This window comes from Ranitomeya variabilis, chromosome 1 (assembly GCF_051348905.1).
Source record: "Ranitomeya variabilis isolate aRanVar5 chromosome 1, aRanVar5.hap1, whole genome shotgun sequence".
Lineage (NCBI taxonomy): Eukaryota > Metazoa > Chordata > Amphibia > Anura > Dendrobatidae > Ranitomeya > Ranitomeya variabilis.
Window position 1 is genome coordinate 570,393,414 of NC_135232.1, and position 72,089 is coordinate 570,465,502.

General features: G+C 45.0%; 1 long non-coding RNA gene across 1 annotated transcript; it reads right to left on the minus strand.

The window, feature by feature from the left end:
- Window positions 1–36,178: 36,178 nt before the first annotated feature.
- LOC143805259 (uncharacterized) lies at window positions 36,179–53,481 on the minus strand. Its single transcript, XR_013221216.1, has 4 exons — window positions 53,379–53,481; window positions 41,504–41,531; window positions 37,746–37,805; window positions 36,179–36,239 (listed from the first exon to the last, which is right to left on the minus strand). It is a non-coding gene; the product is annotated as an uncharacterized LOC143805259 (long non-coding RNA).
- Window positions 53,482–72,089: the final 18,608 nt, after the last annotated feature.

Below are 72,089 nucleotides of genomic sequence, written 5' to 3' on the forward strand. Positions count from 1 at the left end.
ATGGCAGATGAGCAGCAGCTTCTGCGGAATATTCAGCAGCTGGAGGGCAGGTTGTACATGCTTGAACGGTCAACTTCAGCTTTGGATCTATCCACAGTAGCAGCACAGGCAGCCAGTGAAGCAGCTACTAGGGTTTCTGCTGCGACTCATTTTCCGTCCTTCCCATATTTTCCGCTACCCAATAAGTTTACAGGAGACAGCAAGGCTTGCAGGGGATTCGTGAACCAGTGCTCGATTCAGCTGGAGCTACTAGCCTCACGTTTCTCATCTGAATGGGCCAAGGTGGGATTTGTGGCGTCTTTATTGATGGACAGGGTGTTGGAGTAGGCTATGTGTTGTGAATTCTGCTCTTGGGTTCCCTCCGGTGGTTGTTGGTGGTAATGCAGTTGTCCCTGGGTTGCAATCTTGGTCAGGTGTCTCTGCTGATTGCAGCTCTGACTGGGATATTTAGGTGTGCAGGATCCATTAGTCCTTGCCAGTTGTCCATTGTTCTTGGAGGTTTTGCACCTGTGTCTGGTTCCTCCTGCCCTGCTGCCAAGTCAGCAAAGATAAGTGTCTGTTTTTTGTTTCTGCAGCACACATGCTGTGTGCTTTATTATTCAGTGCTATTCATTGTTTTTTCTTGTCCAGCTTAGATTGTGTTAGGATTTTTTCAGTCAAGTTGGATTCTCAGGAGATGCAGATATACATTCCATGTCTTTAGTTAGATGGTGGAATATTTGTATTAACTGCTGTGGATATTTTCAGGCTTTAGGATTATTATATGATGAACCAAATTCTGTGGATCAAGCGGAGAAGACCTTGTTGGCCCTGTCTCAGGGTCAAGAAGCGGCAGAATTGTATTGTCAGAAATTTAGAAAATGGTCTGTGTTGACTAAATGGAATGATGATGCTTTGGCGGCAATTTTCAGAAAGGGTCTTTCTGAATCCGTTAAAGATGTTATGGTGGGGTTTTCCACGCCTTTCGGTCTGAGTGATTCTATGTCTCTGGCCATTCAGATTGATCGGCGCTTGCGGGAGCGCAGAACTGTGCGCGCTGTGGCGTTGTCCTCAGAGAAGATGCCTGAGCCAATGCAGTGTGATAGGATTCTGTCTAGAACGGAACAACAAGGATTCAGATGTCAGAATAGGTTGTGTTTTTATTGTGGCGATGCTTCTCATGTCATTTCAGTCTGCCCTAATCGTACAGAGAGGATCGCTGGTTCATTTACCATCAGTACTGTACAACCTAAATTTCTGTCATCTGTGTCCTTGATCTGCTCATTATCATCATTTTCTGTCATGGTGTTTGTGGATTCAGGCGCCGCCTTGAACTTAATGGACTTTGAGTTTGCCAGGCGTTGTGGTTTTCCCTTGCAGTCTTTGCAGAACCCTATTTCTTTAAGGGACATTGATGCCACACCTTTGGCTAAAAATAAGCCTCAGTTTTGGACACAAGTGACTATGTGCATGGTGCCAGCCCATCAGGAAGATTGTCGATTTCTGGTGTTGCATAATTTGCATGATGCTATTGTGCTGGGTTTTCCGTGGTTGCAGGTACATAATCCTGTGTTGGATTGGAAGTCTATGTCTGTGACGAGTTGGGGTTGTCAGGGGGTTCATAATGAAGTTCCTTTGATGTCAATCTCCTCTTCTTCCTCTTCTGAAATTCCAGAGTTTTTGTCTGATTTTCAGGATGTATTCGATGAGCCCAAGTCCAGTTCCCTTCCACCGCATAGGGACTGTGATTGTGCGATTGACTTGATTCCAGGCTGTAAGTTTCCTAAAGGCCGACTTTTCAACCTGTCTGTGCCTGAACATACCGCTATGCGGAATTATGTTAAGGAGTCTTTGGAGAAAGGGCATATTCAGCCATCTTCTTCACCGTTGGGAGCGGGATTTTTTTTTGTTGCTAAGAAGGATGGTTCCTTGAGACCCTGTATTGATTATCGCCTATTGAATAAGATCACGGTCAAGTTTCAATACCCTTTACCTCTGCTTTCCGATTTGTTTGCTAGGATTAAGGGGGCTAGTTGGTTTACGAAGATTGACCTTCGGGGGGCATATAATCTTGTTCGTATTAAGCAGGGTGATGAATGGAAAACTGCGTTTAATACGCTCGAAGGTCATTTTGAATACCTTGTGATGCCATTCGGGCTCTCTAATGCTCCATCTGTTTTTCAGTCCTTAATGCACGATATCTTCCGGACTTATCTTGATAAATTCATGATTGTATATTTGGATGACATTTTAATTTTTTCCGATGATTGGGAGTCTCATGTGGAACAGGTCAGGATGGTTTTTCAGATCCTTCATGATAATGCTTTGTTTGTGAAGGGGTCTAAGTGTCTCTTTGGAGTGCAGAAGGTTTCTTTTTTGGGCTTCATTTTTTCTCCCTCATCTATAGAGATGGATCCGGTTAAGGTTAAGGCCATTCATGATTGGATTCAACCCACATCCGTGAAGAGCCTTCAGAAATTTTTGGGCTTTGCTAATTTTTATCGCCGTTTCATTGCTAACTTCTCCAGTGTGGTTAAACCCTTGACCGATTTGACGAAGAAAGGCGCTGATGTGACAAATTGGTCCTCTGCTGCTGTCTCTGCCTTTCAGGAGCTTAAACGCCGATTTACTTCTGCCCCAGTGTTGCGTCAACCGGATGTTTCTCTTCCGTTTCAGGTAGAGGTTGACGCTTCTGAGATTGGAGCAGGGGCCGTTTTGTCTCAGAGGGATTCTGTTGGTTCCTTTTTGAAACCGTGTGCCTTCTTTTCCCGTAAGTTTTCACCTGCTGAATGCAATTATGATGTCGGCAATCGGGAGTTGTTGGCTATGAAGTGGGTGTTTGAGGAGTGGCGACATTGGCTTGAGGGAGCTAAGCACCGAATTGTGGTCTTGACTAGGGTTGAGCGACTTTCATTTTTTTAAGATCGAGTAGGGTTTTGGGAAACCCGATTTTGTCCAGAGTCGAGTCGAGTGCAGTCGGCCGATTATCGCTAAAAGTCGGGGATCGACCGAAACACGAAACCCAATGCAAGTCAATGGGGAAGCATAGTCGGCAGTGAGTGGAGGCCAGGAAAACACCTACAGTGCCCATTTTAATGCCAAAAACATCCATTCTTGTTTCTGAAGCTTGTCAATCTTAATTAACTTTATAATAATAGTTGGGCATAGGGAATTGGGGGTCATTTGGCAAAAGTTGTGGGGGGAGTAGGGCCGGCTCAAGTTTTTCGTGGGCCCAGGAAATGCGGACTACGTCACGGCGGTGTTGCAGGGAAAGGTAAGTATTTAAAAGTTGCAAGTGCTGTGATCCTGAGCAAGCAGGGGGGGGGCCCACTCGTTCGCATTGCCACTGGCACAGGGCCCCTCAAAGTACGGCGGTGTGTTTGCATGGCGGGGGCGCCTCCCACCAGCAGCGACACTTTTGCGTACTCTGAGGGGCCCTGTGCCAGTGACGTCGCCAACGAGTATGCCCCCCCACCTGATGAAGGAACCTGCACTTTCATCTGCACCTTCCTCTTTGTCCCTGTGTAAGGTGGTATAACATGCGGGAAGGGGAACCTTACTTTCAGCAGGGACAGATTCTGGCTGTGTAGAGTACAAGGGGAATGTAGTGGTCTAGGTCAATGTACCAGCAGACTCATTTAGCAGTGGCTGGGCAATGGGCAGGATGAGGAGGAAACAGATATAGGGCCAAAGAATAAAGTAGGCTACATGCAGTTCAAAATTGGTAACAGGACTAAACAGGCGGCATTGCTTTGTTCAGTGGAGTAGCAAACCCAAGAGCAGCAGACACTGTTTCAAGGGCCTAACCACACTAGTAGGCCAAATGCAGTTTAATATCTGATAGTATAGGGCGAAAGCCAGAATGTGGAAGCTCAGCTTTGTTCAGTTGAGGACAACACCAGGGAGTGGCAGACACCTTTAGTAGGCCGGAAAAGCCTATTGCATTTTTTAAAATGGTAATTTGGAGCAGAAGGTTGAAGCTCAGCTTTATTTAGTTGAGGGCAACACCAGGGAGGGGCAGAAGCCGTTAGTAGGCCCTAACCACCATTTTTTTTTTAAAACCACTTAATGAGAGCCGGAAGGTTGAAGCTCAGCTTTATTTAGTTGAGGACAACACCAGGGAGGGGCAGAAGCCGTTAGTAGGCCCTAACCACCATTTTTTTTTTTAAAACCACATAATGAGAGCCGGAAGGTTGAAGCTCAGCTTTATTTAGTTGAGGACAACACCAGGGAGGGGCAGAAGCCGTTAGTAGGCCCTAACCACCATTTTTGTTTTAAAACCACTTAATGAGAGCCGGAAGGTTGAAGCTCAGCTTTATTTAGTTGAGGACAACACCAGGGAGGGGCAGAAGCCGTTAGTAGGCCCTAACCACCATTTTTTTTTTTAAAACCACATAATGAGAGCCGGAAGGTTGAAGCTCAGCTTTATTTAGTTGAGGACAACACCAGGGAGGGGCAGAAGCCGTTAGTAGGCCCTAACCACCATTTTTGTTTTAAAACCACTTAATGAGAGCCGGAAGGTTGAAGCTCAGCTTTATTTAGTTGAGGACAACACCAGGGAGGGGCAGAAGCCGTTAGTAGGCCCTAACCACCATTTTTTTTTTTAAAACCACATAATGAGAGCCGGAAGGTTGAAGCTCAGCTTTATTTAGTTGAGGACAACACCAGGGAGGGGCAGAAGCCGTTAGTAGGCCCTAACCACCATTTTTGTTTTAAAACCACTTAATGAGAGCCGGAAGGTTGAAGCTCAGCTTTATTTAGTTGAGGACAACACCAGGGAGGGGCAGAAGCCGTTAGTAGGCCCTAACCACCATTTTTTTTTTTAAAACCACATAATGAGAGCCGGAAGGTTGAAGCTCAGCTTTATTTAGTTGAGGACAACACCAGGGAGGGGCAGAAGCCGTTAGTAGGCCCTAACCACCATTTTTGTTTTAAAACCACTTAATGAGAGCCGGAAGGTTGAAGCTCAGCTTTATTTAGTTGAGGACAACACCAGGGAGGGGCAGAAGCCGTTAGTAGGCCCTAACCACCATTTTTGTTTTAAAACCACTTAATGAGAGCCGGAAGGTTGAAGCTCAGCTTTATTTAGTTGAGGACAACACCAGGGAGGGGCAGAAGCCGTTAGTAGGCCCTAACCACCATTTTTGTTTTAAAACCACTTAATGAGAGCCGGAAGGTTGAAGCTCAGCTTTATTTAGTTGAGGACAACACCAGGGAGGGGCAGAAGCCGTTAGTAGGCCCTAACCACCATTTTTTTTTTTAAAACCACATAATGAGAGCCGGAAGGTTGAAGCTCAGCTTTATTTAGTTGAGGACAACACCAGGGAGGGGCAGAAGCCGTTAGTAGGCCCTAACCACCATTTTTGTTTTAAAACCACTTAATGAGAGCCGGAAGGTTGAAGCTCAGCTTTATTTAGTTGAGGACAACACCAGGGAGGGGCAGAAGCCGTTAGTAGGCCCTAACCACCATTTTTTTTTTTAAAACCACATAATGAGAGCCGGAAGGTTGAAGCTCAGCTTTATTTAGTTGAGGACAACACCAGGGAGGGGCAGAAGCCGTTAGTAGGCCCTAACCACCATTTTTGTTTTAAAACCACTTAATGAGAGCCGGAAGGTTGAAGCTCAGCTTTATTTAGTTGAGGACAACACCAGGGAGGGGCAGAAGCCGTTAGTAGGCCCTAACCACCATTTTTGTTTTAAAACCACTTAATGAGAGCCGGAAGGTTGAAGCTCAGCTTTATTTAGTTGAGGACAACACCAGGGAGGGGCAGAAGCCGTTAGTAGGCCCTAACCACCATTTTTGTTTTAAAACCACTTAATGAGAGCCGGAAGGTTGAAGCTCAGCTTTATTTAGTTGAGGACAACACCAGGGAGGGGCAGAAGCCGTTAGTAGGCCCTAACCACCATTTTTTTTTTTAAAACCACATAATGAGAGCCGGAAGGTTGAAGCTCAGCTTTATTTAGTTGAGGACAACAACAGGGAGGGGCAGAAGCCGTTAGTAGGCCCTAACCACCATTTTTGTTTTAAAACCACTTAATGAGAGCCGGAAGGTTGAAGCTCAGCTTTATTTAGTTGAGGACAACACCAGGGAGGGGCAGAAGCCGTTAGTAGGCCCTAACCACCATTTTTTTTTTTAAAACCACATAATGAGAGCCGGAAGGTTGAAGCTCAGCTTTATTTAGTTGAGGACAACACCAGGGAGGGGCAGAAGCCGTTAGTAGGCCCTAACCACCATTTTTGTTTTAAAACCACTTAATGAGAGCCGGAAGGTTGAAGCTCAGCTTTATTTAGTTGAGGACAACACCAGGGAGGGGCAGAAGCCGTTAGTAGGCCCTAACCACCATTTTTGTTTTAAAACCACTTAATGAGAGCCGGAAGGTTGAAGCTCAGCTTTATTTAGTTGAGGACAACACCAGGGAGGGGCAGAAGCCGTTAGTAGGCCCTAACCACCATTTTTTTTTTTAAAACCACATAATGAGAGCCGGAAGGTTGAAGCTCAGCTTTATTTAGTTGAGGACAACACCAGGGAGGGGCAGAAGCCGTTAGTAGGCCCTAACCACCATTTTTGTTTTAAAACCACTTAATGAGAGCCGGAAGGTTGAAGCTCAGCTTTATTTAGTTGAGGACAACACCAGGGAGGGGCAGAAGCCGTTAGTAGGCCCTAACCACCATTTTTTTTTTTAAAACCACATAATGAGAGCCGGAAGGTTGAAGCTCAGCTTTATTTAGTTGAGGACAACACCAGGGAGGGGCAGAAGCCGTTAGTAGGCCCTAACCACCATTTTTTTTTTTAAAACCACATAATGAGAGCCGGAAGGTTGAAGCTCAGCTTTATTTAGTTGAGGACAACACCAGGGAGGGGCAGAAGCCGTTAGTAGGCCCTAACCACCATTTTTTTTTTTAAAACCACATAATGAGAGCCGGAAGGTTGAAGCTCAGCTTTATTTAGTTGAGGACAACACCAGGGAGGGGCAGAAGCCGTTAGTAGGCCCTAACCACCATTTTTTTTTTTAAAACCACATAATGAGAGCCGGAAGGTTGAAGCTCAGCTTTATTTAGTTGAGGACAACACCAGGGAGGGGCAGAAGCCGTTAGTAGGCCCTAACCACCATTTTTGTTTTAAAACCACTTAATGAGAGCCGGAAGGTTGAAGCTCAGCTTTATTTAGTTGAGGACAACACCAGGGAGGGGCAGAAGCCGTTAGTAGGCCCTAACCACCATTTTTTTTTTTAAAACCACATAATGAGAGCCGGAAGGTTGAAGCTCAGCTTTATTTAGTTGAGGACAACACCAGGGAGGGGCAGAAGCCGTTAGTAGGCCCTAACCACCATTTTTGTTTTAAAACCACTTAATGAGAGCCGGAAGGTTGAAGCTCAGCTTTATTTAGTTGAGGACAACACCAGGGAGGGGCAGAAGCCGTTAGTAGGCCCTAACCACCATTTTTGTTTTAAAACCACTTAATGAGAGCCGGAAGGTTGAAGCTCAGCTTTATTTAGTTGAGGACAACACCAGGGAGGGGCAGAAGCCGTTAGTAGGCCCTAACCACCATTTTTTTTTTAAAACCACTTAATGAGAGCCGGAAGGTTGAAGCTCAGCTTTATTTAGTTGAGGACAACACCAGGGAGGGGCAGAAGCCGTTAGTAGGCCCTAACCACCATTTTTTTTTTTAAAACCACATAATGAGAGCCGGAAGGTTGAAGCTCAGCTTTATTTAGTTGAGGACAACACCAGGGAGGGGCAGAAGCCGTTAGTAGGCCCTAACCAAAGTTGAAGGCCAAATGCAGTTTAATTTCTGATACTATAGGCCGAAAGCCAGAAGGTGGAAGTTCCGATTTAGACAGTGGAGGACAATTTGAATTAGGGACTGCAGACAGACTTAGTAGGCTGTCCCCTGTGGACCATGCATCCACCACATTAACCCATTGCGCCGTAATGGACACGTAATCTTCCGTGGCCATGCCTACAGGTCCATGCGTCTGTTGTCAGGTGCACCTTTGTACTCACAGATTGCCAGAGTGCATGGACAATGCGGTCTTCTACATGCTGGTGGAGGGTTGGGATGGCTTTTCTCGCAAAAGAAGTGTCGACTGGTTAGCTTGTAGCGTGGTACAGCGTAGTCCATCATGGCCTTATTAATAGTAAATAAAATATATAACTAGGCTCTATGAACTTTTAAATAGGTTCCAGGGGTACACGGGCAGCATTGGTGTGGTCAGTGGAGGAGTATTGCAAGTAGGGGCTGCAGACAGGCTATCAAAGGCCTAAAATAACAAACAGTAGGCAGTCATGGCAGTTTTACATCGGTTACATGGATACACAGGCAGGCACTCCAGGCAGCATTGTGGTCAGTGGAGGAGTATTGCAAGTAGGGGCCGCAGACAGGCTATCAAAGGCCTAAAATAACAAACAATAGGCTCATGGCAGTTTCACAGCGGTTACATGGATACACGGGCAGGCAGCTTGGTGGTGGTGAGTGGAGGAGTATTTAAAGTAGGGACCGCAGACAGGCTTCAAAGGCCTAACATAAGAAAATGGGCTGGCTGTAGGCACTTTATAATTGGTTCCAGGGGTACACGGGCAGCAGTGGTCTGGTCAGTGGAGGAGTATTTAAAGTAGGGACCGCAGACAGGCTTCAAAGGCCTAACATAAGAAAATGGGCTGGCTGTAGGCACTTTATAATTGGTTCCAGGGGTACACGGGCAGCAGTGGTCTGGTCAGTGGAGGAGTATTTAAAGTAGGGACCGCAGACAGGCTTCAAAGGCCTAACATAAGAAAATGGGCTGGCTGTAGGCACTTTATAATTGGTTCCAGGGGTACACGGGCAGCAGTGGTCTGGTCAGTGGAGGAGTATTTAAAGTAGGGACCGCAGACAGGCTTCAAAGGCCTAACATAAGAAAATGGGCTGGCTGTAGGCACTTTATAATTGGTTCCAGGGGTACACGGGCAGCAGTGGTCTGGTCAGTGGAGGAGTATTTAAAGTAGGGACCGCAGACAGGCTATCAAAGGCCTAACATAACAAACAATAGGCTCATGGCAGTTTCACAGCGGTTACATGGATACACGGGCAGGCAGCTTGGTGGTGAGTGGAGGAGTATTTAAAGTAGGGACCGCAGACAGGCTATCAAAGGCCTAAAATAACAAACAATAGGCTCATGGCAGTTTTACAGCGGTTACATGGATACACAGGCAGCTTGGTGGTGAGTGGAGGAGTATTTAAAGTAGGGACCGCAGACAGGCTATCAAAGGCCTAAAATAACAAACAATAGGCTCATGGCAGTTTCACAGCGGTTACATGGATACACGGGCAGGCAGCTTGGTGGTGGTGAGTGGAGGAGTATTTAAAGTAGGGACCGCAGACAGGCTTCAAAGGCCTAACATAAGAAAATGGGCTGGCTGTAGGCACTTTATAATTGGTTCCAGGGGTACACGGGCAGCAGTGGTCTGGTCAGTGGAGGAGTATTTAAAGTAGGGACCGCAGACAGGCTTCAAAGGCCTAACATAAGAAAATGGGCTGGCTGTAGGCACTTTATAATTGGTTCCAGGGGTACACGGGCAGCAGTGGTCTGGTCAGTGGAGGAGTATTTAAAGTAGGGACCGCAGACAGGCTTCAAAGGCCTAACATAAGAAAATGGGCTGGCTGTAGGCACTTTATAATTGGTTCCAGGGGTACACGGGCAGCAGTGGTCTGGTCAGTGGAGGAGTATTTAAAGTAGGGACCGCAGACAGGCTATCAAAGGCCTAACATAACAAACAATAGGCTCATGGCAGTTTCACAGCGGTTACATGGATACACAGGCAGCTTGGTGGTGAGTGGAGGAGTATTTAAAGTAGGGACCGCAGACAGGCTATCAAAGGCCTAAAATAACAAACAATAGGCTCATGGCAGTTTTACAGCGGTTACATGGATACACAGGCAGCTTGGTGGTGAGTGGAGGAGTATTTAAAGTAGGGACCGCAGACAGGCTATCAAAGGCCTAAAATAACAAACAATAGGCTCATGGCAGTTTTACAGCGGTTACATGGATACACAGGCAGCTTGGTGGTGAGTGGAGGAGTATTTAAAGTAGGGACCGCAGACAGGCTATCAAAGGCCTAAAATAACAAACAATAGGCTCATGGCAGTTTCACAGCGGTTACATGGATACACGGGCAGGCAGCTTGGTGGTGGTGAGTGGAGGAGTATTTAAAGTAGGGACCGCAGACAGGCTTCAAAGGCCTAACATAAGAAAATGGGCTGGCTGTAGGCACTTTATAATTGGTTCCAGGGGTACACGGGCAGCAGTGGTCTGGTCAGTGGAGGAGTATTTAAAGTAGGGACCGCAGACAGGCTATCAAAGGCCTAACATAACAAACAATAGGCTCATGGCAGTTTCACAGCGGTTACATGGATACACGGGCAGGCAGCTTGGTGGTCAGTGGAGGAGTATTTAAAGTAGGGACCGCAGACAGGCTATCAAAGGCCTAAAATAACAAACAATAGGCTCATGGCAGTTTTACAGCGGTTACATGGATACACAGGCAGCTTGGTGGTGAGTGGAGGAGTATTTAAAGTAGGGACCGCAGACAGGCTATCAAAGGCCTAAAATAACAAACAATAGGCTCATGGCAGTTTCACAGCGGTTACATGGATACACGGGCAGGCAGCTTGGTGGTGGTGAGTGGAGGAGTATTTAAAGTAGGTACCGCAGACAGGCTTCAAAGGCCTAACATAAGAAAATGGGCTGGCTGTAGGCACTTTATAATTGGTTCCAGGGGTACACGGGCAGCAGTGGTCTGGTCAGTGGAGGAGTATTTAAAGTAGGGACCGCAGACAGGCTTCAAAGGCCTAACATAAGAAAATGGGCTGGCTGTAGGCACTTTATAATTGGTTCCAGGGGTACACGGGCAGCAGTGGTCTGGTCAGTGGAGGAGTATTTAAAGTAGGGACCGCAGACAGGCTTCAAAGGCCTAACATAAGAAAATGGGCTGGCTGTAGGCACTTTATAATTGGTTCCAGGGGTACACGGGCAGCAGTGGTCTGGTCAGTGGAGGAGTATTTAAAGTAGGGACCGCAGACAGGCTATCAAAGGCCTAACATAACAAACAATAGGCTCATGGCAGTTTCACAGCGGTTACATGGATACACGGGCAGGCAGCTTGGTGGTCAGTGGAGGAGTATTTAAAGTAGGGACCGCAGACAGGCTATCAAAGGCCTAAAATAACAAACAATAGGCTCATGGCAGTTTTACAGCGGTTACATGGATACACAGGCAGCTTGGTGGTGAGTGGAGGAGTATTTAAAGTAGGGACCGCAGACAGGCTATCAAAGGCCTAAAATAACAAACAATAGGCTCATGGCAGTTTCACAGCGGTTACATGGATACACGGGCAGGCAGCTTGGTGGTGGTGAGTGGAGGAGTATTTAAAGTAGGGACCGCAGACAGGCTTCAAAGGCCTAACATAAGAAAATGGGCTGGCTGTAGGCACTTTATAATTGGTTCCAGGGGTACACGGGCAGCAGTGGTCTGGTCAGTGGAGGAGTATTTAAAGTAGGGACCGCAGACAGGCTTCAAAGGCCTAACATAAGAAAATGGGCTGGCTGTAGGCACTTTATAATTGGTTCCAGGGGTACACGGGCAGCAGTGGTCTGGTCAGTGGAGGAGTATTTAAAGTAGGGACCGCAGACAGGCTATCAAAGGCCTAAAATAACAAACAATAGGCTCATGGCAGTTTTACAGCGGTTACATGGATACACAGGCAGCTTGGTGGTGAGTGGAGGAGTATTTAAAGTAGGGACCGCAGACAGGCTATCAAAGGCCTAAAATAACAAACAATAGGCTCATGGCAGTTTCACAGCGGTTACATGGATACACGGGCAGGCAGCTTGGTGGTGGTGAGTGGAGGAGTATTTAAAGTAGGGACCGCAGACAGGCTTCAAAGGCCTAACATAAGAAAATGGGCTGGCTGTAGGCACTTTATAATTGGTTCCAGGGGTACACGGGCAGCAGTGGTCTGGTCAGTGGAGGAGTATTTAAAGTAGGGACCGCAGACAGGCTTCAAAGGCCTAACATAAGAAAATGGGCTGGCTGTAGGCACTTTATAATTGGTTCCAGGGGTACACGGGCAGCAGTGGTCTGGTCAGTGGAGGAGTATTTAAAGTAGGGACCGCAGACAGGCTATCAAAGGCCTAACATAACAAACAATAGGCTCATGGCAGTTTCACAGCGGTTACATGGATACACGGGCAGGCAGCTTGGTGGTCAGTGGAGGAGTATTTAAAGTAGGGACCGCAGACAGGCTATCAAAGGCCTAAAATAACAAACAATAGGCTCATGGCAGTTTTACAGCGGTTACATGGATACACAGGCAGCTTGGTGGTGAGTGGAGGAGTAGTGCAAGGAGTGTCTGTCCCAGTACTCCCAAAATATAAATAGATGTTAATGTCTCGCAAAACAACCAAAACAAAAAAAAAAGGTGGCATACTTAGGTACAGGGGTGGGCTCATCTACTGAGTTTCTGACATAGTAATTTGGCAGTAACTATTTAATGGTGCCAATATAGGACACAGACACAGACTACTTTAAGTTGCATCATAGATGTCTACAAATTTGTATTGTCAGTGCCAGACATTGAATGATGTCAGCGAATAGACTAAAGATTGGTGGAGCTGTGCGACATAATTTTGCACGTGGTAGAGCACATTTTGAGCTGGGGTAGGGGGGAACTCTCTTGAGGCCGGCGGGACCGCCCCAGGGCCCCTCATGTTACAACGGTGTGTCTGACGTTGGGTGCGCACCACCACCGCCAGAGACACTACATTGTACTATGAGGGACCCAGTAGCAATGCCGTCAACCAAAAGCGAGCACACCCACCTCTTCAGACAAACAGCAGTCTCACGGGTGCTTGCGCCAAGTCGCGATACCACGGCCCCGTGTGGGGAGTTTTGCCATTTAGGGAGGTGTAAACATGTCGTATGCTGTACAATCAGCTGCAGCAAATTAGGCATTAGAAAAGTAATTCACAGGCAAGAGCTTTTCATAGGAAAGCTAGGTGTCGGCCGGGCAAGGTGGGGCAAAAGATTTCGAAATCCAGTTGTGGTTCATTTTAATGAATGTTAGATCGTCAACATTTTGGGTAGCCAGACGAGTCCTTTTTTCGGTTAATATTGAACCTGCAGCACTGAATACTCTTTCTGATAGGACACTTGCTGCCGGGCAAGCAAGCTCCTGCAATGCATATTCTGCCAATTCTGGCCAGGTGTCTAATTTGGAGGCCCAGTAATCAAATGGGAATGACGGTTGAGGGAGAACATCGATAAGGGATGAAAAATAGTTAGTAACCATACTGGACAAATGTTGTCTCCTGTCACTTTCAATTGATGCAGCAGTACCTGTCCTGTCTGCGGTCATAGCAAAATCACTCCACAACCTGGTCAGAAAACCCCTCTGTCCAACGCCACTTCTGATGTGTGCACCCCTAACACTCCTAGTCTGCTGCCCCCTGGAGCTTGTGTGAGAACGATCACGTGCGCTGTGTGCTGGGAATGCCTGAAGCAAACGGTCAACAAGAGTTGATTGTTTGGTTGCTAATATTAGTTCCAAGTTCTCATGTGGCATAATATTTTGCAATTTGCCTTTATAGCGTGGATCAAGGAGGCAGGCCAACCAGTAATCGTCATCGTTCATCATTTTCGTAATGCGTGTGTCCCTTTTTAGGATACGTAAGGCATAATCCGCCATGTGGGCCAAAGTTCCAGTTGTCAAATCTCCGGTTGTGATTGGTTGAGGGGCAGTTGCAGGCAAATCTACGTCACTTGTGTCCCTCAAAAAACCAGAACCCGGCCGTGACACGCAACCAATTTCCTGTGCCCCCGTGAAAGTTTCCGCATTAAAAATATACTCATCCCCATCATCCTCCTCGTCCTCCACCTCCTCTTCGCCCGCTACCTCGTCCTGTACACTGCCCTGACCAGACAATGGCTGACTGTCATCAAGGCTTCCCTCTTCCTCTGGTGCAGACGCCTGCTCCTTTATGTGCGTCAAACTTTGCATCAGCAGACGCATTAGGGGGATGCTCATGCTTATTACGGCGTTGTCTGCACTAACCAGCCGTGTGCATTCCTCAAAACACTGAAGGACTTGACACATGTCTTGTATCTTCGACCACTGCACACCTGACAACTCCATGTCTGCCATCCTACTGCCTGCCCGTGTATCCTCCCACAAATAAATAACAGCACGCCTCTGTTCGCACAGTCTCTGAAGCATGTGCAGTGTTGAGTTCCACCTTGTTGCAACGTCTATGATTAGGCGATGCTGGGGAAGGTTCAAAGACCGCTGATAGGTCTGCATACGGCTGGCGTGTACAGGCGAACGTCGGATATGTGAGCAAAGTGCACGCACTTTGAGGAGCAGGTCGGAGAACCCAGGATAAGTTTTCAATAAGCACTGCACCACCAGGTTTAAGGTGTGAGCCAGGCAAGGAATGTGTTTCAGTTGGGAAAGGGAGATGGCAGCCATGAAATTCCTTCCGTTATCACTCACTACCTTGCCTGCCTCAAGATCTACTGTGCCCAGCCACGACTGCGTTTCTTGTTGCAAGAACTCGGACAGAACTTCCGCGGTGTGTCTGTTGTCGCCCAAACACTTCATAGCCAATACAGCCTGCTGACGCTTGGCAGTAGCTGGCCCATAATGGGACAACTGGTGTGCAACAGTGTCATCTGCCGATGGAGTGGTTGGCCGACTGCGTTCTGTGGAAGAGCTGTAGCTTCTGCAGGAGGACGAGGAGGAGGAGGAGGGGGTGCGAACGCCTACAGCCAACTGTTTCCTAGACCGTGGGCTAGGCACAACTGTCCCTAAATTGATGTCGCCTGTGGACCCTGCATCCACCACATTCACCCAGTGTGCCGTGATGGACACATAACGTCCCTGGCCATGCCTACTGGTCCATGCATCTGTAGTCAGGTGCACCTTTGTACTCACAGATTGCCTAAGTGCATGGACGATGCGCTGTTTAACATGCTGGTGCAGGGCTGGGATGGCTTTTCTGGAAAAAAAGTGTCGACTAGGTAGCTCGTATCGTGGTTCAGCGTACTCCATCAGGGCTTTAAAAGCTTCGCTTTCAACTAAACGGTAGGGCATCATCTCTAACGAGATTAGTCTAGCTATGTGGGCGTTAAAACCCTGTGTACGCGGATGCGAGGATAAGTACTTCCTTTTTCTAACCAGAGTCTCATGTAGGGTGAGCTGGACTGGAGAGCAGGAGATCGTGGAACTTTCGGGTGTGCCGGTGTACATGGCAGACTGAGAGACGGTTGGAGACGGTATTGTTTCCGCCGGTGCCCTAGATGCAATATTTCCTCCTACTAAACTGGTGATTCCCTGACCCTGACTGCTTTTGGCTGGCAAAGAAACCTGCACAGATACTGCCGGTGGTGCGGAAAATGGTGGCCTTACAGTGACGGAAGGGATGTTGCGTTGCTGACTAGCTTCATTGGCCGAGGGTGCTACAACCTTAAGGGACGTTTGGTAGTTAGTCCAGGCTTGAAAATGCATGGTGGTTAAGTGTCTATGCATGCAACTAGTATTTAGACTTTTCAGATTCTGACCTCTGCTTAAGCTAGTTGAACATTTTTGACAGATGACTTTGCGCTGATCAGTTGGATGTTGTTTAAAAAAATGCCAGACTGCACTCTTCCTAGACTCGGATCCCTTTTCAGGGATTGCAGACTGAGCTTTAACCGGATGGCCACGCTGTCCTCCAACAGGTTTTGGCTTTGACACGCGTTTTGGGCCAGATACGGGCCCGGCAGATGGAACCTGTTGCGATGTTGATGCCTGCTGCGGCCCCTCCTCCACCTCCGCTTCTGAACTACTGCCGCCTGCACCCTGTTCCCCCAATGGCTGCCAATCGGGGTCAATAACTGGGTCATCTATTACCTCCTCTTCGAGCTCGTGTGCAACTTCGTCTGTGTCACTGTGTCGGTCGGTGGTATAGCGTTCGTGGCGGGGCAACATAGTCTCATCAGGGTCTGATTGTGGATCTGTACCCTGAGAGGGCAATGTGGTGGTCTGAGTCAAAGGAGCAGCATAGTACTCTGGCTGTGGCTGTGCATCAGTGCACTCCATGTCAGAATCTACTTGTAATGGGCATGGCCTGTTAAATGTTTCACTTTCTAAGCCAGGGACGGTATGTGTAAAGAGCTCCATGGAGTGACCCGTTGTGTCGCCTGCTGCATCCTTCTCTCTTGTTGTAGTTTTTGCTGAGGAGGACAAGGAAGCGACTTGTCCCTGACCGTGAACATCCACAAGCGACGCGCTGCTTTTACATTTACCAGTTTCGGAAGAGGAGGCAAAAGAGCTAGAGGCTGAGTCTGCAATGTAAGCCAAAACTTGCTGTTGCTGCTCAGCCTTTAAAAGCGGTTTTCCTACTCCCAGAAAAGAGAGCGTTCGAGGCCTTGTGTAGCCTGACGACGAAACTGGCTCCACAGCTCCAGACTTAGGTGGAATATTTTTATCCCCACGACCACCTGATGCTCCACTACCACTACCATCATTACCAGCTGACAATGAACGCCCACGACGACCTCTTGCACCAGACTTCCTCATTGTTTAAAAATCGTAACCAAACTAACTTTATTTGTTGCTGTCAAACAACTTACACGGTGAGCTATAACTTCAGTATGATTTCAATATCCCTTAACAGGTTGGTGAGACCACAAGGAAAATCAGGCACAATGTTACACACTCTGTTTTCTGTGACACCAAATCACAGAGATGACACACACGCAGGACTGTCACTCAAGCACTAATGTCAATATTAATCTCCCACCTAATTTTTTTTTTTTTTTTTCTCTGTGAGACTTTAGAAACCAAATAATATTTAAAAAAAAACAAAAAAACAAGGCTTTCTATGGCCCACTGAATGAGAGATGGCACGCACAGGAGTGGCACACAAGCCCTGACTGAGGCCAATATTTTTCTCCCACTGATTGATGTAGTGTTTTTGTGTTGAGGTAGATTTTAGAACACAAATCACGGAAAAAATAAATAGGCTTTCTATGGCCCACTGAATGAAAGGGAGAGAGGTGGCACACCCAGGAGTCAAGACTGGCACACAAGCTGAAAGGGCAATATTACTCTCCCACTGTTTTTTTATGTATTTTTTGTTTTTTCAGGGAGACTTTAGAAACCCAATAATATTTAAAAAAAAAAATAAATAGGCTTTCTATGGCCCACTGAATGAGAGGGAGAGAGGTGGCACACCCAGGAGTCAAGACTGGCACACAAGCTGAAAGGGCAATATTATTCTCCCACTGTTTTTTTAGGTTTTTTTTTTTTTTTTCAGGGAGAATTAGAAACCAAATAATATTAAAAAAAAAAAATAAATAGGCTTTCTATGGCCCACTGAATGAAAGGGAGAGAGGTGGCACACCCAGGAGTCAAGACTGGCACACAAGCTGAAAGGGCAATATTACTCTCCCACTGTTTTTTTATGTATTTTTTGTTTTTTCAGGGAGACTTTAGAAACCCAATAATATTGAAAAAAAAAAATAAATAGGCTTTCTATGGCCCACTGAATGAGAGGGAGAGAGGTGGCACACCCAGGAGTCAAGACTGGCACACAAGCTGAAAGGGCAATATTATTCTCCCACTGCTTTTTTAGGTTTTTTTTTTTTTTTTCAGGGAGAATTAGAAACCAAATAATATTAAAAAAAAAAAATAAATAGGCTTTCTATGGCCCACTGAATGAAAGGGAGAGAGGTGGCACACCCAGGAGTCAAGACTGGCACACAAGCTGAAAGGGCAATATTACTCTCCCACTGTTTTTTTATGTATTTTTTGTTTTTTCAGGGAGACTTTAGAAACCCAATAATATTTAAAAAAAAAAATAAATAGGCTTTCTATGGCCCACTGAATGAGAGGGAGAGAGGTGGCACACCCAGGAGTCAAGACTGGCACACAAGCTGAAAGGGCAATATTACTCTCCCACTGTTTTTTTAGGTTTTTTTTTTTTTTCAGGGAGACTTTAGAAACCAAATAATATTAAAAAAAAAAAAAAAAAAAAAAAAAATAGGCTTGCTATAGCCCACTGAATGAGAGATAGCACACACAGCAGTGGCACACAAGCCCTGACTGAGGCCAATATTTTTCTCCCACTGATTGATGTAGTGTTTTTGTGTTGAGGTAGATTTTAGAACACAAATCACGGAAAAAATAAATAGGCTTTCTATGGCCCACTGAATGAAAGGGAGAGAGGTGGCACACCCAGGAGTCAAGACTGGCACACAAGCTGAAAGGGCAATATTACTCTCCCACTGTTTTTTTATGTATTTTTTGTTTTTTCAGGGAGACTTTAGAAACCCAATAATATTTAAAAAAAAAAATAAATAGGCTTTCTATGGCCCACTGAATGAGAGGGAGAGAGGTGGCACACCCAGGAGTCAAGACTGGCACACAAGCTGAAAGGGCAATATTATTCTCCCACTGTTTTTTTAGGTTTTTTTTTTTTTTTTCAGGGAGAATTAGAAACCAAATAATATTAAAAAAAAAAAATAAATAGGCTTTCTATGGCCCACTGAATGAAAGGGAGAGAGGTGGCACACCCAGGAGTCAAGACTGGCACACAAGCTGAAAGGGCAATATTACTCTCCCACTGTTTTTTTATGTATTTTTTGTTTTTTCAGGGAGACTTTAGAAACCCAATAATATTTAAAAAAAAAAATAAATAGGCTTTCTATGGCCCACTGAATGAGAGGGAGAGAGGTGGCACACCCAGGAGTCAAGACTGGCACACAAGCTGAAAGGGCAATATTACTCTCCCACTGTTTTTTTATGTATTTTTTGTTTTTTCAGGGAGACTTTAGAAACCCAATAATATTAAAAAAAAAAAATAAATAGGCTTTCTATGGCCCACTGAATGAGAGGGAGAGAGGTGGCACACCCAGGAGTCAAGACTGGCACACAAGCTGAAAGGGCAATATTATTCTCCCACTGTTTTTTTAGGTTTTTTTTTTTTTTTTCAGGGAGAATTAGAAACCAAATAATATTAAAAAAAAAAAAAAAAAAAATAGGCTTGCTATAGCCCACTGAATGAGAGATAGCACACACAGCAGTGGCACACAAGCCCTGACTGAGGCCAATATTTTTCTCCCACTGATTGATGTAGTGTTTTTGTGTTGAGGTAGATTTTAGAACACAAATCACGGAAAAAATAAATAGGCTTTCTATGGCCCACTCAGTGAGAGATGGCACACACAGGGATGGCACTGTAGCAGAAATGCCAATCTTAATCTCCCACAAAAAAAAAACAAAAAAAAAAAAAAAACTGTCCTACAATTACTATCTCCCTGCAGTAATGTAAGCCAGGTATGGCAGGCAGCAATAGGAGTGGACTGATGCACAAATTAAATAAAAAGTGTGGACAAACAGAAAAGATAGCTGTGCAGAAAGGAAGGAACAAGAGGATATGTGCTTTGAAAAAAGCAGTTGGTTTCCACAGTGGCGTACACACAGCAATACAGCTATCACGGAGCCTTCTAGGGCAGCCCAATGAGCTACAGCGCTGAGGGGAAAAAAAAAAAAAAATAGCTTCCACAGTCCCTGCACACCGAAGGTGGTGTTGGACAGTGGAAATCGCTGCAGCACAAGCGGTTTGGTGGTTAGTGGACCCTGCCTAACGCTCTCCCTGCTTCTGATGAAGCGGCAGCAACCTGTCCCTAAGCTCAGATCAGCAGCAGTAAGATGGCGGTCGGCGGGAACGCCCCTTTATAGCCCCTGTGACGCCGCAGACAGCAAGCCAATCACTGCAATGCCCTTCTCTAAGATGGTGGGGACCAGGATCTATGTCATCACGCTGCCCACACTCTGCGTTCACCTTCATTGGCTGAGAAATGGCGCTTTTCGCGTCATTGAAACGCGACTTTGGCGCGAAAGTCGCGTACCGCATGGCCGACAAGCACAGGGGTCGGATCGGGTTTCATGAGACGCCGACTTAGCCAAAAGTCGGCGACTTTTGAAAATGATCGACCCGTTTCGCTCAACCCTAGTCTTGACCGATCATAAGAATCTGATTTACCTCGAGTCTGCCAGACGGTTGAATCCTAGACAGGCTCGATGGTCCTTATTTTTTTCCCGTTTTAATTTCGTGGTCTCGTATCTTCCGGGTTCTAAGAATGTTAAGGCTGATGCCCTCTCTAGGAGTTTTTTGCCTGATTCTCCTGAGGTCCTGGAACCGGTCGGCATTCTGAAAGAAGGGGTGGTCCTTTCTGCCATTTCCCCTGATTTACGACGGGTTCTTCAGGAATTTCAGGCTGACAAACCTGACCGCCAGGGCCGGACTGGCCATAGGGCACTTCTGGCAAATGCCAGAAGGGCCGGTGCCAGTGGTGGGCCGCTCAATCCGCCGCCCCCGCCGTCGCATTCAACTATACCGGCGTATAGACGCCGGTACAGTTGAATGCAATGATGGAGGAGAGAGCGTCTACAGACGCTCCTCTCCCATCATTCCCCGCTCTGCCTCTGACACTGCGGGTGCGCGATGATGTCATATCATCGCGCACCTGCTGTGTCCCGGGCAGACTGCAGCTGCTGAGACAGGAGCAGGAACCAGGAAGCAACGCTGGGCACGAGGAGAGGTGAGGAGAGTTTTTTTTTTTCTGGACTGTGGGGCCATTCTCGGAGGAGGTGAGGGGAGGAAGAGAAGAGATGTGGGCTGTATATAGTTCTCTGTGGGCTGTGCTCTGTGCTGTATACTACTGTGGGCTGTATATAGCTCTCTGTGGGCTGTGCTCTGTGCTGTATACTGCTGTGGGCTGTATATAGTTCTCTGTGGGCTGTGCTCTGTGCTGTATACTACTGTGGGCTGTATATAGTACTCTGTGGGCTGTGCTCTGTGCTGTATACTACTGTGGGCTGTATATAGCTCTCTGTGGGCTGTGCTCTGTGCTGTATACTACTGTGTGCTCTGTGCTATATATAGTTCTCTGTGGACTGTGCTCTGTGCTGTATACTGCTGTGGGCTGTATATAGTTCTCTGTGGGCTGTGCTCTGTGCTGTATACTGCTGTGGGCTGTATATAGTACTCTGTGGGCTGTGCTCTGTGCTGTATACTGTGGGCTGTATATAGCTCTCTGTGGGCTGTGCTCTGTGCTGTATACTACTGTGTGCTCTGTGCTATATATAGTTCTCTGTGGACTGTGCTCTGTGCTGTATACTGCTGTGGGCTGTATATAGTTCTCTGTGGGCTGTGCTCTGTGCTGTATACTGCTGTGGGCTGTATATAGCTCTCTGTGGGCTGTGCTCTGTGCTGTATACTGCTGTGGGCTGTATATAGTACTCTGTGGGCTGTGCTCTGTGCTGTATACTGCTGTGGGCTGTATATAGTTCTCTGTGGGCTGTGCTCTGTGCTGTATACTGCTGTGGGCTGTATATAGTACTCTGTGGGCTGTGCTCTGTGCTGTATACTACTGTGGGCTGTATATAGTTCTCTGTGGGCTGTGCTCTGTGCTGTATACTGCTGTGGGCTATATATAGTTCTCTGTGGGCTGTGCTCTGTGCTGTATACTACTGTGGGCTGTATATAGCTCTCTGTGGGCTGTGCTCTGTGCTGTATACTGCTGTCGGCTGTATATAGTTCTCTGTGGGCTGTGCTCTGTGCTGTATACTGCTGTGGGCTGTATATAGTACTCTGTGGGCTGTGCTCTGTGCTGTATACTGCTGTGGGCTGTATATAGCTCTCTGTGGGCTGTGCTCTGTGCTGTATACTACTGTGTGCTCTGTGCTATATATAGTTCTCTGGGCTGTGCTCTGTGCTGTATACTGCTGTGGGCTATAGTTCTCTGTGGGCTGTGCTCTGTGCTGTATACTGCTGTGGGCTGTATATAGTACTCTGTGGGCTGTGCTCTGTGCTGTATACTGCTGTGTGCTCTGTGCTATATATAGTACTCTGTGGGCTGTGCTCTGTGCTGTATACTGCTGTGGGCTGTATATAGTACTCTGTGGGCTGTGCTCTGTGCTGTATACTACTGTGGGGTTATATAGTACTCTGTGGGCTGTGCTCTGTGCTGTATACTGCTGTGGGCTGTATATAGCTCTCTGTGGGCTGTGCTCTGTGCTGTATACTACTGTGTGCTCTGTGCTATATATAGTTCTCTGGGCTGTGCTCTGTGCTGTATACTACTGTGGGCTGTATATAGTTCTCTGTGGGCTGTGCTCTGTGCTGTATACTACTGTGGGCTGTATATAGTACTCTGTGGGCTGTGCTCTGTGCTGTATACTGCTGTGGGCTGTATATAGTTCTCTGTGGGCTGTGCTCTGTGCTGCATACTGCTGTGGGCTGTATATAGTACTCTGTGGGCTGTGCTCTGTGCTGTATACTACTGTGGGCTGTATATAGTACTCTGTTGGCTGTGCTCTGTGCTGTATACTGCTGTGGGCTGTATATAGCTCTCTGGGCTGTGCTCTGTGCTGTATACTACTGTGTGCTCTGTGCTATATATAGTTCTCTGTGGGCTGTGCTCTGTGCTGTATACTACTGTGGGCTGTATATAGTTCTCTGTGGGCTGTGCTCTGTGCTGTATACTACTGTGGGCTGTATATAGTACTCTGTGGGCTGTGCTCTGTGCTGTATACTGCTGTGGGCTGTATATAGTTCTCTGTGGGCTGTGCTCTGTGCTGTATACTGCTGTGGGCTGTATATAGTTATCTGTGGGCTGTGCTCTGTGCTGTATACTGCTGTGGGCTGTATATAGTTATCTGTGGGCTGTGCTCTGTGCTGTATACTGCTGTGGGCTGTATATAGTTCTCTGTGGGCTGTGCTCTGTGCTGTATACTGCTGTGGGCTGTATATAGTTCTCTGTGGGCTGTGCTCTGTGCTGTATACTGCTGTGGGCTGTGTCATGATCTCAATGGCAAGAGAACATAGCATAAGCATATATAGGAACTAGCTCTTGGAAGATGGGAACTGAGCTGACCATGAACTAAACCTAACGCACAACTAGCAGTGGCCGGGTAGCATGCCTACGTTGATTCTAGATGCCCAGCCCAGCCGGAGGACTAAATAAAGCTAGCAGAGGAAAATATTAGTCCTAGCTCACCTCTAGAGAAATACCCCGAAAGGAGACAGAGGCCCCCCACATGTATTGGCGGTGAGTAGAGATGAAATAACAAACGTAGTATGAAAATAGGTTTAGCAAATTTGAGGTCCACTTACTACATAGCAGAAGACAGAAAGGACACTTTCATGGTCAGCTGAAAACCCTATCAAAAACACCATCCAGAAATTACTTTAAAACTCTGGCATTAACTCATAACACCAGAGTGGCAATTCCCGTTCACAAGAGCTTTCCAGACACAGTAACGAAACTACAGCTGTGAACTGGAACAAAATGCAAAAACAAACATGGACAAAAGTCCAACTTATCTAGTAGTTGTCTAGGAGCAGGAACAAGCACAGAGAGGCTTCTGATAACATTGTTGACCGGCAAGCAACTAACAGAGCAGCAAGGTTATATAGCGACTCCCACATCTTGATGGGAACAGGTGAACAGAGAAGATGAAGACACCAGTTCAATTCCACCAGTAGCCACCGGGGGAGCCCAGAATCTAAATTCACAACAGTACCCCCCCCTAAAGGAGGGGGCACCGAACCCTCACCAGAACCACCAGGGCGATCAGGATGGGCCCTATGAAAGGCACGAACCAGATCGGAGGCATGAACATCAGATGCATTCACCCAAGAATTATCCTCCTGGCCGTATCCCTTCCACTTGACCAGATACTGGAGTCTCCGTCTGGACACACGAGAGTCCAAGATTTTCTCCACAACGTACTCCAACTCACCCTCAACCAACACCGGAGCAGGAGGCTCAACGGAAGGCACAACCGGTACCTCATACCTGCGCAACAACGACCGATGAAAAACGTTATGAATAGAAAAGGATGCAGGGAGGTCCAAACGGAAGGAAACAGGGTTAAGAATCTCCAATATCTTATACGGGCCGATAAACCGAGGCTTAAACTTAGGAGAAGAGACCCTCATAGGGACAAAACGAGAAGACAACCACACCAAATCCCCAACAGAAAGCCGAGGACCAACACGACGGTGGCGGTTGGCAAAAAGCTGAGTCTTCTCCTGGGACAACCTCAAATTGTCCACCACCTGCCCCCAGATCTGATGCAATCTCTCCACCACAGCATCCACTCCAGGACAATCCGAAGATTCCACCTGACCAGAGGAAAATCGAGGATGAAACCCCGAATTACAGAAAAACGGGGACACCAAAGTGGCAGAGCTGGCCCGATTATTGAGAGCGAACTCCGCCAATGGCAAAAAAGCAACCCAATCATCCTGGTCAGCAGACACAAAACACCTCAGATATGTCTCCAGGGTCTGATTAATCCGCTCGGTCTGGCCATTCGTCTGAGGATGGAAAGCGGACGAAAAAGATAAATCTATGCCCATCCTAGCACAGAATGCCCGCCAAAATCTAGACACGAATTGGGTCCCTCTGTCAGAAACGATATTCTCAGGAATACCATGCAAACGAACAACATTTTGAAAAAACAGAGGAACCAACTCGGAAGAAGAAGGTAACTTGGGCAGAGGAACCAAATGGACCATCTTAGAAAAACGGTCACACACCACCCAGATGACAGACATCTTCTGAGAAACAGGCAGATCTGAAATAAAATCCATCGAGATGTGCGTCCAAGGCCTCTTAGGAATAGGCAAGGGCAACAATAATCCACTAGCCCGAGAACAACAAGGCTTGGCCCGAGCACAAACGTCACAAGACTGCACAAAGCCTCGCACATCTCGTGACAGGGAAGGCCACCAGAAGGACCTTGCCACCAAATCCCTGGTACCAAAAATGCCAGGATGACCTGCCAACGCAGAAGAATGAACCTCAGAGATGACTCTACTGGTCCAATCATCAGGAACAAACAGTTTATCAGGTGGGCAACGATCAGGTCTCTCCGCCTGAAACTCCTGCAAGGCCCGCCGCAGGTCTGGAGAAACGGCTGACAATACCACTCCATCCTTAAGGATACCAGTGGGCTCAGAGTTACCAGGCGAGTCAGGCTCAAAACTCCTAGAAAGGGCATCCGCCTTAACATTCTTAGAACCCGGTAGGTATGACACCACAAAATTAAACCGAGAGAAAAATAATGACCAGCGCGCCTGTCTAGGATTCAGGCGCCTGGCGGTCTCAAGATAAATCAAATTTTTGTGGTCAGTCAATACCACCACCTGATGTCTGGCCCCCTCAAGCCAATGGCGCCACTCCTCAAAAGCCCACTTCATGGCCAAAAGCTCCCGATTCCCAACATCATAATTCCGCTCAGCGGGCGAAAATTTACGGGAAAAGAAGGCACAAGGCCTCATCACGGAGCAGTCAGAACTTTTCTGCGACAACACTGCCCCAGCTCCGATCTCAGAAGCGTCGACCTCAACCTGAAAAGGTAGAGCAACATCAGGCTGACGCAACACAGGGGCAGAGGAAAAACGGCGCTTAAGCTCCCGAAAGGCCTCCACAGCATCAGGGGACCAATCAGCAACATCAGCACCCTTCTTAGTCAAATCGGTCAATGGCTTAGCAATATCCGAAAAACCAGCAATAAATCGACGATAAAAGTTAGCAAAGCCCAAAAATTTCTGAAGACTCTTAAGAGAAGAGGGCTGCGTCCAATCACAAATAGCTTGAACCTTGACAGGATCCATTTCAATGGAAGAGGGGGAAAAAATATATCCCAAAAAGGAAATCCTCTGTACCCCAAAAACACACTTAGAACCCTTCACACACAAAGAATTAGACCGCAAAACCTGAAAAACCCTCCTGACTTGCTGGACATGAGAGTCCCAGTCATCCGAAAAAATCAGAATATCATCCAGATACACAATCATAAATTTATCCAAATAATCGCGAAAAATATCATGCATAAAGGACTGGAAAACTGACGGAGCATTAGAAAGACCAAAAGGCATCACTAAATACTCAAAGTGGCCCTCGGGCGTATTAAATGCGGTTTTCCACTCATCCCCCTGCCTGATTCGCACCAAATTATACGCCCCACGAAGGTCAATCTTAGAGAACCACTTGGCCCCCTTTATGCGAGCAAACAAATCAGTCAGCAACGGCAATGGGTATTGATATTTAACAGTGATTTTATTCAAAAGCCGATAATCAATACATGGTCTCAAAGAGCCGTCTTTTTTTGACACAAAGAAAAAACCGGCTCCTAAGGGAGATGACGATGGACGAATATGTCCCTTTTCCAAGGACTCCTTTATATATTCTCGCATAGCAGCATGTTCAGGCACAGACAGATTAAATAAACGACCCTTTGGGTATTTACTACCCGGGATTAAATCTATGGCACAATCGCACTCTCGGTGCGGAGGTAACGAACCAAGCTTGGATTCTTCAAAGACGTCACGATAGTCAGACAGGAACTCAGGAATTTCAGAGGGAATGGATGATGAAATGGAAACCACAGGTACATCCCCATGAGCCCCCTTACATCCCCAGCTCAACACAGACATAGCTCTCCAGTCGAGGACTGGGTTGTGAGATTGCAGCCAAGGCAATCCTAGCACCAAATCATCATGTAGATTATACAGCACCAGAAAGCGAATAATCTCCTGGTGATCCGGATTAATACGCATAGTTACTTGTGTCCAGTATTGTGGTTTATTATTAGCCAATGGGGTGGAGTCAATCCCCTTCAGAGGAATAGGAGTCTCCAAAGGCTCTAAATCATACCCACAGCGTTTGGCAAAGGACCAATCCATAAGACTCAAAGCGGCGCCAGAGTCGACATAGGCGTCCGTGGTAATAGATGACAAAGAGCAAATCAGGGTCACAGATAGAATAAATTTAGACGGTAAGGTGCAAATGGAAACAGATTTACCAAGCTTTTTAGTGCGCTTAGAGCATGCTGATATAACATGAGTAGAATCACCACAATAGAAACACAACCCATTTTTCCGTCTAAAATTCTGCCGCTCGCTTCGGGACAGAATTCTATCACACTGCATACTCTCTGGCGACTTCTCAGTGGACACCGCCAGATGGTGCACTGGTTTGCGCTCCCGCAAACGCCTATCGATCTGAATAGCCATTGTCATGGACTCATTCAGACCCGCAGGCACAGGGAACCCCACCATAACATCCTTAATGGCATCAGAGAGACCCTCTCTGAAAGTCGCCGCCAGGGCGCACTCATTCCACTGAGTAAGCACAGACCATTTACGGAATCTTTGGCAGTAAATTTCCGCTTCATCTTGCCCCTGAGATAGGGACATCAAAGTTTTTTCTGCCTGAAGCTCCAAATGAGGTTCGTCATAAAGCAACCCCAAGGCCAGAAAAAACGCATCCACATTGAGCAACACAGGATCCCCTGGTGTCAATGAAAAAGCCCAGTCTTGAGGGTCGCCCCGGAGCAAGGAAATCACAATCCTGACCTGCTGTGCAGGGTCTCCGGCAAAGCGAGATTTCAGAGACAAAAATAATTTGCAATTATTTCGAAAATTCTGAAACCCGGATCTATTCCCCGAGAAAAATTCCGGCAAAGGAATTCTCGGCTCAGATACAGGTGCATGACAAACAAAATCTTGCAAATTTTGTACCTTCGTGGCGAGATTATTCAAACCTGCAGTTACACTCTGAAGATCCATTACAAACAGGTGGACACAGAGCCATTCAAGGGTTAAGAGGAGGTAAGAAGCAGCTAGACAGCAATTAAGGGCTAGGCAGCAAAACTCTGAGGGGAAAAAAAAAAAAAATTTCCCTTCAACACTTCTTTTTCTCCTGCTTCAGCCCAAACAATTAACACTTTGCGGGCCGGTCAAACTGTCATGATCTCAATGGCAAGAGAACATAGCATAAGCATATATAGGAACTAGCTCTTGGAAGATGGGAACTGAGCTGACCATGAACTAAACCTAACGCACAACTAGCAGTGGGCGGGTAGCATGCCTACGTTGATTCTAGATGCCCAGCCCAGCCGGAGGACTAAATAAAGCTAGCAGAGGAAAATATTAGTCCTAGCTCACCTCTAGAGAAATACCCCGAAAGGAGACAGAGGCCCCCCACATGTATTGGCGGTGAGTAGAGATGAAATAACAAACGTAGTATGAAAATAGGTTTAGCAAATTTGAGGTCCACTTACTACATAGCAGAAGACAGAAAGGACACTTTCATGGTCAGCTGAAAACCCTATCAAAAACACCATCCAGAAATTACTTTAAAACTCTGGCATTAACTCATAACACCAGAGTGGCAATTCCCGTTCACAAGAGCTTTCCAGACACAGTAACGAAACTACAGCTGTGAACTGGAACAAAATGCAAAAACAAACATGGACAAAAGTCCAACTTATCTAGTAGTTGTCTAGGAGCAGGAACAAGCACAGAGAGGCTTCTGATAACATTGTTGACCGGCAAGCAACTAACAGAGCAGCAAGGTTATATAGCGACTCCCACATCTTGATGGGAACAGGTGAACAGAGAAGATGAAGACACCAGTTCAATTCCACCAGTAGCCACCGGGGGAGCCCAGAATCCAAATTCACAACAGGGCTGTATATAGTTCTCTGTGGGCTGTGCTCTGTGCTGTATACTGCTGTGGGCTGTATATAGTTCTCTGTGGGCTGTGCTCTGTGCTGTATACTGCTGTGGGCTGTATATAGATCTCTGTGGGCTGTGCTCTGTGCTGTATACCACTGTGGGCTGTATATAGTTCTCTGTGGGCTGTGCTCTGTGCTGTATACTACTGTGGGCTGTATATAGTTCTCTGTGGGCTGTGCTCTGTGCTGTATACTGCTGTGGGCTGTATATAGTTCTCTGTGGGCTGTGCTCTGTGCTGTATACTGCTGTGGGCTGTATATAGTTCTCTGTGGGCTGTGCTCTGTGCTGTATACTGCTGTGGGCTGTATATAGTTCTCTGTGGGCTGTGCTCTGTGCTGTATACTGCTGTGGGCTGTATATAGTTCTCTGTGGGCTGTGCTCTGTGCTGTATACTGCTGTGGGCTGTATATAGTTCTCTGTGGGCTGTGCTCTGTGCTGTATACTGCTGTGGGCTGTATATAGTACTCTGTGGGCTGTGCTCTGTGCTGTATACTGCTGTGGGCTGTATATAGTTCTCTGTGGGCTGTGCTCTGTGCTGTATACTACTGTGGGCTGTATATAGTACTCTGTGGGCTGTGCTCTGTGCTGTATACTGCTGTGGGATGTATATAGCTCTCTGTGGGCTGTGCTCTGTGCTGTATACTACTGTGGGCTGTATATAGCTCTCTGTGGGCTGTGCTCTGTGCTGTATACTGCTGTGTGCTCTGTGCTATATATAGTACTCTGTGGGCTGTGCTCTGTGCTGTATACTACTGTGTGCTATATATAGTTCTCTGGGCTGTGCTCTGTGCTGTATACTACTGTGTGCTCTGTGCTATATATAGTACTCTGTGGGCTGTGCTCTGTGCTGTATACTACTGTGTGCTATATATAGTTCTCTGGGCTGTGCTCTGTGCTGTATACTACTGTGGGCTGTATATAGTACTCTGTGGGCTGTGCTCTGTGCTGTATACTACTGTGGGCTGTATATAGTACTCTGTGGGCTGTGCTCTGTGCTGTATACTACTGTGGGCTGTATATAGTACTCTGTGGGCTGTGCTCTGTGCTGTATACTACTGTGGGCTGTATATAGTACTCTGTGGGCTGTGCTGTATACTACTGTGGGCTGTATATAGTACTCTGTGGGCTGTGCTGTATATAGTACTCTGTGGGCTGTGCTGTATATAGTACTCTGTGGGCTGTGCTGTATATAGTACTCTGTGGGCTGTGCTGTGTATAGTACTCTGTGGGCTGTGCTGTATATAGTACTCTGTGGGCTGTGCTGTATATAGTACTCTCTGGGCTGTGCTGTATATAGTACTCTCTGGGCTGTGCTGTATATAGTACTCTCTGGGCTGTGCTTTATATAGTACTCTGGGCTGTGCTGTATATAGTACTCTGGGCTGTGCTTTATATAGTTCTCTGTGGGCTGTGCTGTATATAGTTCTCTGGGCTGTGCTGTATATAGTTCTCTGTGGGCTGTGCTGTATATATTACTTTGTGGGCTGTGCTGTATATATTACTTTGTGGGCTGTGCTGTATATATTACTCTGTGGGCTGTGCTGTATACTACTGTGTGGACTGTGCTGTATACTTCTACGTGGGCTGTGCTGTATACTACTGTGTGGTCTGTGCTGTATACTACTGTGTGGTCTGTGCTGTATACTACTGTGTGGTCTGTGCTGAATACTGCTGTGTGGGCTGTGTTATCTACTACGCGAGTTGTGCTATAGTATGCAGGCTGTGCTGTATACTATGCGGTTTGTGCTATATAATATGCGGGCTTTGCTATATACTATGGGGAGTATATTATATTCTATGGGGGAGGCCATGTTATGTACTATGTGGCTGTGTTATATACTATTGTGGGGGTATATTATATTCTATGGGGGAGGCTGCGTTATATACTATGGGGGGCTGCATTATATTCTATGGGGGGCTACATTATATATTATGGGGAGGTGGGCTGTATTATATTCTATGGGGGTTACATACTCTGGGGTGGCTGCATTATACGCTGTGGGGTGGCTGCATTATACTCTGGGGTGGCTGCATTATACTCTGGGGTGGCTGCATTATACTCTGGGGTGGCTGCATTATACTCTGGGGTGGCTGCATTATACTATATGTGGGCTGCATTATACTGTATCGAGGACTATGGGGAATACGTTATACTATATGAAGAACTATGGGGTGCATTATACTATGGGAAGTGAATTGTACTACATGGATGACTGTGGCGGTGCATTATACTATATGGAGCACTATGAGGATTGTATTATGCTATATGGAGGACTATGAGGATTGTATTATGCTATATGGAGGACTATGAGGAGTGTATTATACTATGTGGAGGACTGAGCAGTGTATTTTAATATATGGAGGACTATAGGGAGTGTATTATACTATATGGAGGACTATGGAGCACATTATAATATATGGAGGACTATGGGGTGTATTTTACTAAACAAGTAAAATGCTGCATATTCGGATTGTTTTTGCTGGAACAAAAAGCCTTGTTGTCAGCAGCACATTGCCAGTGTAAACTGTAGATGTGCTGCTGAAAACATGATACTGTATGGTGATCTGTTAGTGATCTATTAGTGATCGTTCTGTCTCATCATTATTCCTCAGCTGGTGGAAAGAGGCCGGGAAACAAGCGTTGAACAACTTCAGTATTGTCGATCAAACTCGTTTAGCGGCCTGAACTCAGCGCACGTAAATACAACAGAAAGGCTTCTGTGTGATGTGCAATATGTTAGCATTTGGGGACCCATTTTAAACTTTGCCTAGGGCCCCACTTTGCCTAAAACCGGCCCTGCCTACAAGTGTACAAAGATATTATACAGTCACCATGTGACAAGTGGGCCTGTGTAACTTCAAATGCCAGGGCTGAATTTTAGTCCCAGTCCGGCCCTGCTGACCGCTGTCCAGTGGGGAAACTGTTTGTTCCTGGATGGACTAGTAGAGTGATTTCTGAGGTTCATTGTTCTGTGTTGGCTGGCCATCCTGGTATTTTTGGTACCAGAGATTTGGTTGGTAGGTCCTTTTGGTGGCCTTCTTTGTCACGTGATGTGCATTCTTTTGTGCAGTCCTGTGGGACTTGTGCGCGGGCCAAGCATTGTTGTTCCCGTGATAGTGGGTTGCTTTTGCCATTGCCGGTCCCTGAGAGGCTCTGGACGCATATTTCTATGGATTTTATTTCTGATCTTCCGGTTTCCCAGAGGATGTCGGTTATCTGGGTTGTTTGTGACCGGTTCTCTAAGATGGTTCATTTGGTGCCTTTGCCTAAATTGCCTTCCTCTTCTGATTTGGCTCCGTTGTTTTTTCAGCACGTGGTTCGTTTGCATGGTATTCCGGAGAATATTGTGTCTGACAGAGGTTCCCAGTTTGTTTCTAGGTTTTGGCGGGCCTTTTGTGCTAGGCTGGGCATTGATTTGTCTTTTTCTTCCGCATTTCATCCTCAGACAAATGGCCAGACCGAGCGAACTAATCAGACTTTGGAAACTTATTTGAGATGCTTTGTGTCTGCTGATCAGGATGATTGGGTGGCATTCTTGACATTGGCCGAGTTTGCCCTTAATAATCGGGCTAGTTCGGCTACTTTGGTTTCGCCCTTGTTTTGTAATTTTGGTTTTCATCCTCGTTTTTCTTCGGGGCAGGTTGAGCCTTCTGACTGTCCTGGTGTGGATTCTGTGGTTGACAGGTTGCAGCAGATTTGGGCTCATGTGGTGGACAATTTGTTGTTGTCTCAGGAGGAGGCTCAATGTTTTGCTAACCGTCGTCGGTGTGTTTGTTCCCAGCTTCGTGTTGGGGATCTGGTCTGGTTGTCTTCCCGTCATGTTCCTATGAAGGTTTCTTCCCCTAAGTTTAAGCCTCGGTTTATTGGTTTTTATAGGATTTCTGAGATTATTAATCCGGTGTCTTTTCGATTGGCCCTTCCGGCCTCTTTTGCTATCCATAATGTCTTCCATAGATCTTTATTGCGGAAATATGTGGTACCCGTTGTTCCCTCTGTTGATCCTCCGGCCCCTGTGTTGGTTGATGGGGAGTTGGAGTATGTGGTTGAGAAGATTTGGGATTCTCGCTTTTCGAGGCGGAGGCTTCAGTACCTTGTCAAATGGAAAGGTTATGGCCAGGAGGATATTACTTGGGTTTTTGCCTCTGATGTCCATGCGGCTGATTTGGTCCGTGCCTTTCATCTGGCTCGTCCTGATCAGCCTGGGGGCTCTGGTGATGGTTCGGTGACCCCTCATCAAGGGGGGGGGTACTGTTGTGAATTCTTCTCTTGGGTTCCCTCCGGTGGTTGTTGGTGGTAATGCAGTTGTCCCTGGGTTGCAATCTTGGTCAGGTGTCTCTGCTGATTGCAGCTTTGACTGGGATATTTAGGTGTGCAGGATCCATTAGTCCTTGCCAGTTGTCCATTGTTCTTGGAGGTTTTGCACCTCTGTCTGGTTCCTCCTGCCCTGCTGCCAAGTCAGCAAAGATAAGTGTCTGGTTTTTGTTTCTGCAGCACACATGCTGTGTGCTTTACTATTCAGTGCTATTCATTGTTTTTTCTTGTCCAGCTTAGACTGTGTTAGGATTTTTTCAGTCAAGTTGGATTCTCAGGAGATGCAGATATACATTCCATGTCTTTAGTTAGATGGTGGGATTTTTGTATTATCTGCTGTGGATATTTTTAGGGTTTTAATACTGACCGCTTAGTATTCTGTCCTATCCTTTCCTATTTAGCTAGAGTGGCCTCTTTTGCTAAATCCTATCGAGGGATGTTCACTAGATAAGACGGTTGAGTCCTCATAGTTAACTTTCAGGGTGTCTCTGTCTTATGGCTTGATTACTCATACTAAAGAGTCTTGCATGGATTATGGGGCTGAGGGCAATTTTATGTCTTCCACCGTCGCCTAATAGCACGTGATTCCCTTAGTGATGCTCCCAAATCCCATCACTGTTCGAGTAGTTAATGGGTCCATTCTACCTACCCAAATCACGCACTAAAAGATACCTCTTAAACTAATGATGCCCCTTACACATCAAGAGATGATTTTCTTGTTAGTCATCTCTGAGGTCATGAATGACGTACTTCTGGGTATGCCTTGGTTATGCTGCCATTCTCCTTTTATCAACTGGGCCATGGGGAACATACTGGGGTATAGTTAGTTGTGTGAGGGGTGATGCTTGGGTTCACAAGTTCAGATTGCATCCTCTGAGCTCACTAAGGATCTAATTTCTCTACCCAAGCACTACTGGCCATATGCTGATGTGTTCTCCAAGAGGGTCGCGGAGACTCTTTCTCCCCATTGCCCATTTCATTGCCCCATAGTCCTCATTCTGGGGGCAGAGCCTCCTCATGGGCGTGTCTACCCGTTGTCGCTCCCGGAGGCTAAGGCTATGTCAGAGTACATTATGGAGAATCTTGCATGGGGATTTTTCAGAAAATCGATGTCTCCTGCTGGGGCAGGTTTCTTCTTTGTCCAAAAGAAAAGTGGGGATACATAGGTTTGTGTATTGACTATAGGGGCTTGAATGCCATCACTGTCAAAAATAAATATCCACTGCCCCTAATCTCTGAGCTCTTTGATAGACTGTGGGGAGCTGGGATACTTACAAAGTTAGATTTGCGGGGGACCTATAATCGAATTCGTATACACTAGGGGGATGAATGGAAAGCCGCCTTTAATACCCGGGACGGTCATTATGAGTACCTAGTAATGCCATTTGGTCTCTGTAATGCCCCGCAGTCTTTCAGAATTTCATGAATTACATTTTTCGGGAGATGTTATCCATGTCGGTGGTGGTGTATCTGGATGACATTCTAATCTTTTCTCCCACCGAAAAGATGTATGTAGGGTCTTTGAGCTCTTGTGTGCAAACTCTCTTTATGCAAAACTGGAGAAATGTGCTTTTCAGCAAGAGTCCCTACCATTCTTAGGGAATATTATTTCTGCCAAGGGTCTTCCTATGGACCCTGCCAAGCTGGAGTCGGTTTTGAACTGGCAAGAGCCTCACTCTCTTAAAGCGGTGCAGCGCTTTATTAACTACTACCGCCAGTTCCTACCTCACTTCTTCACTTTGGTGGCCCCTTTGGTAGCCCTCACCAAGAAGGCAGCTAACCCTAAGCAGTGGTCTCAGGAGGTCTCAAGTGCCTTTACATCTTTTCGCTAGGGCGCAGTGCTGCATCGACCTGATGTGGATAAGCCCTTCATCCTCGAAGTGGATGACTCTTCCTTTGGTGCTTGAGCCGTCCTATACCAAAAGGATGCTCAAGGTTGAAAACATCCCTGCTTCTTTTTCTCTAAGACCTTCTCATCAGTGGAGAGGAAGTATTGCATCGGGAACAGGGAGTTGCTAGCAATGAAGTTAGCCTTTTCTGAGTGGAGACATCTCCTGGAGGGGGCTCGATACCCCTTTAAAGTTTTCACAGACCACAAAAATCTCCTCTATTTACAGACCGCCCAATGGCTGAACTCCCATCAGGCAAATTTTTGGGAGCCCTTGCATTAACTGCACAAGCAAACACCATGGGAGACCAACTTCCTAATAATGGGAACATTTTTTCATGAGGCCCTCCTCTACATCTCTTCAAAGGGGCACTGGAGTGCCTCCAAATTTTTGGCAGCCCTTGCATTCACTGCATAGGCAAAGAGTATGGGAGACCCACTTCCTAATAATGGGAACACTGTTTTCAGGAGGGCTTCCTGTACGTCTCTACAAAGGGGTATTGAGATGCATCCAAATTTTGGGCAACCCTACCACTCACTGCATATGCAATAACAGTATAGGAGACCCACTGATTAATAATGGGATCAACAAAGCATAACCAGCTGATGGCTTTCTACAAATAGTAAAGGCCTCCTGATGGCCCTATAAAAACAGGCTTTGTGACTTTCAGAGTCCCTCTTTCATAAATAAAACAGGATGTTTCTGATGATGTATCACATGCCACATGGCCATATAAGGTTGTAAAATGTTAAAATGACATTTCCCAGTGAATGCATTTCTCTAGGTTGAAGCAATGCTAAAGTTCAAAAATGCATCAAAATGCTACGTGTAAACATAACCCAAATGTGGAGGAGCATTTTTGTTTTTGGTTATTTATTTTGCCTTATATACAAGTCATAACCCTGGAAAGGATGTTCCTTAACATATTTCCCAGGAAAACCAATTTTGGTTTTATTTTTGTATGTTTTACTGTGAGTCTGTAAAAGTGGCGTAAGACTCTGAGAGCATTGTTCACAGCAGTGTCCTGGAAGTCAGAAATGCTTCCAGGGGTCTGTCTCATGCTGTTCCTATGTCATTTGAGCACTGTTCCCATCGATTTCAGCAATTTCTAGTCCCTCGGCAGACCGCCGGGGCCGCCGGAAAAATTTTCGAATTTTCGAGACTTACATTGGCCTTGATGCTTGGGTCAAGCACCCAAGCATTCCAATTTGCTCAACCCGAACAACGAGCACCCGAGCATTTTAGTGCTCACCCATCACTAGTAAAAAAATCTGTGCATTTGAGCTATTGCCCCATTGAAATATGAATCAAATTTTCAAAAACAAAGCAAAAAACATTTTTTGTGACATATCTATCATGCAGCTTTGCCCTAGTGTCATAGTGTACCTTTATTTCCTTGAATAATTTTGCTGAAAATGTCCTCTGAGTCAAGAGATTCATTCTTTCCTGAGAACAATAAAGGTCATGTCAATATTAATTTATTCATATTACTTTAATAAAGACTGTTATTTATTTTATACTTTTAAAGAGGTCGTTTAATCTTCTGCAGAAGCATACCACTTCCCAAACTTCCTACTTTGTTGGTGTGTGGCTTATTGCTGTTTCATTGACAGTTCGCAGTGGTAAATTTGCCTCTGTGTACTTGCACTGAAGCCTGCTAGATTGGGAGCAAACTGTATCCCAGAGATTTAACCAGCTAAGGCCTCTTTCACACTTCAGTCGTTTGGCGTCAGTCACTTCCGACAAAGTGACGGATCGACGGATCCATCACAATTGTTGAAAAAACGGATGTAACGGATCCGTTTTTTTGACGGATCCGTTACTCGGGGGTTGTATATACTTTTTGGAGCATGCGCAATTGAAAAAACTTGAAAAAACGGATTGGGGCGACGGATCCGCCAAAAAACGGATCGCGACTGATACGTCGCCCATAGGTGGCCATTCTATGAAATGACGGACGCGACGGATCCGTCGCGATCCGCCATTTCAACGGAGACAAAAAACGTCTAGATGAACGTCAATGTCTAGATGACGTCCGCTAAATTTTGACGGATCCGTCGCATGACGGATGGAACGGACGACCATCCGTCACAATCCGTCGCTAATGCAAGTCTATGGGGAAAAAAACGGATCCGTCGAAAAAAAAACGGATCCGTTTTTTGAGGAAAATGACGGTTTTAGACTGACGCCAAACAACTGAAGTGTGAAAGAGGCCTAAGAAGTAATAGCCATTGTCAACACACTGAATGACAGATTCTGTAATTTTTCTACAAGTAGACTTGTTGAGTTGCAATCTTCTGAATAACCAGAATGAGTGCCAACAGCAGTATAAACTGTTTATCATGATTATGGTCCAGCAACAACAGCCAGGGCAGTAAATGGTCAAAGTCCTGCTCCATCCTTATCTCAGTAGAATTTGCTGGGGTTATTGCAAATTTCCAGCAAATTTCAACATGGTTGGGGTTTAAGTCAATCTTCCCACAGTGGATGTTCCTGTTCAGTTTGAGGCATTCATGGAGGAACCAGAGGGCAGGACTGAAACATCCCTTTTTTATTAACCAAGATGCCGGTAAATAAGTGCTGTACGTGTAAGAAGTATCTCTGCAGAAAATGGGGTAACGCAGTCTCATGCAGACAAATACCAGGCACATATATTTACCAGCAATAATTAAGTGTGGGCAATAACACGGTGGGTGGGTTGCAGCTAATGTGAGACCATCAAGTTTCACCTCAAAGGAATACTTAGAGACAGAAACATAAGAACATCAGGAGGTGCCATAACAAGTATGCAACAGCGACAGAGGTGTACTCTATATTTTTAAATCATTTCAATTTAAAAATATTGTTTTGCAAGATAAAGAAGACAAATCAGATATTCAACAAAACAAAATGTTCAGCTGACCTTTGAAACTCTTACAAAACTAACAATCACTAATTTTTAATTAATCTTACCTTTATTTACTTGCGCTGCTCTCTTGAAGATATCCAAAGAGTGAGGAAATTCATTATTTTCTGTGGGTAACAAAAGCAAATGTTTCTTAGTATTTTTATGAAATTTCAAAGAAAGTACTGTATATGTAATAGAAGTAAAAATGGTTCATTTTAGCAGGGTTCAAATCAACTTAGTTGTTACCTGCTTTGTACCCCCTTAGATGCAGGTGCCTCTTTCAGAAATATAAGATTTTTTGCCTATGTGGCAGATGCACTCTTCGCCCACAAGAATAAGCCTATCAGCAACCCTCTGGAGTGACAGTCCTCACCTTGTCTCTAAAAATGGCACTGATGCAAGTGGGTGTCACAAGGGTGTAAAGTCCCCCTGGGAGACCTGGAGTTGAATGAATCTCAGGTACTCTTTAGAGACGGTGTGATTTGTGTCCTATTTTAAATGGATTTCTTTTCCATCATTGCTGAAATGTTAAGAACTCTTTCTATGCTGGCTGGGAACACCAGAATTGTTACTCTCATCTGCAGCTGCTGATATCATTTCCTCTCCCTACCTATACTAGCTCTAGAGATTTAGTTTTGCTGGTGAAAGAATCTTCTTTCTGGGAGTGTTAAGCTGTGTAGTGTTGCAGTTAGTAGTAGTTGCTGGAGTGTTTTTTGTGCAGTTGTATCTTGAGTGTTTATCTCCTCATCCTTATTCCTATTCAGTTTGTTTGTTCTTCCCTTTCCCTGTCCTCCTCCCTATTTTTCGTGATTGTTTTGTATGATGGTGGTTTCCTGTTACCCCTTTCTGTCTTTGTGTCTAGTTTCCCTTACATTTTTGTCCCATGCATCATTAGATGGGGGAGAGGACAGACTAGGGTTTACCAAGAGTGCAGTAAGGTTGGAGAGCCAGGTCTCTTTACCATAAAGAGTTCCCCTGGGACAGGGAAAATTAGGGTCCCATTTCCAGGGACAGTTTGAGGCCCCTCTCCTTGTCACATCATGACAGTGGGCTAGTCCTCTTAGATTGGAACTGAGTACATAGACAGAAGTAAAAGCTGGACCATCCTGCTTTGCTCGTGTAGCGCTTGCTATAGCTCTGTGGCTGTACACCTTCTGTAGCGAGTCCTACTGTCTCCTACTTCTAGCTAGCAATGATGCAGTAACTTTTAAGCTAGGCTATATCATGACATCAGAAACCTACTTGGGGTAAAATTCCCCAGAAGATGCTGAAAGGGTAAACAAAATAGGAGCCATGAGTAGGACCAAATAGGTAGCTGCAGTGACGAGACTGTTGAGCAGTAAGAACTTTTTTACACTCTATATTTAATATACTATGGAAACTGGAAATACCACAGGACAGAATAAGAAACATTTGATATGCTTGAAATAACTTTGCTGCAAATTCAATTTCCTTGCCAAATGCATTCGAATTGCCAAATTCATGTTTCAGAAGATTTGCTAGACACTAATACTTTTTTATTTTCTTCAACTTTAAAATAGCAACTATGCAACTTTGCAATTGTAATTGTTAAAATAAATCTGAAATCTGGTGGCAAAGTACTCACAAATCCCATGGTCTGTTAACAGTTTTGGTTTATTCCTCTAATGATCCAAGAAACAAATGGTGTTATAAACTGTAAGGCTGCCATCAAACTAGCAGTATTTGGTCAGTATTCTACATCAGTATTTGTAAGCCAAAACCTGGAGTGGAACAATTAGAGGAAAAGTATAATAGAAACATATGCACCACTTCTGTATTTATCACCCACTCCTGGTTTTGGCTTACAAATACTGATGTAAAATACTGACCAGGGCTGGCCCAAACGTATAGGCGAACTAGGCAGCCGCCTAGGGCGCCGACCCTAAGGGGGCACCAGAGAAAAAATAGAAAAAATTATAAAAAATCTTTTCAAAAGGCAAAAGGTGTATGGAGCGGAGCTGAATGTGTATGAGGTGTATGGAGCGGAGCCGTGTGTGTATGAGGTGTACGGAGCGGAGCCGTGTATATGAGGTGTACGGAGTGGAGTCGTGTGTGTATGAGGTGTATGGAGTGGAGCTAAATGTGTACGAGGTGTATGGAGCGGAGCCGCATGTGTATGAGGTGTATGGAGCGGAGCGCATGTGTACGGAGTGCAGCCACATGTGTAGGAGTAGCTATGTGTGGCCATTATACGGTATGAAGTATCATGTGCGGCCAATATACAGTATGGAGATTCATGTGTAGTCATTATACAGTATGGAGCATCATATGTGGCCATTATACAGTATGGAGCATCATATGTGGCCATTATACAGTATGGAGCATCATGTGCGGTCATTATACAGTATTGAGCATCATGTGTAGTCATTATACAGTATGGAGCATCATGTGTGGCCATTATACAGTATGGAGCATCACATGTGGCCATTATACAGTATAGAGCATCATGTATGGCCATTATACAGTATGGAGCATCATGTGTGGCCATTTTACAGTATGGAGCATAATGTGTGGCCATATTTTTTTGTTTATAATTATTCTTTAAGAACCAGTGTGATCAGCAGTGCTAAATGGGTGTGGTTGGGACGTCGATATGGGTGTGGCTAGTTGGGAATGGGTGTGGTCAGAGGCGTGGCCTAAAATGTGCCGCGGCGTGCTTAGCGCGCCACAAACTTTGTCCCTCTTTCCCATCTTCAAAAGTTGGGAGGTATGTTAAAAGTAGTAGGGGCGCAACAAAATAGTTTCACCTAGGGCACCATAATCTCTCGGGCCGGCCCTGAAACTGACTAAATACTGCTAGTGTGGTGGCAGCCTAATTGTAACTCCAAATAAAACCAAGTCTAAAGATCCCGTCACATTAAGCGACGCTGCAGCGATAGTGACAACGATGCCGATTGCTGCAGCGTCGCTGTTTGATCGCTGGACAGCTGTCACACAGACCACTCTCCAGCGACCAACGATGCCGAGGTCCCCGGGTAACCAGGGTAAACATCGGGTTGCTAAGCGCAGGGCCGCGCTTAGTAACCCGATGTTTACCCTGGTTACCAGCGTAAAATGTAAAAAAAACAAACAGTACATACTTAAATGCGTCCCCCGGCGTCCGCTTCCTGCACTGACTGAGCGCCGGCAGTAGCAGGGCACAGCGGTGACGTCACCGCTGTGCTGTGCTTTCACTTTGCGGCGCTCAGTCAGTGTGGGAAGCGGACGCTGGGGGACGCATGTAAGTATGTACTGTTTGTTTTTTTTACATTTTACGCTGGTAACCAGGGTAAACATCGGGTTACTAAGCGCGGCCCTGCGCTTAGTAACCCGATGTTTACCCTGGTTACCAGTGTAAAATATCGCTGGTATCGTTGCTTTTGCTGTCAAACACAACGATACACGGCGATCGGACGACCAAATAAAGTTCTGAACTTTATTCAGCGACCAGCGACATCACAGCAGGATCCTGATCGCTGCTGCGTGTCAAACTAAACGATATCGCTAGCCAGGACGCTGCAACGTCACGGATTGCTAGCGATATCGTTTAGTGTGACGGTACCTTAAGTTCCTTGTCAAATTATTTCAAATATTTATTTTAAAAAAAGCTACAATATTTTTTAAGGTCTTCAAAATTTGTGAACGACAGTGCATTGCTTTTTGTTTTCTGCTACATTGTGCATCATTTGATATTTTGGTGCAGAGCAATTTTATCTTTCATTTACTACTCACTGGTTTGTGAAGAAAAACAAATATAACAAAATAAGATGGGAGTTAAAAAAATTCTTACACCTTTGTAAAAGTATTATGCACATTTACTTACCAACACTGCCAGTCCTTGTAACTGGTTCCTGTAAAATTTGAATATTGAACATTTAATATGTAAATTGTCTAAATTAGAAATTCTCAAAATTGCAATGTTCCCCTCAGTGTGGGAATGTTGTGCACACAATGCGGATTTTGCTGCGGATCCGCAGCGGATTGTCCGTGGATTCGCAGCTGTTTTCCATGTAAATGTATCGAAAACCAAACCGGCTGTGCCCATGCTGCGGAAAATACAGAGCGGAAACACTGCATTGCATTTTCCTCAGCATGTCATTTCGTTGTGCGGATTACACAGCAGTTTACACCTGCTCCTCAATAGGAATCCACAGGTGTAAAACCGCAGGTGGAATCCGCACAAAACCTGCAGTAATTCTGCGGTAAATCCACAGGTAAAATGCGTGCCTTTTACCTGTGGAATTTGAAAAAGCGGTGCTGAAAAATCTGCACACGATTCCGCAACGTGGGCACATAGCCTTTCTGTTTAATTGTAGTTAGAGAGGAAGCTTTGACTAAAGTGGCTGTACACATTAAAGGTTTTCATTTGGCTGAAAAGATCTTTGACGACCTTTACTGAAAAGATTGGTGAAAATTTTTATATTTTGATATTATTTTGAAAAGTTTAATTTGCAGCTAGTTAATTCAGTGTGAATCACAAGTAAAGCAAAGCTTTTAGTAGCCCTGAAAAGATGTACATAACACTCTGAGGTCTGTATTGAATCCCATTCAAGCTTTAATGCAAACACAGCCATAGCAATTTCAGAGTTAAATCAACATATAAGTCTATGGTTAAATGAATGGTAACGTTCTTCACTGGTGTCCTGTTACACATTTTTTATAATGTTTGTTCACTAATTTACGTCTTTACTTTCCCTATCTATATGGCTAAGCTGTGAGCTCTGATGCTAGTTACATGAATGTTCTATCATGTGAATTTTTTTAAAAATTGAGGTTATTAAAAAAAGTGAAACGAGTTTCAAACAATAGGTGTGGTGAGTCCCTGAGCATCACATCTTTTAAAAGGTAATTATTCAATGTGCATGGCATTAATTACTGCATAGACATACAGTACATACATGTATTTGGTGTGACATCATGCATAAAAGGAATGCACTGATGTTATAGCTTTGGCTTTAGGTATATTTGTGAGTAGCATACCCTTGCCTTACCTCTCACTTATCTTTAGCAAATTTTTAAAAAAACTATGTATACCCTTTTATGCCTCATTGCCACATGTGATCTATGTGTGTACACTACCATTCAAAAGTTTAGAGTCACTTAGAAATTTTCTTAGTTTTGAAAGAAAAGCACTGTTTTTCCAAACAAGCTAACATTAAATGATTCAGAAATACACTCTATACATTGTTAGCGTAGTAAATGACTATTCTAGCTGCAAATGTCTGGTTTGTAATGCAATATCTTCCTAGGTGTATAGAGGCCCATTTTCAACAAACATCACTCGTGTTCTTATAGTACTTTGTGTTTGCTAACTGTGTAAGAAGGCTAATGGATGGTTAGCATACCCTTGAAAACCCTTGTGCAAATATGTTAGCACAGCTGAAAACAGTTTGGCTGATTAGAGAACCTATAAACCTGACCTTCCTTTGAGCTAGTTGAGAATCTGGAGCATTACATTTGTTGGTTCCATTAAACTCTCAAAAGGCCAGAAAAAATGAACTTTCATGTGAAACTCGACAGTCTATTCTTGTTCTTAGAAATGAAGGCTATTCCATGTGAGAAATTGCCAAGAAACTGAAGATTTCCTACAACAGCGTGTACTACTCCCTTCAGAGGAGAGCACAAACAGGCTCTGACCAGAGTAGAAAGAGAAATGGGAGGCCCCGCTGCAACAACTGAGCAACAAGACAAGTACATTAGATTCTGTAGTTTGAGAAATCCATGCCTCACAGGTCCTCAACTGGCAGCTTCATTAAATGGTACACGCAAAACGCCAGTGTCAACGTCTACAGTGAAGAGGCAACTCCGGGATGCTGGCCTTCAGGGCAGAGTGGCAAAGAAAAAGCCATATCTGAGACTGGCTAATAAAAGGAAAAGATTAATATGGGCAAAAGAACACAGACATTGGACAGAGGAAGATTGGAACAAAGTGCTATGGACAGATGAATCCAAGTTTGAGGTGTTTGGATCACACAGAGGAACATTTGTGAGATACAGAACAACTGAAAAGATGCTGGAATGCTGGAAGAGTGTCTGATGCCATCTGTCAAGCATGGTGGAGGTAATGTGATGGTCTGGGGTTGGTTTGGTGCTGGTAAAGTGGGAGATTTGTACAAGGTAAAAGGGATATTGAATAAGGAAGGCTATCACTCCATTTTGCAACACCATGCCATACCCTGTGGACTGTGCTTGATTGAAACCAATTTCATCCTACAACAGGACAATAACCCAAAGCACACCTCCAAATTATGCAAGAAATATTTAGGGAAGAAGCAGGCAGCTGGTATTCTATCTGTAATGGAGTGGCCAGTGCAGTCACCAGATCTCAGCACCATTGAGCTGTTGTGGGAGCAGCCTGACTGTATGGTACGCAAAAAGTGCCCATGAAGCCAAATAAACTTGTGGGAGGGCCTTCTGGAAGCATGGGGTGAAATTTCTCTAGATTACCTCAGCAAATTAACTGCTAGAATGCCAATGGTCTGCAGTGCTATAATTGTTGCAAAGGGAGCATTCTTTGACAAAAGCAAAGTTTGAAGGAGAAAATTGTTATTTCAAATAAAAGATTCTCGTTACTGGAACCTATCATGTTTGAGACTCCTCTCTTGGGCTGATAACCTACATTTATATGAGAATGTAGGATCCTGCTAAAACTAAAACTGCCTGAGGGGTGTAGTGCTTAGTCAAAGAGTCTATGTATACAAATATCAAAAGAGATACCAACACTTTGTAACAGAAATTAGGTGTGTCTGTACACAGAGTGCTTACTAAGGGTACTGTCACACTCTGCAACTTTCCAACGATCACGACCAGCGATACGACCTGGCCGTGATCGTTGGAAAGTCGTTGTGTGGTCGCTGGAGAGCTGTCACACAGACAGCTCTCCAGCGACCAACGATGACGAAGGCCCCGGGTAACCAGGGTAAACATCGGGTTACTAAGCGCAGGGCCGCGCTTAGTAACCCGATGTTTACCCTGGTTACCAGTGTAAAATGTAAAATAACAAACAGTACATACTCACATTCACATCCCCCGGCATCCGCTTCCCTGCACTGACTGAGTGCCGGCCATAACAGCAGAGCGGTGACGTCACCGCTGTGCTCTGCTCTCACTTTACGGCCGGCAGTCAGGCAGAGCGGGAAGCAGACGGCAAGGGACCTGATGGACACCGGAATGTGAGTATGTAGTGTTTGTTTTTTTTTACTTTTACGATGGTAACCAGGGTAAACATCGGGTTACTAAGCGCGGCCCTGCGCTTAGTAACCCGATGTTTACCCTGGTTACAAGCGAACGCATCGTTGGATCGGTGTCACACACACCGGTCCAACGATGACAGCGGGAGATCCAGCGACGAAAGAAAGTTCCAAACGATCTGCTACGACGTACGATTCTCAGCAGGGTCCCTGATCGCTGCTGCGTGTCAGACACAGCGATATCGTATGGATATCGCTGGAACGTCACGGATCGTACCGTCGTAGCGACAAAAGTGCCACTGTGAGACAGTACCCTAAGAGTAGCCTTCTCCATACATAGCTAACAAAATAAAATAGTACTTTGTAGCACTATAGCATGCAAACATGAAATATATGAAATTTTAACTGCATCATTGTTCTAGAAAATATGAAATATTGTAAATACTTAGAGCAAAATGGGCCAATTTATGTGTGCCTGACACACATTTATTTTGTTGTTATGTATGGAGATACCGATTCTTACAGAGCTTTAGACTTTAGACTCTTAGAGGGCTTGTGTTATGGTCCACTACCAAGGAAATCATGTCCCCTACAAAGACTTGCTACTTTTTAATGAGTCCAGCACCAAGGTTGATGAACATCTGCAAAGTTTTGAGACACTGATGCTGATGCATCTGGTGCCCATGCCTGACTGGACTAAATACCTGTTGACTAGTTTGACTGGCCGGACCCAAAATGATGTCCGGTCACTTGGGCCTATAAACTGCATAGACTATGGTACTCTTAAGGACATTGTGATGGCCTCTTTTACCATCACTCCTGAGAGATATTGCGCCAAGATCCAGGCATTTTCTCCCCAGGGGGTTTCCTATGTAGAATTTTGCAGTCAACTTCAATGACCCTGACACCACTGACTCAATGGTAGGGCTGCCCACTCCAATGCTTCCCTCTGGAAGGTTATCATGCTAGAGCAACTTATGGAGAAAATGGCCCCAGAAATATGAGAGGAGGTAGCTGACTGGAAACCTGACACTCCAGAGCAAGCAGCCAGATTGGCAGACCAGTTTATAGGCAACCAACACCACTGAAGACCTGATATCCCCACCAAACCCAGAAAACCCCTCAACCAAAGATTTGAGCGACCACCAGCCATTCAAGCAGGACTATCAGACTACCTAGTAGAAAATCCCCCAGGACAAAGGATTACCAACAGTACCTGTGATTTGCCCAAACCATGGGGCTGTTATCCTAGCGGGAAGCCTTGGACACATGGCCAAACATTGTCCCCAGGCCAGAGCGCCATGCATAGAGACTGTCTGCTAGCCCAGCAGGTCAACATCTACCAAAACAAACCAACAGGGTCTGAGGGACACTACCCCTGGGAAATAACAGCAGCGGAGGAAGTGATATATCTCATCCATGCTCTATGGCGAGTTGGCCATCCTACACCCGCCAACCTCCATTGTCATATCCAGCTGATAAAGGTTGGTGATATCCTGGCCTAGGGACTTTGGGACATTGGGCCTTCAATTATCCTGGTCAGCCCAGATATTGTCCCACCAGAAAACTGCTTAACGGTATGCCAAATGAATATCTTCCTGGCTTGAGGTCAGAGTTTGGACATCCCTCTAGTATGTGTGCAGTTGGACTGAGGAATTAACCAGAGAGAGGTCAAAGTGGAACTCATGGTTGGATTTCCTATGACTGTTAGTTTGGTGAACGACCTAGAACAAGGGCTGTCCAGCCAATTTGTCATTGTCATCACCCGCAACCAAGCCAAGCAACACCCTGAAGTGGATCTTTTTGCCACCCCTCTCAATGATAACCCACACTCCAAGTCTCCATCATCCTCCTCTGATCCAAAGGCTGTGAGTACACCTGAGCAGATTGTGCCCATTAACTGGGTTGAGATAGAATGTAATGAGTTTAGGGAAGCCCAACTCACAGACCTCACCCTAGAGCTTGCCTGAGTGCCTTTGGAGCTGGTACAAGAGAGTTGGGAAAGTGCTTTCCCCACTGAAGGGGTTTCCATTCTGCACTATGTCCAAAACTTTAGGAAAAAGATGAGGTACCTCATGACCTTAGCCTTGTTACAACAGTACTGCTAGACTCCGAGAATTTAACTGTGGACAGAAGGTTCTAGTACTAGAAACAGTATGCAAAAACAAGCTGCAAGCCATGTGGGCGGTTCCGTACACCATGCCCAGGAGATGCGGTGAGACTGACTAGACTGTGGCTTTTGATTGAGCAGCTGTTCGTGAACAGACCTATCATGTCAATTCGCTAAAAGCTTATGAGAAAAGGGAGGTCACCAAATTAGCAGTTTGTTGTCTTCCTATAGATGAGCCATATATAGACCAGATCACAGACTTATTGGTGAAAGCAAAAGAGAAAACAAAACTGCTTGGAACATATGGCTCCCTGTTCACAAGTTGGCCTGATCGAACAATCATGTTCTAGCATCATGTCAATACATAGGTAGCCACTCCACTCAGGCAAGCAACCTATCGGGTTGGCAATGATAAAGGGCAATGTGGATGAGATGTTGAATTTGGGGGTCATAGTTCCTTTCCATAGACAATGAGCAGCCAGTGTACTGTTGGCGCCCAAGAAAGACAAAAGCACTAGCTTCTGTGTGGATTATATGGAACGCAATGAGTTCATCACTACAGATGCCTACCCCATGCCTTGGGTGGATGAAATACTAGACAGATTAGGAGATATCTATGATCAATCTGAGCATATGATACTGGCAGGTCCAACTCACAATAAGAATACCAGTATGCTATTTGGAATGAAGAATGCCCCAGCTACCTTTCGAAGGATGGTAAACCAGTTATTAGGGGGATGTCAGGGGTATGCCCAGGCCTAACTGGATGACATTGCTATCTTCAGCGATAGCAGAGAAGAGCATCTTCAACACGCATGCCAGGTGCTGTGGAGGGTAGACAAATCCCAGCTTGCCATCTGACCCGACAAGTGCCATATGGGGATGGCCGAGGTACTATCCCTGGGACATTGTGTGGTTGAAGATGGTGCATTTTTCCCCAACCCGCAAAAGTAGAAGCCATTATCCAGTGGCCTCGCCCAACCAATCAAAAACTATTCTGCTCATTCCTATTTTAGAAAGTTTGTCTCCAATTATAGCACCATAGCAAATCACCTTACTGACCTCACCATCTAAAGATATGCCCACAATCTCATCTGGACCTCAGAATGTCAGTCCGCATTTCTCCAGTTCAAAACCCTGGTTCATTGTCTAAACAGATGCATAAGATATATCGGGAGCTGTGCTCAGTCAAGTGAGGGCCAACGGTCAGGAACACCTGGCAGCCAATGTTTCCCGGAGGCTGTTGGATTGGGAAAGGGCATACACCACAATAGAAAAACAATTCTTAGCCATAGTCTGGGCCCTAAAGCAATTACTGCCATACCTCTGTGGCAAGGAATTCATGGTAATTTCAGACCAAAATCCTTTAAGTTGGCTAAATCAAACCGCTGGGGACAGCAGACGTTTACTCAGATGAAGTCTGGCCTTACAGTCCTATAATTTTTCTATCTCCCATAAAAAGAGAAAAGATCATGGAAATACCAACAGACTGACCTGACAAGTGAAGAACGATCATCGGAAGCCTATCACGTCTGGCAGCCCAATCAACAGAGACCCACTACAGGATCTAGCAGCCTCTTGGGCTAATTAAGAATGGGGTGGAATGTGACAGCACAGAATTTGTTTTTGATAGGCCAGACATGTTTTTGTTTCGTGGGTCAAGAGACTTAGGCCATGGTTCATATGAACCTGAATGTTGACTATTGAATTGATGAGTTTGTATTAGGTGGGTAAAGAGATAGGCAATTGTTCATATGAGCCTAAACATTGACTCTTGAATAGTGTTGAGCATTCCGATACTGCAAATATCGGGTATCGGCCGATATTCGCTGTATCGGAATTCCGATACCGAGTTCCGATATTTTTGCGTTATCGGAAATCGGAATCGGGATCCATATTCATGTAAAAAATAAAGAATAAAAATAAAAAATATGGATATACTCACCCACCGACGGCCCCTGGCTCTCAGCGGTGCAACCGGCAGCCTTCGTTCCTAAGAATGCAGTGAGTGTAGGACCTGCGATGATGTCGCGGTCTTGTGATTGGTCGCGTGACCGCTCATGTGACCGCTCATGTGACCGCGACGTCATTGAAGGTCCTTCACTCTCTGCATTCTTAGGAACGGAGGCAGACGCTTGCAGCGGTGACAGCCAGGGGCCGTCTGAGGGTGAGTATATCCATATTTTTAATTTTTATTCTTTATTTTTTACATGAATATGAATCCCAGGGCCTGAAGGAGAGTTTCCTCTCCTTCAGACCCTGGGAACCATCCAGGATCGCTCCCTATTACGTTCCAATATTTGTGTCCCATTGACTTGTATTGGTATTGGGTATCGGTATCGGCGATATCCGATATTTTTTGGATATCGGCCGATCCAATCTGGTACCGATACTTTCAAATATCGGAAGGTATCGCTCAACACTACTCTTGAATTGATTATTTTGTTGCTATCATTGGAGTACAGGGACACTGCGTAATTGAGTAACTGATGTTTGCTAATATGTTAACTACCCATTGTATCAGGCCATGCAGTTTGTTGACCTGCAAACATTGAAGGATGAACTATGCAAATTGATGAATACTCAAACAATGATAGATTACCGTATCCCTCCATTCCACTGACCTATGGATGACGGCCTGAAGGACAATTGTGAACTATAAAAGGGGTATCTTCACTGCTCCTGGAGACATTTTACTGGATGCCAGCTTAAGTGACCACGGCCCTAGTGGGAGGAATACAGATTTGCTACATTGACCATCACTGTACCCTTAAAGATGTTAGGAGAATCCAGTTTGGGACAATCAGGTCACCTGGCCACATACCTCACTGCACTCAGTCTTCTTCCTAAGCTTGCCACTTCCTTCTCTCTGTAGATGCAAGCCAAAAGCAGGGTGCTACTAGTTGGTGTAGTAGGCCCTAGATTCCCTAAAGTCGCAGCTGCTCTAATTTTGGCAGTTCAACCCGCTCAGTATAGTATACGGTTCTTTAGGCCTTAGCGCAGGTCAAAACGCAGGAGATCCACTCATCTCCAGATATAGACACTGAATGAGACACTCAGTCTCCATTTTATCTGCCAAACCACGCCCCGGGGTAGGAATAAGTCATTCCCACCCATCTCTTATGACTGCTTGTAAATCATGGCCCTGACAAGGCCTAATAACCCACTCTGAACTATATGTGCTGGAGTATGCTTTTGAGCTCACATCACTGCCACTAATAACCGAGATGACACATATCTCCCCTTAAGGACCCATCAGCGGCCATCTTACATACCCCCTTCTGCCCAAAGCCAGGGGGCTTGGCACCTTCATCCATTAAACTGTGGACTCTTGACAGAACATCAGCAATGCCATGCAGTTTTGCTGGCCTATGCTTCACATGGGAGTTAAAATCCTAAAGTGCTAGGAACCACCTGGTTACTCAGGCACTGTTTCCCTACTTCTTCCTCATCCACTTCAGTGGAGCATGGTCTGACAGTAGTCTGAACTTCCTGCCTAAGAGGTAGTACTTTAGAGTGTCCAATGCCCACTTGATGGCCAAACATTCTTTTTCCACTATGAATTATTATTTTCGCAGGATGACAGTTTCCAACTCAGATACATTATGGGGTGCTTTTCCCAATTCACCTCTTGTGATAAGACAGCGCCGAGCCCGACAACTGACACATACATCTGGACCAAAAACTCCTTGGTGAAATTCGGAGCCACCAGCACTGGCTGTTTACATAGGGCTAGTTTCAGTTCCTGGAAAGCAGTTTCAGCTTCTGGGGACCACTTAGCCATAGCCTACTTTGTCCCTTTAAGGAGGTCTGTCAGAGAGGTAGCTGTCATGGCCAAGTTTGTGATAAACCAGCGGTAATATCTCCCAATGCTCTTTAATGATCTGACCTGCTTCTTTGCGAGGGGTTGTGGCCAACTCTGGATTGCCTCAACTTTATTTGAAGCTTTATTTTGCCCCTGCCTACGACATAGCCCAAGTATTTAGCTTCCTTCATTCCCAAGGCACATTTCTTTGGGCTTATGGAAATTCCTGAACCCCGTATTGCCTGGACCTTGCTCAGATGGCCTACCCAATCCTGGCTGAAGATCACGATGTCATCCAAAGGAGGCCACTGTGTACCTATTGTGGGGAGCAAGGATCTGGTCCATGGTTCTCTGGAAAGTGGCTGGAGCACCTCATAACTAAAATGGTATTCTTGTATACTGGAACCATCCATCTGGCATTGAAAAGGCAGTCTTCTCTTTGGTGTCTTGGGACATGGGAATTTGCCAATACCCTTTTGTGAGGTCAAGGGTAGTAATGTACTAAGCTGGCCCTAGTCTCTCAAATAATTCATTGAGATGGGGCATTGGGTATGTATCAAACTTAGAGACTTCATTCAACTTCCTATAGTCATTACAAAACCACCATTCCCCATCTGGTTTTAGTACTAAGACTATTGGACTGGATCAGCTACTCTTGGACTCTTCAATGACTCTCAGGCTCAGCACCTGCTTTACATCTTTTGAGATCACCTCTTGGCGGGCTTTGGGAATCCAATATGACTTTAAGCACATCTGAGAAAGAAGAAAGAGGAAGCTATATGCTAAAAAAATATAAATTTTTATTTACGTGTAACTTTTTACAAAACATGGCACTCTGGCAGACTTGACCAGGGGTCCCACTAGATACATGGCTATGCAGTTAAATGGAACCTCAATAATGGGCAATGGCACTCTAGGGCTAAGAAAGTGAGCAACTGAGAAGATCACCTGGCACGTCAAACAGGACCTACAGGAATTCACAATGTCACAGTGACAACCAGGCTAGTAAAACCCCTGTTTTTTTTTCTACCCCTAGATGACCACTTAGCACATGGGTTTGGGCCTTATTTAAAAGCTTGAGTCTGTACAGCCCTGGTACTAGTAGCTGCTCTAATACTTCCCCTCTCAGCTTGGTGACCCGATATTTTAACTCCCCATTCATGACAAAATATGGTTATCTGGCGTTAGTCATCCCACCTCTTGAGCAACACCATTAAGTACCATCACAATATCAAATGCCCCTTTTGAGCTAATGCCTTTAGTTGGGCGATTCCAAAATTTTCCCCCATACACCACTAGCTCAGGGATGTTGGCCTCTGGGGATGCTGCCTTATCCTCATCACCAACAATCACATGGAAACAAAAAAAAGAAAATGGAAACCTGTCAGCTGCGGACTGCAACAAGGTTTTTTAGGAGGGACCTGGCTGTTGTCCGGGCAACCAGATATCCTCCCTTTCTCCCACAAGTCCCAAAATAATGCTAAGTCCCGCCCAACCATTGCTGATATTTTTTACATGGTATTTGTGTAATTCTATATGTCTTACGGTCCAGGTCTACTCACAAATTGCCTCATCTGTGTTTTTTGTCTTTTAATATGTATATATTTATACGTTGATTTTATTTTGTCTAAATAAAGCTTTGCGATTTTACCTGGTCTTATGGTTAATTCCTGTTTTTTTTATATTTGTATATTATCTATGACCTAATTTATAGGATAGATAATGTAGGAGTAATTTAACCATTGGTAAAACGAAGAAAACAGTTAAAGTGATCATTCAACTCATAATGAAAAGTTTATAATAAAAGCTTAATGCATAGTTAAAATATCTGGTGCCCTTCTTTTCAATCTTTGTGCTGCAGGTCTCATGATTCTCACTTATTTTTTTCTACATAAAAAATGGATATCAAGTTGTATGACTACTCTACACACAATACATGTTAGTAGTCTCTAACCCTCCCCCTGCTCTCAGTTGGTCCAAACTGATTCACTGCAATGCTGTCAACATGAAGTCAGCACTGCAGACATTAACAGACACCAAGATCAAAAGTAGGGATCCAGGATGAACACAGGTAGAGTGAGTAAAGCTCATTATAAAAAAAAAAAAAAAAAACAGACTGCAGCTGGAGGACAGAGGTTTTCCAAATTGGAAAACCTATTTAATTTACAGGTATTGAAACAAAATAATCTAGTTGAAAACATAGTAATAGCCCTTACATTTTAAAATAATCAGGTTCAAATTGTCTCTTCAGAGAGGAAGAGGACTAGAACTCTAGTGCCACCTATTGGAAGTAGCAATCCTAACAGTCAATGTCGACCCTTTAACGAGCCTTGTCACATGACTTAGGATAAAGGGTTAAAGGGTCGACATTGACTGTTAGGATTGCTACTTCAAATAGGTGGCACTAGAATTCTAGTCCTCTTCCTCTCTGAAGAGACAATTTGCATATTTCCCAGAGGAGCATTGCAGCTTTAAGTCTCCTCACCTTGACATCCTTAACATGTCACTGTCCGCAAGGAGAAACTATACTTCTTGGAAATTAATCAAGTGAAATGTGTAGCAGAATTTATGATGTAGGGTATAAGTGTCTTACCTGTGAAGGTACTGGTACACCTGCAGCAAAATAAATCACACTGGCCAAGAGAACAAGATACATTTTCATAGCCATCTTGCTCTTGGTATTTGTGCTTTCCTTCTTACCTTTGGAATACAATCTGGTGTCTACGTGCATTGCTTATATGGAAAATCCAGGCAAAGATTCAACCAATCAGAGGGCAGGATGATTCTTCTCAGGAGATTTTGGTGACAAACTTTGGATACGTTTCAATTAGTTTTATATTTCAAAGAAAGAAAAGCTGAATAAATCTCTTTGCCTTAGAGATGATTTTTCAACTTTGCGTCAAATGTCAGAATCTCACCCTAATGAGTTATCATTTTTACTTCTGTAACTGTATATTTTCTTCTGTAAACGTATATCACATTGTTATTGTCGGGCTCGTAACTACAACTGAAAGATGAGACCCATCCTTAAAGAGATTAAATGTTTCACACTAGTGACTTTGTGTCCTTTTCTTTGCACGATTTGGATGTGGTCATAAGTTAGGAATACCATGCAACTGGAAGATAAAATATCCTATTGCTATCAAAAAAGGTATTAAACAAGTAGGGAATATGGGGCAGACTGTAGGGCAGATTTTTGACATTGACTGAATTTTCAAACATGCGTTTTTTTCCTTTTAGGTAAGGTGCAACATTGGGATGTCATTTTAAAAATGTATTTAATTTTAGAAATATAGCTGTGTTAAAAAATAGAGTATATGCCAGTGGCTAAGAAGTATGGCATCTTTCAAGAAAAATTAGGATAATATCTACTGGTAATCGAATGTGCTTCATTATGATCTGAGACACAGATACACTGTGGCTTTGAGAGCTTTCTTTGGTTTATTGTAAGCAGCATAAACCAAGGTGTAGTAAAGAAAATACAGCCCTCTGGGCAAAACAGGAGAACAAAAACAAATTGGTGGCAGAACAAACACAGTCCTTCTGTGAGCGGGGTTTCTCCTGCTCACAGCAGTCAGAACACAGGTTTAGGCCCACACTAAACACTGAAAGCTCTGGCCTTCAGACATTTAGGCCCAGACCTTGTGACTCATCCATCATCAGTAGTGTTGAGCGTTCCGATACCGCAAGTATTGGGTATCGGCCGATACTTGCGGGTATCGGCATTCCGATACCGAGATCCGATACTTTTGTGGTATCGGGTATCGGTATCGAAACAACATTAATGTATAAAATAAAGAATTAAAATAAAAAATAGGGATATACTCACCTCTCCGACGCAGCCTGGACCTTACCGAGGGAACCGGGAGCCTTCTTTGCTTAAAATGCGCGCGTTTCCTGCCTTCCGTGACGTCACGGCTTGTGATTGGTTGCGTGCCGCCCATGTGGCCGCGACGCGACCAATCACAGCAAGCCGTGACGTAATTTTCAGGTCCTGAATGCCTAATTCTAGGCATTCAGGATTTGAAAATTACGTTATGGCTTGTGATTGGTCGCGTCGCGGCCACATGGGCGGCACACAGCCAATCACAAGCCGTGACGTCACAGAAGGCAGGAAACGTGCGCATTTTAAGCAAAGAAGGCTCCCGGTTCCCTCGGTAAGGTCCAGGCTGCGTCGGAGAGGTGAGTATATCAATATTTTTTTATTTTAATTCTTTCTTTTACACATTAATATGGATCCCAGGGCCTGAAGGAGAGTTTCCTCTCCTTCAGACCCTGGGAACCATCAGGGATACCGTCCGATACTTGAGTCCCATTGACTTGTATTGGTATCGGGTATCGGTATCGGATTAGATCCGATACTTTGCCGGTATCGGCCGATACTTTCCGATACCGATACTTTCAAGTATCGGACGGTATCGCTCAACACTAATCATCAGGTTTTTGTCCTGATTAAGAGGTATGTAGAACCTTGAAACACGTTAACTTTTTAAAATCTGTAATATTAAACTTTTTGGATTTTACCTCTGCCTTGAATGTTATCAGCAGCGCAAGTGAAATACACCTCCAACTTGCACTTCTGTTTCTGTTTTTTCTCTGATCGGTGTCTTGAAGCAGCTGTATATATACCTGTCTCATGTTGCTAGCTTGCAACCGTACCATGTGAGTCGTTCCACATCTCTTATTTATATGTACCATCGGACAAGACTCTATTTTGCGTCTTGTCTCCTAGTTTTCTCCTAGTTTTCTCTCCACTGATGTCTGTAAGGGCTTAGTGAGTCCACCGCTGGGCATATGTTGGTGACAAACCTCCATGCTCCCAGATGTTTGATCTCCTGCACCTGGTTCAAAAGTGGCCGCAGCCAGAGACTTTCACTCCAGCCCAAATGGTTGAGCGTGTGGTGATGGACAGATTCATCCACTCGATTCCCAGGCCAAGACAGACCTAGGTTGCCCAGGGGGACCCTCGGAAAGCAGATGACTTGGTGGGCTTGGTTGAGAGATACCAGGTTGTGGAGAAATCCCTTGGGAAACTAGACATCGCTACTTTGCTGTACTGGGATACCCAAAAGGGGGAGGGCTGACCATGGAGGGTGGCTAGACCCACAGCTGGGGGGGTGTCCCAATCCTGCTGAAGGATGTGGTCTGGCGGTGTCACAATACTGGATACATAGCTTCCCTGTGTCATATGTCCCCTGAACCCATGGACTGCAGCCTTGTCAGGCGCTGCTCTTATTATGCCTGTCAACCCAGAGAAGGTCCCCAGTCATGTGCCATGCCCATAAATGGGGTAATGGTTCTGGGACTGTTGGACTCTGGAATTCTGGTAACCCTAATCAGTGCTGCACTGCCTCACCAGTCCCTCACATGTTTGGGGGCATCTGCTGCATACACGGAGATGCCAAGTACTATCCTGTAGCCCGCATAACCATGGGAAAAGACTGTTGTGATAGAGCCCATGAGGTTGGGGTGGTAAATGACTTAATCCATCCTGTCATCCTGGGGCGGGATTTTGCTCTGTTTTAGTACTTGTGGCAAAATGCGGATGTACAGAGTGTCATGGTCAAAGCCAGACTCCTCTGAAGGTGATTCCATAAAGATCAGAAGTGAAGGAGTTTTCCCTGTGCATTCTCGCTGGAGAGGAGGACGAGATGGTAACAGAGGAGCCCAGCTTCCCTGACTTAGAGATGCCCAAAGAGAACTTTGGGACTGCTCAACTTCGGGATCTTACATTAAAAGGGGCATTTGAAAATTTGACTGTATGTAATGGGGTTGCTTATTTTCCAGTACATGGCGAATTGTTGTATCGGGTGACTAAAGTGAGAGGAGGAGAGATAGTGGAGCAGTTGTTAGTTCCAGGACCCTTCCGGCAGAGGGTGTTAGACATGGCTTATTCACATGTTTTGGGTGGACTTCTGGGGATGGAGAAAACTCAGGAGAGAGTCTTACAGAGATTCTATTGGCCAGGGTGTTACCAAGAGATCCTGAATTATTGTAGGTCCTGTCCCTCCTGTCAGATAACTGCTCCTACCTCTCAATAGAGAAGACCCTTAGTGCCCTTACCTGAGATAGAAATCCCCTTTGAGAGGATTGCTATGGACCTGGTAGGTCCCCTCATTAAATCAGCACGCAGCCATCAGTATATCTTAATGGTCATGGACTACGCGACCCGATACCCGGAAGCACTGCCACTGAGGAATGCCTCATCTAACAGAATAGTCCGGTAGCTTGCCCACATCTTTGCCAGGACCAGTTTGCCCAAAGAAATTTTGATGAACCAGGGGACCCCGTTTGTGGGTTTTCGGTAACTACGGCCAGCTCACGGCCTAGCAATTTTTTTTTCATGTAGACCTTCTGCTGCCTATCTGAGTTCCAGCACCATTAGCTGGTTCTTTGGAAGACAATCTTGAATAGGTCCCCCTGGTTCCAGTACCGCCAGCTGGTTCCAGGCAGAGCCTTTGGCTTAGGTGCCTCCTTCTGGGTATCTGAGTTCCACCAACGTCTGGTGGTCCTTGGTAGTGCTTTCTGGCACGGGTACCTCCTGCTTAGTAACCGGATTCCAGTACCGTCAGCTGGTCCTCAGTAGTTCCATTAGCTCTCGTACCTTCTGCTCTCCATGCTAGTTCCAGTATCATCAGCTGGTTCCAGGCAGAGCCTTTGGCTTAGGTATCTCCTTCTGGGCATCCATGTTCCACCAACGTCTGGTGGTCCTTGGTAGTGTTCTGGCACGACTACCTCCTGCTTTGTAACCGGGTTCCAGTACCGTCAGCTGGTCCTCAGTAGTTCCATTGGCTCTTGTACCTTCTGCTCCCCATCCGGGTTCCAGTACCGTCAGCTGGTTCTCTGCAGTGTCTTTGGCACGGGTACTCCCTCCTGCTCAGCTTGGTTCCAGCACGCCAGCTGTTTCCGGATGGTGTCAAGGTCACTTTGCCTCCAATATGTTGTCCTGTTGGGTTGCGGTCGGGTTAGCCAACTCCATGGTGCCTGCAGCTTAGGTGCTTTCTATGTGGGCTGCGTGAACTGGCAATCAAGGCTGGTTCTGTACTGCTAATAGGACAGGCTCCCCTGTAGGACTGTGGGTTTTCGGTAACTCAGGCCGGCTCGCGGCCTAGCAATTTTTTTTTCATGTGGACCTTCTGCTGCCTATGTGAGTTCCAGCACCATTAGCTGGTTCTTTGGAAGACAATCTTGAATAAGTCCCCCTGGTTCCAGTACCGCCAGCTGGTTCCAGGCAGAGCCTTTGGCTTAGGTGCCTCCTTCTGGGTACCCGAGTTCCACCAACATCTGGTGGTCCTTGGTAGTGCTTTCTGGCACGGGTACCTCCTGCTTAGTAACTGGGTTCCAGTACTGTCAGCTGGTCCTCGGTAGTTCCATTGGCTCTTGTACCTTCTGCTACCTATCCAGGTTCCAGTACCACCAGCTGGTTCTCGTCAGTGTCTTTTGCTCTTGTACCTTCTGCTCCCCATCCTGGTTCCAGTACCGTCAGATGGTTCCAGGCAGAGCCTTTGGCTTGTGTACGTTCTTCTGGGTATCCGAGTTCCACCAACATCTGGTGGTACTTGGTAGTGCTTTCTGGCACGGGTACTGTTATGACCCCAATGGCAGAGGGTCTCAGAAGTTATTACAAAGTCTGCAAACACAAAAAACCAGCTCATAGGGCAGTGGTAACTAGGCTGACCGTATACCTGATCCTAGCACCACAAATAGCAGCAGCCGGGGAACGTACCTACGTTGGTTCTAGACGTCTCGTGCCAGCCGGAGAACTAACTAACCCTAGTAGGGAAAAGATAGACCTTTCTTGCCTCCAGAGAAAAGACCCCAAAAGTTGGATACAAGCCCCCAACAAATAATAACGGTGAGGTAAGAAGAAAAGACAAACGTAAGAATGAACTAGGTTTTTAGCAAAGAGAGGCCCACTGACTAATAGCAGAATATAGTAAGATGACTTATACGGTCAGCAAAAACCCTATCAAAATTTCCACGCTGAATATTCAAGAACCCCCGAACCGTCTAACGGCCCGGGGGGAAAATATCAGCCCCCTAGAGCTTCCAGCAAAATCAGGAATCACATTTAGTACAAGCTGGACAAAAAATAAGAGCAATGCAAATAACCAAAAAACAAGAAAGCAGGACTTAGCTTATTTTGCAAGAACCAGGACCAGCAGACAGGAGCAAACAGAAAGGAACTGATTACAACGATGCCAGGCACCAGACTGAAAATCCAGGAAGCTTAAATAGCAACACCCCTGGACTAACGAGCCAGGTGGGTACCAAGCTGGGGAAAGAAACTCAAAGTGTCATGTCGCTAGTGACCACAAGAGGGAGCCAAATAATCCAATTCACAACAGTGTACCTCCTGCTTAGTAACCGTGTTCCAGTACTGTCAGCTGGTCCTCAGTAGTTCCATTGGCTCTTGTACCTTCTGCTACCCATCCGGTTTCCAGTACCGTCAGCTGGTTCTCGGCAGTGTCTTTTGCTCTTGTACCTTCTGCTCCCCATCCTGGTTTCAGTATTGTCAGCTGGTTCCAGGCAGAGCCTTTGGCTTAGGTACATTCTTCTGGGTATCCGAGTTCCACCAACGTTTGGTGGTCCTTGTTAGTGCTTTCTGGCACGGGTACCTCCTGCTTAGTAACCGGGTTCCAGTACCGCCAGCTGGTCCTCGGTAGTTCCATTGGCTCTTGTACCTTCGACTACCCATCCGGGTTCCATTTCCATCAGCTGGTTCTCGGCAGTGTCTTTGGCTCTTGTACCTTCTGCTCCCCATCCTGGTTCCAGTACCGTCTGCTGGTTCCGGGCAGAGCCTTTGGCTTAGGTGCCTCCTTCTCGGTATCCAGTTCCACCAACATCTGGAGGTCCGTGGTAGTGCTTTCTGGCACGGGTACCTCCTTCTTAGTAACCGGGTTCCAGTACCGTCAGCTGGTCCTCGGTTGTTCCATTGGCACTTGTACCTTCGGGTAGTCATCCGGGTTCCAGTACCGTCAGCTGGTTCTCGGCAGTTCCTCAGCCTACTTGTACCTTCTGCTACATTTCCAAGTTCAAGCTTTTGGAAATGGTTTTTGCTAATCACTCTGGATCTCCCTGACGACGACCCTGAAGACCACCCTGAAGAAGACGACGACCCCGGAGAAGAAGACCCTGGAGACGAAGACCCTGGAAACGATGATCCTGAAGACCACCCCGAAGAAGACGACGACCCCAGAGACAACGAACCTGGAGACGACGACCCTGGAAACGACGACCCTGAAGACCAAGATGCAGAAGAACAAGAAGCTGCAGAACAAAAAGCAGAAGAACATTAAGCATAAGACTAAAAATCAGAGCAAAAGATATTATCTAAATTATAAGCAGAAGAAGACTAAGCATTGTATGGGGGTGAGTCCGTTCCTCCTCGTGGTGCCCCTGGAAAAAAAACTGCTGCTGCAGGCAAAACTGAAAGCGGACAAATCCTGTTGTAAATCTTTTGTGACAGGCAGAAAGGAAGGTGTAATCTTCAAACTTTGATAGATAACAACTACAGGAATGCCTGTCACAAATAAGAATATGATGAAGAAGAATATGAAGGAGATGAAGAAGTAGAATATGATGAAGAATAATAGTTGAATAAGAAGAATATGAAGAATGTAAAAAAAAAGAATAATAGGAAGAAGGTGAAGAAGAAGAAGATGAATAAGGCGAAGAAGTTGATGAAAAAGATGCTGCTGCTGAGGATAATGAAGGAGAAAGTGTGGGAGAAGTAAAAAAGAAGGTGAAGAGCATGGAAGTAGTGAAACATAAATATCTGTCAAAATATAAAAAATCTTAACATAGTCAATATCTTTGTAACTCCGAACGTCTTAAAAAAAATAATAATTCCTGCTATTCCATTTAATTGGGCTAAACCTGTATGCCTTTAATATCCCCTCCACCTTCCCCAATACATCCTACATTATTCTTAGTTGTTTTCCTTCATGTAGAATTACCTACAAGGAAAGAAAGGGTTGATTTTAATTCCGATATTTTTGTCCCATTGACTTGCATTTGTATCGGATATCCATTATTTTTGGGATATCGGCCGATCCAATCCGATACCGATATTTCAGAATATCGGAAGGTATTGCTCAACACTACTCATAACCCTTTTTTATACTTGCAATATAGTTCTCAGTTATAAATTATATATAATTATATAGAAATATCTTTAAAAAATTTCTTCCAATTTTATATGAGGATTCTACACTTGCAGTGATATTGCAAAGTGGATGTAATGTAATAGCAAGGAAGGCACCCACCATAGGTACTGTTTTATCTCCTAGTATGTTTATATCTCGGACGTCTAAGGAGACATGGCTGAGCATAAAAGGTAGTTATAAGTGTGGGACTAGAAACTGTAAAACATGCAAACAAGCAATTAATACTAAATTTTTTTATAATCATGACAATCCTCAAAAGTTCAATATCAGGAGTTTTATTAATTGCAATACCAAGTCAGTGGTGTATAAAATTGATTGCACTATTTGCAAATTAGCCTATGTAGTCTGTACCACCAGAAAATTAAAAACCCGTATAGCTGAACATTTAAATAATATTTATAATGGTACCAACGTTAATTTCTCTCGTAGTATATCTTCAGTAGCTAAACATTTTGTTCAGCAATATGCCGGCAATATTTCTTCCTTACAAGTCTGTGGATTGGAGAAGGTGAACAGTTCATTACGTGGTGGAGATGTCAGACGCTGACTGCTAACCCGAGAAGCGTACTGGATTTATTACTTAGGCACTAGATTTCCAGACTGACTAAATAGATGCAATGAAATTATGTTTCGTTATCATTGAATGTTTATTGTATATATTTTTGGTATGTTTTTCCTTTATTGTATATATGCATATAATTTCTCTTTTTTTTCTTTCTTTTTTCATGATTGTTTTCATTGGTTTGTTCACACTTTATATTGTAGAACCTTACATGTCATGTGATTTTTTACCATGAATTGATTGGTCTGGCTTGTATTTAAATATTTGCCATTTGGAGCATATAGCAGCTTTGATAAAGATCGCTGTTGCGATCGAAACGCGACCTTGCTGTTTCTGTGTGCACGTCTGGTGCGGTCTTGGAGCATGCCTTGTGATTTTTAATTTGTGAAATAAATTTGAAGATTTTACTCAAGGAGCTGGAGTAAAGACCTTTTTTTTCTCTTGTGCTGAAGCTAATCTGCATAGGTTACAAACCGCGCAATGCAAAAGAGATGTGGACAGCTCTGAAAGAGCAATCAGATGTTTGGATGACACCGCTGAACCTACAGCCAGGCATGGTCGTGTGTGACAATGGCCGTAACCTGGTGGCGGCTCTGAGGCAAGGTGAGCTCACACACGTACCTTGCTTGGCCCATGTGCTTATCCGCGTGGTTCAACGCTTTCTGAAAAGCTACCCGGAGCTGCTGGATCTGCTAGTGAAATTATGCCATCTTTCTGCCCATTTTAGAAAGTCAGCTACAGCTACAGCTGCCCTTGCCGTGCTTCAGCAACATTTGTAGCTTCCAGCTCACTGGCATGTGTGTCATGTACCCACACACTGGAACTCTGCGCTGCATATGTTAGAAAGGATTTGCGAGCAGAAGAGGGAAGTTGATGACTACCAACATCAACAAGTCCGTCGATATTCAGTTCAGACTCCACACATAAGACCTCAGGAGTGGACATGGATGTCCGACATATGTACCATCCTCAAAAACTTTGAGGACTGCACCAAGATGGTGAGCAGTGATGACACCATAATTAGTGTCACCATCCCACTTCTCAGCATTCTGAAAACCTCTCTGCTCACAACTAATTAGGAGGTTGCATTGCAGGCAGAGCACGAGGACATGGCGCAAGGAACCATATAGGGGGATTACACTCAGCCCAGCCTCATGACTTCTCAACGTGTATAGGTAGGCAATGAGGAGGAGGAGGAGGAGGTGGAAGAACAGGAGCTACTTTCATGCGCTATAGATGGTACTACAAACGCAGGTTGTCATACCGTCTCTTCAGCAAAAATGGCCTGAGGACAGGGAGGAGGAGGATGAGGAGGAGGAGGACAGTATGGTCAGTCGTCCTGTTGGTGAGGACACAGAATTATTGCCTGTTAGCAGGCTGGCATGCATGGCTGATTTTATCTTGCGCTGTGTTTCACGTGACCCTCGCATTATAAAAATTTTGGGTGACACTCAATACTGGTTGGTGACACTTCAAGACCTACGCTACAAGGATAACTTTCAATCTCTTCTACCAGAGGCAGAGAGGTTTACTAAAATGTTGCAGTACCAGAGGGCCCTTGTAGTGGAATTACCTAGAAAATTCCCATGTGAGAACGCTGGCAGCAGACATCAGAGTTTGTTGTACAACCAAGGAGTCCAAGCGAGAGAGACAGAAGTACAATCCACCTCAGGCAGGGGAACAATGGCAAAGTTCTAGGACAGTTTTCTCAGACCCTCTCATTGTTCCTGGACAGAGGCAAGGGGTGCTGTCACAAGAAGTGCAATGTTTGGGAAGATGGTGAGGAAGTACCTTGCAGATCATTCTAATGTCCTCCGTGATTCCTCTGTGCCTTTGAATTATTGGGTATCCAAGCTGGACACGTGCCATGAACTGCATGAACTGGCTCTCTACACCTTGGAGGTCCTGGCCTGCCCTGCTGATAGAGTTCTGTCAGAGCGGGTTTTTAGTGCCACTGGTGACATTATCACAGATAAGCACATCCGCCTGTCAACTGAAAATGCTGACAGGCTGACTCTTATAGAAATGAAGAAGGGCTGGATTGGGAAGACTTCTGTACACCACCAAGTGAAAACAGGGAAACATAACCTCAAATACATTCTCTCTTTTGGGGAGGTGTATTCTCATGCATCTCTTCACAGCCACACATGGGTATACTCTTCCAGATTTGGTCTGTTTGTTGTTATCCTCCTCCTTATCCTCATCCTCATCATCCAGAACCACTAGAGGACCAGGGTGAACGCGCTCTGTACTGTTATAAACCGGTGCATTTTGGGGAAGGGGGCTGTGATGGCACTATTTTATTTAGTTAAAAAATAGACCCCACATTGGGGAATTGGGCATTACATTACATTGGGCCTACTTCTTAACTCTGTCTCCTGCAATGTGTCCTTTAACTGCCACTAGATGACCTGGGTGAATGTGCTCTGTACAGTGAATTTTGGGCAAGGGGGCTCTGATGGCACTATTTAATTTATTAAAAAAAGGACCCCACATTGGTGAATAGTTTGTCAGCTCATGCCCTCCATTACAAGTCTCAGAGACCCACACCCCTACATTGGGCCTACTTCTTAACTCTGTATCCTGTAATGTCTCTTCCTTATCTTCGACGATATGACCTGGGTGAACGTGTTCTGTTTTATAGGCCACATAATTTTGAGCAAGGGGGGCTGTGATGGCACTAGTATATTTTTTTAAAAAGGCACCCCCCATTGGTGAAACCACATCCTTGTTGGCAAACACTTCATAACATTTGTGTACCTTAAAGAGCTCACTTAAAAAATTATTTTTGTGTTGCCTGGTTGCTCACATTGTACACAATACACTTCATATAAATTTGATAAAGCAATGCTGTTAGTTTGGCTCAGTAGTTCATTACAAATATTTCTTTGTCAACTATATTAGTTTCTCTCCCTGAGAGTCATAACTTTGGCTGCCTCAAATGTACAAATGGCGAATATACAAATGGCAATTTGTAGCCAAGATTAAAATACTGTATACCCAATGCATTCAGACAATCACATAGCTGCATTTCCTGTAAAACATTTACAGATGTGACAGACTTTGCTCATAGTGACACAATCTTGATAAATGTTTGTTAATTCACTTCACAAACAGTGCTAAGCCTCTATATGTTTGCTGTTTGTCATTCTAAAACATTAAGGTTTACTGAAACTATGCCGGTGGTAGTTTGATCTAAATCCTTGTGGCTTTTATTTTCTAAGAGTTTATGGCCCCTCGTCTGATGACTCCATGATATCTCAGTTTCATACAACCTTGAAAGCTGGCCACTTGCAGGTCTGGATGAAACTAGAGTTACTACATAGTGTAAATCTCTATATAAGACCAGAGAAACATGACTAAAACAGATGCCAAAACTGGGGTACCTGTACATGTACAGTGTGCTGATACCTGCATAATTGGGGACGCCAATGCAATGTAAGTAATCTCCCAGGCCTTCACTTCTATTAAGTCTCATTTTGCTAGCGCTCCCATCTTATATTGTCCCAATGTTGATAAGCCATTCATAATGGAGGTGGATGCCTCATCCGTTGGTGCTGGAGCAGTCCTCTTCCAAAAGGATGCTCAAGGTCGGAAGCATCCTTGCTTCTTCCTCTCTAAGACCTTCACACCAGTGGAGAGGAATTATTCCATCAGGGATAGGGAGTTGCTAGCAATGAAGTTGGCCTTTTCAGAGTGGAGACATCTTTTGGAGGGAGCTCGCTTTACCTTCCAAGTCTTCACGGACCACAAACATTTGGTCTATTTATGTACAGCTCAGTGGCTGAATTCTCGTCAGGCCAGATGTCCTTGTTCTTCTCCCGGTACCACTTCACACTCCATTATCTCGCTGGGGAGAAGAACATTCGTGCTAATGCCCTCTCTCGCTCCGTTGTGTTATCTGAGGAGGAGGAAGGGGAGCCTCGGCTTATTGTCCCTTCTGAGAGCCCGAGAACCGTAGCTCCGGTTTCGCTAGAGTCTGTGCCTCCGGGCAAGACTTTTGTTCCCATTAATTTGCAACCGGAGGTTCTCTCTTGGGCTCATTCATCCAGAGTGGGTGGACACTTTGGGAAAAAGGACATCTGAGCTGCTGGCGAGAACGTACTGGTGGCCACATATGGTCCGTGACGTCGGAGACTATGTTCGGACATGTGTCTCCCGCTCCAAAAATAAGTCTCCTCGACAACGGCCAGCTGGGTTATTATATCCCCTGCCGGTGGCAGACAGGCCCTGGGAGATGGTCGGGTTGGACTTTGTGGTGGGTTTGCCCAAGTCTCTTGGCTGTACTATGATTTGGGTTATCACCGATCATGTTTCTAAAATGGTGCACTTGGTGCTGCTTCCACGGTTACCTTCTGCACGGGCCTTGGCAGCGTTGTTTATAAAAAAAATCTTCCGCCTACACGGTGTGCTGGACAAAATTGTCAGTGACCGGGGTCCCCAGTTTGCCTCTCGGTTCTGGAGAGAGCTTTGTCATCTTCTCAGCATTAAGTTAAATCTCTCTTCTGCATATCATCCTGAGACTAATGGGTTGGTATAGAGGGCCAACCAGATCTTGGTCAAATATCTGCAACATTTTGTCTCAGCCAGGCAGGATGACTGGGCATCTTTGCTATCATGGGCAGAGTTTGCACTGAACAACGCTGTAGCTGACTCCACTGGACATACTCCATTCCTCCTTAACTCTGGTCAGCATCCGCGGGTACCTGTGCCCATGCCCGTGTCTTCCGCCGACTCCAGGGTGGCAGACTGGGCTGTGGAGGCACGGGACATTTGGGACTGCACTCAGGATGCCATTTGGGCCTCCAAGGAGAAAATGAGGTCCTCCGCTGATGCACATCGGTGCCCTGCTCTGACCTTTGCTCATGGCGATTTAGTATGGCTCTCTGCCCGTAACATCAGGCTGCAAGTTGAGTCCACGAAGTTTGCACCTCGCTACTTGGGTCCTTTCAAGGTCCTCGAACAGGTTCACCCTGTGATCTACCATTTAGCCCTTCCGCCACGCCTAGGTATCACTGACACCTTTCATGTGTCCCTCTTGAAGCCCATATACATGTCCCGGTTTTCCGAGTCATCTGCTGGGACATTGGGTTCATCTACGGATGATTACGAGGTGAATGCTATTCTGGGGTGCAAGATGGTACGTGGCAAAAATTTTTATCTGGTGGACTGGAAGGGTTGTGGTCCTGAGAACAGGTCCTGGGAACCTGCTGAGCACATTCGGGCTCCGCAGCTCGTTGCTGCCTTCAAGCGTAGCAAGGACCAAGGAGGGGGGTCTTAGGTGGGGGGTAATGTTAGGGGTCGAGTTCCCGCCTCTGCACAGGGGGAATCTCGGGCCGTCTCTGCTGCAGTCTCCCATTCTTCTTCTGCTGCAGTGGAGCCTGCTCAGTGGAGACGTCGGTCCCAGCGTTTGGCTGTCTCACTCTGTGCATAGGGTTACTGCTGCTTTTCCAGCTTCTGGAAGCGAGCAGACGCTTTTGGGACTAAGTCCTGCTTTTCCCCTTCTGAGCATGCCCAGGGCGAGATCTCCCGTTGGAGATTGAGGGTCACATGCTCAGATACTGCAGCAGATCCCATTGGCAGGAAGGTCTTGAAGGTGCTCAACTTCTGTGGCAGCCTCCCATTGGTCCTTCTGGGAAGGTCCTGTACATGCTACAGCTATAAAAGGTTTGCATGACCACACGGCCATGCGCTAGTGTACATTTGTATTCGTGTGTGTGTTGATGAGTGCAAGTCGTCCTTAAATATCCCATCCCTATTTAATGACTGCTCGCATATGGTGTATGGCTGCTATCTAGCGCCCGACTAAACTCTTAGCGTGATAACACACGAAACAGCATCCTCTGCTGTGACTGCCAGTGCGGCGCCACGGGCCAGTAGAGGACTTCCTTAGCCCAAGTCTTGGTGGTTAGTGGCATCCGCCAGCACGGCACAGTTCACACTCTTGTGCTTAAAACTATTATTTCTACTTACCTCTTACACCCAGCAGCGGTGTCGAGCGCAAGTAGTCTAGACGGACTCAAATCCTGAGTCTAGGGACTGAGTTCGGTGACTCCTTGCTTGTGCTCTTTTGTGCAGTATCGTGGCCCTATGACTTAACTGGGTTCGCTTCCACCGCCATATAGCGCTGCCATTTGCCAGCAGCAGGTTCTCACCTGCACGGTGGACCCCGGACTGCGAACGCACCTAATAATATCTCACCTCATACTTGGTGCATTCCGCCAGTCCTAACACTCCCTCTTTCATAAATGAAACAAGATGTGTCTTATCATGTTACCCACAACACATGCCCATGTAAAATAAGAATCATCTACGAAACAACCTGAACTTTTCCAGGAAGAACTCATTCCACCACTATGCAAGGGAACTTCATAAACCACACTGAACTGGAAAGGAGCTTTAAATAGCCTGCCCAATGCCAAAGATGAAAATCAGGTGATGCCATCCTCCCAGAAATGTCCTGGTAGCCACTCCCTGCTCGCTGGAACAGCAGGGTGCACACATTCTCATCGTTGGCTTACACCAGACAAGGTAGCATGCTGCGTTGTGTGGGAACCAGGAGACACAGCGTTTCATGTGTCTTGGGCCTTGAAAAACGTGGGAAATGTGGCATCCCTCAGTCCCGCATCACTATTTCCACATACGAGAAACCACCATATGTAGTCGCACCATCAAAGTGTGCAATAGCTTCGCCCTGGCATGGACAGACAGTCAGGAAAATCTGTAAATCAGAAGAGGATGATATGCATCCATGGCAGCCATTCCTAACAGATGGAATGAATGCTTAGCCTAAGGGGTGGAGGAGGCTTTTTTCTCTTTTTTATTTTACCTTATGTACAAGTCTTTACACAGGAACAAATGTATGTTTCCTAACATTTTTTTTCCTGTAAAATCCATTTTATCTTCGATTTTGGATGTTTTATTGTCACTCCTAAAACTTGGCGTAACACTCTGACAACATTGTTCCCAGCAGGGACTTTGGAGTCAGTGATGTGTCTAGGCATCTTCCCCCATGCTGTTGCCATTCTATCTGAACACTTTTTTCATTAATTTCAGCAGTTTTAATGCCTTCCAGGCCTCCTAGCAAGACCTGCTGGAAAAATGCTCGAGTTTCCCTTTGGCTTCCATTGTAATCATTACTCGAGCAATACGGAAAGCTTGTTACAAGTAACAAGCACCCAAGCATTTCAGTGCTTGCTCATCACAAATCTAGATACATTCCAAGAGGGGTCTAGTTTAAAAAATGGGGTCACTTGTGGGGTTTCCACTGTTTAGGCACCTCAGTGGCTCTCCAAACGCAACATTGCTTCCTCTCTCAATTTCAGGCATTCTTTGCATTCAAAAAGTGAAACGCTTCTTTTAACCTTCTAACCCTTCCGAGCACGTACTCAGTAGAAATTACACAACAAATTTTGGGGTCTACTTTCTCCTATTACCCTTAAGAAAATAAAAAATTGAGGGCTAACGTAACTTTTTTGCGAAAAAAAAAAAAAATTCATTTTTTCCTTCCACATTACTTTAATTCCTGTGACGGGTTAATTATATTCTTGAATATCGTTGTTAGGACTTTGACGAATACAGTTTTTAGAACAGTCTCACTTATGTTTTTTTCTGTCATTAAAGTCCCAAAAAGTCACTTGAAAAGTGATGACACCTCTTAAGAAAACAAATTTATAAGTTTTATTAGATGATAAATTGACTATCAAATTTTAACCCTCATGAGTTTGTGACACTTGGGTCTGGAGAGCTACAACCAGTTCATGCATGAGCACTAGGGAATAACAATTAAGCCAAATAAAATGTATCTTTTTCTGTAATTTGCTGCTTCCATATTAATATCGGTAAAGCGAAGATGCATATAAGAAACGAAAGGCTTGGTTCCAAGATTGGGACAAATGTACTATTACTTAAACAATCAATAATGTAAAACAGAAGATATCAGATAAAAGCAAAGAAAATATTGTTTTTATTGCAATGACTTGAGCCTTGCAAATCTCAGCTCTAAATTCTCCGGTACTATTATTTAGCTGTTTAATATGTCTACGCAGAGAAAAAATTATATTCTGAGCCAAGCTAAGAAGCAGTAAAAAGCACAAAGAAGAAAATATAACACAATGCAAGGTCAAAGATTGAATGTCCTGAAAGCTGTAGAGCAATTGTGAAGTTTAGAAATAGCACTTCTACCAGATTTTGTGCAGCAGGATAAGTTATAAGAAGTGAAACAAGGACAGATGGAAGAAGGATTCATGTGAACATCTTAAGGAATGTACATTGAATATAGACATGGAGTTTGTATTTGATATTCACAATCTTCAGACAAAATATTTGCCTTTGGCTGCATTATTTCTGAACTGTATAGGGCCATCAAAAGGTTAAAAAAAAAACTCACTTTACTGCTCATGTTTCAACCCCTCCACACTTCACAGTCACCCATCCGGTCCTCGTCACATCTTCTGATCACCGCTGAGTGGGCTGCTCCATGCTTGCCCGGGACTTCCAACTCCGATGAGGACAAAGATGGTTCAGTGAATCTCTTAACATCATCACGTTTTGCATGCTTGTACATAACCCTCCTCGCCTATGTCAAACCTGAAATCCCGGTCTAGCATGAGAAGCCCAGGGATTTCAGTGCTCACAACGGCGGTAATCAGAAGATGCAACAAGGACCAGACAGGTGATGGAGAGGAGTTGAGGTGCTGGAAATATGAGCGGTAAGGTGAGTAGAGTTTATTCTTCGCAAATCAAATTTCTGCATAAGGAGGTGAGTTTGAATTTTGCTTGAACCAATCATTTCTAAGATTTATGAATCTCATATAATATTATTTTTGGGAATAAGATTAGTTCAGCTACTTTCATTATGTTTTAGTTAACCCCAGAGTAAAATTGTATTTTGTGCCCTTTTCATGCTAATGCTGATTTTACTCATGATTAGATATTTCAGGGAGAAATTAAAAAATGCAGCAAAACCATAGGCATCCAAAGTGTAAAAGGAAAATTACATATGACAACATTTGTCTTTTCTCTTGTCATATTACGTAATAAAATATTTAGTGTCTTGTTTAATTAACAGCACTTAAGCCAAACAGAATGAAGCTTTTTCCGTAATTTGCTGCTTCCTCGTATTAATATTGGCACACCGAGAATATGGCACAATGGATACAGGTAAGAAAAGGAGGGAGTCCAAAGTTGCTTTAACTGCATTATAACTACAGAGGTCATTAAAGTGTAATAGAATATGTTAAAAGTGAGTAAAGAGATGACTGTTTTCATGGCGGCGACATGAGCCCCAACAACCTCAGCTCCAAATTCAGCATTGCTATTATGTATATGTTTAACATGTCTACGAAGAGATAAAATGATATTCACAGCCGAGCAAAAAAACAATAAAATACATAAAAATGAAAAAACAATATAAGGTATAAAATAAAATACAGGCTTTAAGAATGAATGTCCTGAACTCTGTAGAACATCTGTTGAGTTTGGAAAGAGATTTTGTGCTAAAGCCAGAGCTGAAGGAATACTTAGAAGAATGGAAGCTAAGACCGATGAAAGGAAGATCCAAGGAAACATCTTGGGGAACCTACGCTGAAAACTCATGTAGAGTTTGTTGTTAATACTCACAATCTTCAGGCAGAAGTAAATGGCAAGCCACATGGAGAAGAGTAACGTGCAGAATATTGGCGACAGATACAATAAATTTGTCCACAGTGCATTCTGTTTTATTGCTTGGAATCCTTTTGTGAACTGAATGAAGTCAACACTTACGTGAAGGAATCTGTGAATAAGGATGCATAGGCTGATTCCAAACAGGAGTTGATCACTTATTTCAAGTCTTTTATTCTTCATCCAGTCCAAAATATTCACCACTAATATGAACATGTATCCGAGGAACGTTATCACTATGGAAATCAAGCCTACTACAGAAGCGGTGATATCATTAATTGTTGCCATATTGGTATTTTTATATTGTTAATAGGCTGTAGAGAAGACAGCAAACAACACCTCAGTGACTACTTGTTTTGAAATGCTCATGTTCTGCTGTAATGGAGACAGACTATATAGTTGACATGGGAAGATGCAAAGTTGATGTTGTCATGGTTTCATTTAAATTGATACTTCTGTCTTGTGACATTATAAGTAAACTAGTCAATTAAACAAATTGGTGTAGTCGCAGTCTTCGCTGGGCGCAAGGTAACGTGATTCGCGTAGGGAAAGCGTTATTTTTTTATGCTTATTGATTCTACCTTTCAATTGTGACTCATTACACATAATAATGTAAGAGGAGGCGGAGGGCACCACTGAATATGGGATATAGAGGCTCACCATGGACAAGAAAACACTGGAAGCTAAATGGAAGAAAAGATCATGTCCATACAGATGGGAGCAAACCCAAAAACATGTTAGAAATTTCGAACAAAGGTAAGGCTTTTATTTATAATAGCACAGCAAAAACAATATCACACAAACAACACAATTAAAACCATTTAAAAGTGCAAAATGCAACACAAGAAAACATAGCAGTCATCTCCTAATATGGGGAAGATGACAGACCACATCCCTGCCCTCTCCAACA